The sequence below is a fragment of the Chionomys nivalis genome, chromosome 20 (genome assembly GCF_950005125.1).
Source record: "Chionomys nivalis chromosome 20, mChiNiv1.1, whole genome shotgun sequence".
NCBI lineage: Eukaryota > Metazoa > Chordata > Mammalia > Rodentia > Cricetidae > Chionomys > Chionomys nivalis.
In genome coordinates, this window is record NC_080105.1 from 18,094,120 (window position 1) to 18,155,067 (window position 60,948).

Below are 60,948 nucleotides of genomic sequence, written 5' to 3' on the forward strand. Positions count from 1 at the left end.
CAGAAATTGAACTACCTTGAAGTTCTCAGTCATAAATGGTACATTCATATAACATACCCAACCCAGGGTTCAAGGATCTTCATGGAAGAGTGGGGGTAAAGGTAGTAAAAGCCTGATGTGGAAGATCACTTTAAGAAGGCAGTGTTTGTCAAACACAACCAAGGCACATATGAACTTACAGCTATTGTGACAGCATGTGAAGGACATGAAAAACTCCAAACAGATAAATTTCTCACATAGAGAAGGGAAGGTAGACAGGATATCTCACCATTAGCTGCAGAGTTATTGTCATCTGATACATCTCTTCAATAATACAACTTTGAGTAAGTCAAGCACTCACCAGGACATGCTCTACTCTCAAGCAGTTGGGCAACACAAATTGGACTTGATGGATAAAGGAAGAAAACAAAAAAGAAAGAAAGAAAGAAAGAAAGAAAGAAAGAAAGAAAGAAAGAAAGAAAGAAAGAAAGAAAGAAAGAAAGAAGAAAGAAAGAAAGAAAGAAAGAAAGAAAGAAAGAAAGAAAGAAAGAAAGAAAGAAAGAAAAAATTTCAAAGTTGGGTTCGAAGGAAAGGAGGTAAAATGGTAAGTAATAAGAGTGTATAATAGCTGTGAATATGTTCAAAATGCATAGTATGAAATTTTTAAATGACTAGTAGAACATTTTAAAAATATTTTTCTTAAGAAAGTCTTAATAAAATCACAGCTTAGAATGGAGCTAGGGCTGGAGAACCTCAGAGAGTCTGGGTGTTAATAATAATTAATCAGAAAATAAATCATTAACCTTGCAACTAACTGGGTTACCTTTCCATGAGTCATCAGCTTTTACAAAAGGTTACACTTTTCATTATTTGGCTAATGTAAGTTCCTTAAATCAACACGTAAGAAAGGGCTGGACTAGTGCTTCTATTTATTTTGTGTAACAATTCTATCTCTGTTGTGACATCATATCTATTTACATATGATTGATAGGCAAGTATAAATACTGTGCCTTGAGTCACACTGTTCCAGATTTGCCTCTAAATTTTCTTGTCTGAGATACAGGGTTGATCAGGTGCACATATTTAAATTTGGCAGTACAGTGAACATCAGCCATTCTGACCACAAAGGGAACAAACTGACATTTGGTTTCTTTACTGAAATTCTTGTGATCTACACTGGTTGCTCACTCTCTTCAAAATGTTCTGCGGGGACTATGTGAGTACATTAATTACTTCTATATAAATTTTTATTCTTTTAATATTTCAGTTTCTTTGCATTTTAAAGAGGAAATATAGGTTTTAATTTGCCTTCATTAAAATTTTGATTAGTTATTGCCCAACATAACTATTAAACAGATTTAATATTATTAAATCCATGCTAATATATTATTCTATTAAAATTAAATTGCCTCTATTTTAATAAGTAGTTCGACTCAGAATAATGACTGGATATAATAAAAATTGGTCGTTATGTTTATTTCTTATTATATGAAATTAAAATAATTTTGATACAAATCAGTATCTATTAAACGGTGTAATTTTAACTTAGTTCCATTTTTTATATGTTTTATTTCAACTGCTAGTCCACTATCTTTGGCAGAACCAACAGTGTGCCCACTGCATATGCATACATGACAAAATATCCATTTCACATGGTAATTTTATATAAGTATGTGTGTATACTGACAATGGAAAAAAAATGGGGATATTCTATTGGGAACTCACCAAGGCCAGCTAGCCTGGGTCTGATAAAGCATGGGATAAAACCGGACTCGCTGAACATAGCGGACAATGAGGATTACTGAGATCTCAAGAACAATGGCAATGGGTTTTTGATCCTACTGCACGTACTGGCTTTGTGGGAGCCTAGGCAATTTGGATGCTCACCTTAATAGACCTGGATGGAGATGGGTGGTCCTTGGACCTCCCACAGGGCAGGGAACCCTGATTGCTCTTCGGGCTGACAAGGGAAGGGGACTTTTCTGGGGGAGGGGGAGGGAAATGGAAGGCGGTGGCAGGGAGGAGGCAGAAATCTTTAATAAATAAACAAAAAAAATAGAAAAAAGAAATTAAAAGTGTTATGTAGCTGAAGGCCAAAACGTAAATGATTTTACAAAAATCTTTATTTATCTGACTTTTTTATTTGAGTAAAATTACTTGAAAGTATTGAATGTTATATCTATGAACTGTAAGTTTTATACTATTATTTATGCCATTTTAACAAATGTTTTCAAAGACACTTTTATAAAATAATCTTTATAATTTAAAAATTAAAAGGAATCATTATGCAAAAAATTAAGTTTTACAGTTTACTTTGCTTTTAGAACTATCAAAAGTAATGATTGAAGTGCTATATTTAAACTCATCTAAAATTTACTTTAAATATTTTTATTAGATGTATTTTATATGAATGTTTGATATTTTTATTATGAACACACCATGAATGGAGAGTAAGATAACCTTAAGTTTTACATCATTGATGTCATTATAATATGAACCAATTTTTCTGTCTGAAGATATATGGTCCAAGTGTCTAGGGTTTAACATTAAGGCAATCAATATTTAAGGACAATTTAATTATTCTGTATCCATTCTGTATGGAGCTCCTTCAAACAAGCAATGAGCTCTCCAACAAGCAAGAGGATTATCATTTTAATATAGATGATAAATAACCAGGTTGCCAGTTAAATGTAGACTCCTAAGCCCTCTATTCAGCAGTTCTGATTTATAATCTCATATAAAAAATTTAAATAAATTTGAAAATACATACTTGATAAATGTACAATAACATTCCTAAGTACAGTATTACTTTAGCACTGCCATACCTATATGAACCAAGAAGCAAAAACATATTTTCCTTTGAAAATCATTGTGTATTCATTTTTTTATTATTTCTAGAGGTATAGAGTTAGGTGTCTCCCAGTGATGAAGGCAATTATAGTATGTTTCTTATGACCAGAAATTACACTTACCTTTGACATAATAAATGTGTTTTATATGTAAGACATCTATTGAGCATAAGATGAAATTGGCTACTATGAACCTGAAAGCATTTGACTTATATGTTCAATGTAAGTCATGTTTCAGGAGGAATAAAAGATATCACACAGCAGGCTACTGAATCATGTTCAATATAGGATTCAATCCCAGGCATTCCAACTTCCACAGAACTCAATCTCTTCAAATTAAGATGGTCTTTTTAGAATACATTACATTGATTATTGTAGGAAAATGTTTGCTAATTTTGTCTTGCCTTGTCTTCAACCAGTCCCAGGTGTTTTGTTAGCATAAGATTTTATTTATAGATTCATTGATAGGATGATAAGTCAATTTTAATTCTATCCATTTTATATTCCTTTTAAGACTTTTACACATTTCTACATATTTACTTTTACACATTTACTGATTGACAAAAAAGCATTAAACATAGTAGTATTAAAAACAAAGAACATATTGAAACTTGGATCAAATACACATATGTCCAATACCTGAAATAACACTATTAGTATGCATAAATTTGAGAAATCATTCTAATTTCTTCAGTAACTATTGTAGTATCTAACATTTTACAATTAGGGTTTTGTCTAATTTGATAGCCACACTCAAGTAGTTCATAAGAATAGCGATTAATAAGGACCTTGGGGGAGGGTTGAAGGAGAGGGGAGGCAGAGAGGGGAGCAGAGAAAAATGTAGAGCTCAAAAAAAATTAATTAAAAAGAGAACAGCAATTAATATATTAGGGATTTTTAAAGTTCTTCTTAGCATTACTAGACATTTCTCTCAGTGATTCAGTTATGGGATTTTAGGCTTCCTATCTTCACTGAAACTACCTACCTCCTTATATCAGAGATTAAAATACAGAAACTCAGTGACATTAATGACTTAAGAGCCTGGAAGTGACAGACACAGGATCATATCTAATTCCAAAATAATTTGTATAAGAAAGAGAAGAGGAGAGGGAGGGACAGAAGGAGGGGAAATGGAAGAGAGAGAAAGATGAAGAAATAGGAAAAAAGAAAAGCTAGTATGATGATCAAAATAATTTCTAGTATTTTTTAAGGAAAAGTAGACCAACTGTTCTACATATTTATTAATGTACCTATTAATTTTCTGTGGTAAGTAAACTCATGATTACTAAGCCACATTCCCAACCCTTATTGAATTTTATTTCAAGACAGGGTCTCATTAAATTTCCCAGTTTGGTCTCAAAATATGTGACCTTCTTGAAAAGGTCTCGGTCTGTTGAATTAGGTTCTTCCTCCCGAATAGTTGGAATTACATATGTACAAATATCAGCCAATGAAAAGATTTCTTGTGAATCCAATTAAGAGACAGAAAAATAACAGTAATAGTTTTACATCCATGTCCCTATTTCTAAATAAGCTACAAAATGACTTTGAATATTAATATTAAGTAACAAAAAGTGAATCAGTGTCTACATAGATAATGAAATGCTCAATATTTTGACCCAATGAGGATGAAATAAGTGAGCAATTGGAAATGAACTCTATAAACCAGAAAAAAAATTCAAGATGCATTATCCAGAAGTGCGTGCGTGCATACTTAGAGGAAGTCAGATGGGAGTAGAGGTTGTTGAAATGGCAAGATTAGTTTCAAAGCAGAAGTGGAAGGGTTATTCCAGAGAGAAACTTCACTCCAAGATATCTAACTTGAATTGTTTATCTGCAATATGACTTACTGAGCAAATACTATTAAAAGGTTATTCATACTTTAGATTGCTTTTTGCTATCACAAGACCACGTTGTGTGAACTTTACACATATGAATCAACAGAAGTTGGAAGTTGTGCTTGGTTATGACTTCAACCTTTACTAAAGCTTTGGTGGAATTAATGAGTACTAGAATGAAAAATTTAAGTGAAATAACACATTTCTTGGAGTAAAATGTAGGAATTCTATTATATTTTTGAAAGAAAAGCAAACTTTGTTTTATCAACTGTTGACTGCCTTTAATTTAAAGGCTGAAGAAACAAAAGAATAGTAACTATGTACTCATGCAGTCAGAAGCAGTCTTGTCATGTGGGATCCAAGTGGCTCAGGACATTTTCTTTTGGTCCTTTGAAATCAGTCTCAATTCCTCTATTTAGGGACATGATCTCATGGTGGTATTGCATGCCGGCAATCACAGACCTTGGAGTATTAAGAGTCCTATTTAATTTTGGACTAAACAATGAATCTCAGACAGCCTGGCCTACCTGAAGACACCATCTCTATATAGCACCTGCCACTCTCTCTTGAGAATTAATTAATAGGTCAAGCTTAAGAAGAGTAGAGAGAGGATAAAAAGCATCTCACAAAATGCGTTACTTTGATTTTAATTAAATATAAGTATCAAACTCTCCTAAAACAACTACTCTGGATTTTCGGCATCACAAAATCTTGCATATAAAGAAGAGGTTAAACTTGTATCTATAACTAATGATTGACCTAGCATCTATGCTTGAGTCCCTAACAAATAACCATGTATCTGCTTGAAGATTTGGCTCCACTCTTTTGTTATTGCAAGCAAGAATAAATGAATATAAGAGAGAAGACCTTGAAGTCAGGGTTAGCATTTGTCTCTCTTTTATGACCTACTCTCAAACCATGACTAACAAGTGTGATGCACTAATACCTACCAGGTCTTTTAGTGAATAATATTGCCAAAGTCTGCCTTCTGCAAACATTTAGTTCAGGAAAGCAATTCTTTAGAACACCTGCGCAAATAAGAAAAAAAATAAGAGTTAAATTTATAGACTTACTTTCCTAGGTGCTGGTTACTTGGGATCTCTTTAGATCTCTTTAGAAAATTGGTACTCACATCTCTAAATTCATTTTGTCTCCGGAAATTCTAGTATTTTCAAATAAACCAGATACACCATATTTTGTTTAAGAATGTTAACGTTTCCAAATGAAACCATTTGTTTATTCAGTTTCTTTTTGAGGTAGATTCTTTCTAGGCAGTAGGTTACTAGTGATTTCCCTTTGTCTTGGAAATTGTTATGTAGCTCAGAAAGGTCTCACACTCAGAGACTGGCTAGCCTCTGACTCCCAACTGCTGGGGTTAAAGGCATGGGCCACCATGTTGGACCAGAAATTTATATGTTTGCTATTAGCATTAATATATTTAATGTCAGTTTTAGTTCTCAATTTGAATGCAGAAAGTACGTGTAAACGCATTTTTATTTCTTTCTTCTTAATTAATCTACCGAGTTAACAAACAGTACAGCAGAGAAATAATTGGGTTATCGCAAATCACGAACTTTTAAAAACTCTTAAACTGTAAGATAAAAGTCTTGAAAAACTGTGTTTGGCCAGTAAGAGTCATGGTTACTTTAATGAGTCATGCATTTCTGCAATTAGGTGAAGTGGTAAAGCCAGAAAGAATCTGTTACAGGACAATTGCTCATTGATTTTTTTTCATTTTATAGCTTAATCTCAGAGATCAACACCCAACCTCCTATGTACTATAGAATTATATCACAAGAAGTGCCTTATAATCGGGAGTAGCTCAGGCTGACTCACCAAAAAGAAAGCGATGACAGGAATTTAAAAAACTAATTTGGAGTCCATACTGTCAATCTAAAAATCTAGTTTCCTTTAGAGCTCGATAACTCAGGAACATTTGTTTACTGTTTGCAAATATTCATCTTATATAAAGAGGAATAAAAGTTTGACAATTCTAGGGTCCATTTTCTTCATCCAAATTCACATGTATTACCATCCACACATCTTCCTAAGTTATGGCTTCATTCAAGTACTTCAGACATTCTTGTTAATGATGCCAGAAGGAAATAAAGATTATTAGACCATGACATGCATCATGTACAAAATATAAAAGTAATTTGTACACACGATTGTGTTTATTGTACTGCAATATGAATAAAGTGAGAAACGATTTTATTCATGAGCTGCTTCTGTTCTCCATTTCATCTTTATGTCAATCTGTCAAGAAGTAACAGGGTATCGCAATGCATTTTATTATGCTCCTTCTTCATTGAACATTGGTGCTATTTTATTTAAAAGAAGCTGGAAAGATAGCCTATGATTAGATTTTGCAGGTTGTGAAAAAGGAAAGCCCTTTAACCCCAGCAGACTCCCTGTGCCATACGGTATGCTGTTAGAGTTTTAGATAAATAAGCAAATCTTATTGTATTTTAAAACTGGGTCATTCCTTTTCTTACTGTCATCATTACAAAATTAATCTTCCCAAATCATTGTTCAAATCCTTGGGGATATTGAAAATATGTGTAAATTATGTACAGTATATACATATGTACAGTATATTAAATGGATCCCGGGTATTCATTTAACTGCCAGTCTCAAAATGTCGCTGTTTTAAAGGAAGTAAGAAAAGTGACAAAAGGTAGGGGAAGACAGAGGCACTCATACCTGGGCACAGGGTCCCGCCGTGCATCTTTCAGTTGCTGTTGTGCTGACGTCTTGTTGTTTAATGAGGCAAGCAACTGGAATGTAGGAAAGCAAATATTCACCGTGTATACAGTGGTCCATTTATAGCAGCCAGGCTCAGATTCATGAACCATCAGTGTTAGAGGAACTAGGTGGTTAGACGTGTGATATTGTGAATGTGTAACAAAAGTCACAATGGAACCTCTCTCAGCAAGCAGGGCCCCTCACTCGTCTACTCCACTACAATGCCGATTCTCTTTTCTGCCATTGCAGGATTAATATCTGTGGGTATTCCAGATCTTCAGTGGTTTTCTAATTTGAGGTTAGTGAGTAGGATGACATATCACCTGTCTGTCAGTAATAAAGAAACAGGTAGGATTGCCCCTTCTTGGGTGTTAGGCATTATTCCTTTCTCATAACAGATAGAGGAGCACAAATTTAGGACTCGTTTTGTTTTCTTTATGTTGGTGTGTGTGCATGCACACATACAAACATGTACATGTATGTGTGGAGGCCAAAGGCCAACCTCAGATTATTCCTCAGATGTTATCCATCTTGTTTGTGACACAGGCTCTCTCTTTGGCCTGGAGCTCACCTGGTATATTGTGCTGGCTGGCCAACCCCTGTCTCTACACTCTCCAAAAATCTGACGATATGCTGGAATTACAAGTTCAAGTCGCTGGCCATCCCTTAATTTTCAGATAGGGTCTGGGGAAAGAATTTGAGTGTCCATGCTTGCAATTGCAAGCACTTTACCATAGATTTATTTTCCCACCTTCTGCTTTGCTTAATAGCTCTATATCCTAACATGAAAATATTCACAGGAAAACTCACGTCTTTCAAATTTGCTATTGGAATTAACTGAGTGCGTGCGGTAAACTTGGCGGGTCAGATGATATAATTAAAGAAATCTGGCTTACTTCTTTAATAGTTTGTCTCATTTTATTCTTGAGTTGTCTCTCAACACTCTCTCTGACCTGCCTAAACAAGCATGCATTCAGGATAACTCTCACTGGCAATGTAACAAGTTCATCCTTCAGTCCATTTGGATCTACGAAAAATGTTCACACCTCAGCCTGAGATAAATATAAATCCACTACTGCTTAAGTACACCCATGTATGAAAGTATCTGTCTCTTCCCTATGGTAACCTATAAGGCAGGATATTTCAAAGAGTTATGGCTATGGTATTATTGTCACCTGTCAGCTCACAACCTTGTTCACTCTCAACGTTCTCCACTCATGTTAACTCTATTTGTGTTCTGCTATTGCTTGCCATTTAAAGGCAGTTAGGAGCTTCCTCATTCGTACTACACCTCATTATTCATTGTTCCTGCCTTTCAGGTTGTTTTTACCCCTTTAGAATCATATTAACACATTACTGTTGAAAGTTAAATTCAGGCCAATATACTAATATCTGACTAATTTTCTTCCATTTATGGATTTACGATAATGAACTTGAAGCTAAAACCAGGTCATTTTTTAACCTTTTGTTTGGAGAAACTTTTGGATTTATACAGTAATCATACAAATAATTTAGAGCTGAAGAGATAGGTCAGTGGTTGAAAACGCTCATCACTCTGGCAGAAGACCCGTGTTTGATTCTCAACACACACATGACTTTGTACAACTATCAGTAACTCCAGTTCCTGGGGACTTGACACCCTGTCTGACTACCTTGGGCACTGGGCATACACACAGTGAAAAGATATGCTGGTTAATCACTCATGAATATAAAATAAATAAATCTATTTTTTTAAATGATTTGGATTACCAGTTATCTTTTCTCCAGGTCTCAATATATACAGACGTCATCAAAACCAGAATATTATAGCAAATAGAATATATTGAGATTATATCTAGTTCCTCATAACTTTCCTTTGTTTCAATTTAACATATTGTATCTTGTTGTTGTATCTCTTTATCTCTTATAATCTCTAATAATTCCTCTGTGCTGCCCTCAATTTTCTGACCTTGACACTTTAGAGGAGTATTTAGTTATTAATAAGATGCCTTTCAGCCTAGCACTCTGTAGTGCTTTTTTTTTTAAATTGGGTTGTACATGCCCTTTGTTCAAAAGACTAGCACCCTTTCCAGTGCATCCCTTCGGGAGATTACAGTGCCAATCCATCCTGTACCCTTTCCAGTGCATACTATCGGGGGATCACAGTGCCAACCCATCCTGTACCCTTTCTAGTGCATCCCATGGGGGATCACAGTGCCAATTCACCTATCCCAGATAGGATCATTTAGTGATGATGAACTTGGTAAGATGATGGTGTACAGATTTCTCGCAAGAGTAGAATGAGTCTCTCATGAATTAGGTAATAAATGCTTTTTGACGATTGAATGATTTTCTTCCTTTCTCAATTCCCTTTTTGCCTAATTTCAGCATCCTAATTGGAGTTTATTTTCTAGTTCTCTCCTCCATTTATTAATTGGAAATCTTTTTGAAGAAGAGATATAAGCGTACTGTTTATTGATATATCAATAGGCTAAAGGTGGAAAGGCCTCCATCTGCATCTTTGAATAATGACAAACTCCTACAAGAATTTGCTCGCTTCCACAAATGAAGTCAACTCTTACTTTCTATTATATCTGGTGTGTGTATACGTGTATGTGTGTGAGTTTGAATGTTAGCATCAGCTGACAGGAACTGCTTCTCTCCGTCCACCATGTGAGTACTAGAGACTGAATCCAGCTTCACGAATTTATTAGCAAGTGGCTTTATCTCTTGAGGCGAGATACCTTTTATTTTTATTTCCTGAGTATTCTGTTGCTACTAGCACAAGATGTAATAATCGTATCTTTTATTTCTTCTGTGTTTGGCATAGAATTAACTGGTTTCCTAAAGTTTTCTGATTCATTGAACTTAACACTTATATCTGAAAATCTGAATGTTAAAAATATGCATTGCTACTGGAGTAACTGTTGGTTTACCTATTACTGAGTAAGGCAAAGAGCAATGTACACTTTCATCTACATATAACTACATTCACTCCTGTGCAAGCATACAAATATAACTGCATGCATCTGCCCGTCTATACACCATTCTCTTGCTATCTACTCATCATGTATTTTCATTCTAATGTCTCTGATCTAATCAATGTCACTATTTCAGTCTTCTCAGTCATTTTAATTTCTTTCTTAGGTAACAAAAACCATAAGTATTTGAAACCAATTTGTTTATATTATCAACCCAACTATACATGTAGTTTAAAACTTTTAAGTCATTTTCCTGAGAACAACAGTTTATTTTCACTATTAGTTTATCATCTTAAGTCAAAAAGACCATTTTCCAAAGTTGACAAGAACATGGGGGAGAATAACCCCCCTTTATTTTTCTAGAGGAAAGTCCATAGCACCAATATTGTTTATTCTTTGAAAAATCAATCTTGAGTGTAATTGTGTAGGCCTGGCAGATTTTCAACTAATAGTTCTATTTTCTTGGAACTATCATGCTATTCAGGTTGTCTACTATTCATTCCAAAAGTCATTACAGCCTGTTTAATTTCTTTGAGATCATTCATACGGACAGGTTCCCATGTATCTTCCTTGATGAACCTAGGGTTTCTGGAACCAACTACTTTCTCAGTTGTTACAACTGGAAAGGCAGGTAGAACTGTAGGTAGAGCTTTGTGGGAATTGTCCCGGAGGGATTTACCCACAGATTTAGTTAAAATATGCTTTTCTACCTCTTGCTCTTCTTCCTCAGAATTTAGAAATTCCTCAATCATTTCAATTCTATTCACCATTGCCTTCTTTAATGTCTGAATCTCCTGTCCAGAATTATGTTCTAAAGCCTTCATTGAGGATTCTAAAGTATGAAGTTTGTCCATTAGAGATAATGTCTCATCTTTGGACATAAGTTTTATAGCATATACCGTGCCTTCTTGTACAGATAATCTTTCTGTCAATCTGTCATAAGCTTTAGACAAAATCCGATTGTCACATTCAGCAGTTTTGATTCTCTCAGTTAATGTTTCTGTTCCTACTGAAAGGGACTGTAGCTTACGATCCAAATCAGCTGTTCCTTCTTCCATAGTAATGAATTTCTCCTTAATATCAGCCGTTAATATTTCAGTTCCTACTGAAAGGGACTGAAGCTTACAACTCAAATCAGCTGTTCCCTCTTCCATAGTAATGAATTTCTCCTTAACATCAGCCTGTACCTCTTCTAAATTTTTTTCAGTTTGTCGAGTTGTGTTAAACAAAGATCTGTTCTCTGCCTGGAGAACTTCAAACTGATTTTTGAGAAGATTGTTGTCATTCTCAATTGTTTTTAAGCGTTCAACCTCGTCTCGTAAAGACTTTATCATATTTCTATTGTCAAACCATACAGTACCAAGGAAAACTACGAATCCCAGAAAGATCCATATCTGTGGGCTGACAGACACTTCTTGTAAAATCTCCCACATGGTACAACTGAAAAGGCTGTTAAAGTCTTGAATGGTAATGTTTTCAGACATTTTTCTTATTTATAAAAGAAAATTATGTACCTGTAATGAAGTTTTCCTGCCAGTGGTGGCTAAAGAAATGCACCTGAGTCCACGTGGTCTAAGCCAGAGCCGGTCTGAAACAATTAACTCAAAACAAAAATTATTGTACTGCCTGTTAAGGAAAGGGGTTGGTGGCTTTTACTTCAAAACCGCGGGTGCTTCACTTAAATCAGGCAGTGAAGGTTTGGAAGAAACAGGGAGCTATTAACATTTCACTAAGGCTACCAACCCAGAGCAGTGAGTCCCTGACTAGAGGGCAGGCCTCAAGGTCCCCGCCAGGGAAAGCGGGCCCCTGCTGCTGGGGCTGCAGTCTCTGCTGTGATCTGCTGGACCTGCTCTGCCTGCGCCCTACTTCCATTAGTCCCTGGCTCATTGGGGCATCCAGGAGTTCCTGTGTAGGTGCCAAGAAGTTTCATCGGGACGGGTGAGTGTGTACTATCCTGGGGCGGACGGTCCCGGTAGAGAGCACAAACGCCCCTACACTAAGGCTACCCAACCAGAGCAGCGGGCAGGCCTCAGCAACCCCCGAAAGGGAGCGCAGGCACCTCCAGATTGTACTGCAGTGTCGCCTGTGTTCTACTGGACCCCGCCCGACCCCTTGCATTCGGCCTTCTTTACGCGGGTCATTGGAATACCACGCATCCATGTTTTGGTGTTGAGGAGTTCACCTGGAAGGGAACGGTTCCTGCCCCTACACTGAGGAGATACACCTAGAGAGTTAGTCACAGCAAAGACTGGTCCAAGACATCAGGCCTCTCCTGGCTCCATTTGAAGGAAAAGATGGGCAGGCGCCAATGCAAGAATTCCCCCAACAACTTGAAAGGCAACGTGACATCACCAGGATCCAGGAATCCCGAAATGAGAAGTCTAAACCCTAATACAGAAGAATTAGAAGAATTCGACTCAAAAGTGAATTTTATGAAAATAATAGAGGACCTTAAACAGGAGGTGAAAAACTGCCACAACCAATTAGAGATTACAAACAAAAAGGTAGAGGAAATGAATAAATATCTCAAAGATACCCAAGAAAACCAAGAGAAACAAGAAGAAGTAATCAAACAGGTAAGGGAAACGGTTCAAGACTTGAAGAACGAAGTGGAAGTAATAAAGAAAACACAAACCGAGGGAAGGATGGAGATGGAAAATTTGAATAAACGAACAGGAACTACAGAGACAAGTTCCACCAACAGATTACAAGAGATAGAAGAAAGAATCTCAGACACTGAAGATACCATTGAGAAAATAAACACTCTCATCAAAGAAAACAGCATAACCAACAAATTCTCATCACAAAACATTCAGGAAATCTGGGACACAATAAAAAGACCAAACCTAAGAATAATAGGGATAGAAGAAGGAGAAGAAGTACACCTCAATGGTCCAGAAAATATATTTAATAAAATTATAGAAGAAAACTTTCCCAACCTTAAGAAAGATATTCCTTTGAAGGTCCAAGAAGCATACAGAACACCAAATCGACTGGATCAAAAAAAAACATCTCCTCGTCATATAATAATCAAAACACAAAACATACAGAATAAAGAAAGAATATTAAGAGCTGCAAAGGAAAAAGGTCAAGTTACCTATAAAGGTAAACCTATCAGACTTACACCTGATTTCTCTATGGAAACCATGAAAGCCAGAAGGTCCTGGATAGATATACTGCAGAAACTACGAGACCATGGATGCAAGCCCAGACTACTATACCCAGCCAAGCTTTCGTTCACTATAAATGGAGAAAACAAAGTTTTCCAGGATAAAAACAAATTTAAACAATACGTAGCCACAAATCCAGCCCTTCAGAAAGTAATAGAAGGAAAATCACAAACCAAGGAGTCCAACAATGCCCACAATAACTCAGACATCTAAAGACCCTTCACCAGCACAACTTGAAGAAGGGAAACACACAAACTCTACTACCAAAGGAAAGAAAGAAAGAAAGGAAAAATGACCAGAGTTAACAACCACTGGTCATTAATATCACTTAATATCAATGGACTCAACTCACCTATAAAGAGGCACAGGCTAAGAGATTGGATACGAAAACAGGATCCAACATTCTGCTGCTTACAAGAAACACACCTCAACCACAAAGACAGACATCTACTCAGAGTAAAGGGCTGGGAAAAGGTTTATCAAGCAAACGGACCTGTCCCTCTTTTGAAGAGGTAGCTCTGCTCCTTTCTTGACCCCTTCTCTCCTTTCCCTCCTTCTCTCCTTTCTCCCCTTCTCCCATAATACACTAAATAAACTCTATACACAAACTCCCTCTCTGGTTGGACACTGCCCCTCATGGGACTGCTGCCCCTTGTGGGACTGGTCCCCCATCACCATATGTTTGTAAACAGTAACTCTCATGATAACAAATAAGTTCACACTGGAATTCTACAGCTTACTTAAAATTAAGTATTAGGTATTTCAAAATGTTGAGAACCCAACTATTGGAAATTTACTTTTGTTTACCTTTTTTTTCAATCTTTTCTCTAACACACATACACATACACACACACACACACAGAGAGAGAGAGAGAGAGAGAGAGAGAGAGAGAGAGGTATACACACACATAGAAATTCACACAGACACATATAACACACATTGTTGTCTTCTTCCACTTTAAAATGACTTAACAATATGAGATAACATAAACATAACAATTTGTTTATGTAATTTTGTTTTATCCTTGTAGGGACCTTTAGAAAGAGAAATATATTTACTCTCACCTAGATGAGAAAGGCTCCTCAATAGAACACGTTATTTCATTTTACAACAATTATTCTGTAATGGATATAGTACTAACTGTGGAGTCGAATTTGAATTGGACTATTTTCCTCATGACAAACTATCAGTGTGCTCTTAAGTAACTTAGCATCATAAACTCCTCATAAATGAAGACGATGAGTAGAGTCAGTCCCCTAAGACTGCTCAGTGGAATGCAGGTGAAAACACATAAAATAGAGCTTGTTTATATGAGTAACTAATTTTAGAAAAGACTGCTGGGTAACCTGAAGAACTCTGTCCTGTTTAAATGTTTCTTTCAGTGTCGTATAAGCCACAAGCATCTGAGAAGAGGGAACTTCAATCACAAAAATGCCTCTATATTGGCCCATAGGCAAGTCTGTGGGTATTTTCTTGATTAATGAATGACTGATGTGGGTAGTATCGTATGTAGGAAGGTGGTCCGGGCTTGTATAAAAAACAGGCTGGCTAGCCCTAAGGAGCAAGGCAGTGAGTAGCTCTCCTCCATGCACTGTGCTTCAGATTCTGCCTCCAGTTGCTGCCTGGAGGTCCTACCTGACTTCCCTTCATGATGGACTGTGATAAAATGTCCTTCCCAAATTACTTTTGGTCATGGTGTTTAGCGCATCAATCAAAACTTAATGTCCTTCTTGAACTCGGGAATTCTTATGATGTATAAAAATTCTTTGAGATTACATAGCATTTTATGTACTACATTAGCAGCTTCAGAGGCAAAACAGGAAGGCGTTTGCCCACTGTGAGTTTACAATTTGAAGATAATGAAATGCAGCAAAAAGAGTCATATGTAATAGAGGTGCAGATGGAAACACTGTATGATAAAATCTAAAAGTTTCCTTGTAATTGGTGGAGCTTGAACTGAGTTTTGAGTTTGTGAACAATATAAATCGCATAGATGGGACAAATGCCAAAACGAAAAAATACTTTTCAAAACTATGTCTGAGGAGTCACTGTTAAGTGGCCTCTTGACAAGCATGAATAAAGTTTAAAGACCGAAAAGTAGATCAGGATCTATGCTTTTTGCATAGAAAAAAAAGCAGTTTACAGCTTCTTTCCTAGCTAACTATGCTACACACAGGCACAAACACTAAACATGCAACCTTTACTACATCTTCCTCATCACCACAATAATAGGAAAGAAATTAATGTCTCTAGATATTTCTTTTAAAAATCACCTATTTTCCAAAGTATCCACACTGTTAAATAATTCATGTCTGAAAATTTTTCTAAACTTTATCAAAAGGTACTACATTAGCATATATTTATTTATACTATAGAGGAAATTCTATGATATGTAATTATCTGATGTTCTAAAAAGATAACAAATAAATTCCCAGTCATTTGCCCATTATATTAAAGTCAGGACCATCCTCCACAAAAATAACTTACTCAGAACTCAAAGAAGCTCATGATTTTCCAAAACTAGAGTAGATGAAAACAAATTGATCTATATTTGCAAACCCACATTCTTCATAAAGGTTGGTTGTTTGAGTCCACAGGATAAAAAAATATTTGCAATTTATTTTCAATTTTTTTTTATTGAAAAAAAAAAATTTCTGCCTCCTCCCCGCCTCCCATTTCCCTCCCCCTCCTCCCGCCCCTCTCCCCTTCCCTCCACTCCTCTTCTCCTCCCTCTCCAGTCCCAGGAGCAGTCAGGGTTCCCTGCCCTGTGGAAAGTCCAAGGTCCTCCCCCCTCCATCCAGATCTAGGAAGTTGAACATCCAAACTGTCTAGGCTCCCACAAAGCCAGAACCTGAAGTAGGATCAACACCCCGTGCCATTGTCCTTGGCTTCTTGTCCGCTCTCATTGTCTGCCATGTTCAGAGTCCAGTTTTATCCCACGCTTTTTCAGTCACAGTCCAGCTGGCCTTGGTGAGCTCCCCATAGATCGGTCCGACTGTCTCAGTGGGTGGGTGCACCCCTCGTGTTCCTGACTTCCAAGTACACTATCATCATAATGTACTTTTAACATACAAATTAAATGGTGTTAAATAGGCTTTTTATTAGATAGATAGATAGATAGATAGATACATACATACATACATACATACATACATACATACATACACACATAAATACATAGATAGATAGGTACATAGATAGATACATACGTAGATAAATGGATAAATACATAGATAGGACAAGAATTCAAGCTTTAGTTAATTGTAAATATCCAATCCATTGTTAACATATATTCAAGTGTCTCTAAAATCATCTTGAAATATATATCCTAGAATACTGAACAATTGGAATCTTCCAAAATAACCACACTTAAAAATGCATTTATAATTAAATACATAAATATGGGTTAGGGTCTTTTCATTTTAGCAGAAACAAGTCATTAAATTTCATGGTTTTATGTTACTCACTTGCTAATATTCAGATACATATCAGACTTCCAGTGAATCTATGTAGCTATCCCATGGTACAAAGATGAGAGACTCTGGTATAGCTATGGAGGGAAGGAAAGCAATGTGTTCTGAGCCTTATTAACATGGAGCACTCTTGTGGTTTCTTGATAGTTGTTCACATAAACTCATGTATTTGAACAGTTGGTCTCCAGTTGGTGGCATACTTCAGGAGGTAGTGCATTGCTGAACGATGTATAAGCATAACTGGGGACAGCTTTTAAGGGTTTAATCTATCCCAACTTCCTCTTCCTTCTACTTCCAATTTGTGGAGGAAAAGGCAACTAGCCAGTTTCCAGTTCCTGCAGCCTGTTGTCATGCTTTCCCCACTATGATGGACTCTGTTCCTTTAGAAGCACAATGAAAAGTGAATTCTTCCTTTTGTAAATTCATTTGGCCATGGTACTTTATTGTAGCAACAGCAAAGAAGAGAGTACAGATATTGCACAACAAAATTTTATAAAGATTAAATAAAAGCATAAGCCTTCCCTCCCTTTCAGCCAAAGTGAGCGTGCAGAATATCTTATTTCATTCTCACAGTGTATGTGTTTTCCATACTGGGGCAGAAGCTATTGTAACTCTTCAGGTTCTCCATCACCTTTATTTATGCTGAGATTTTAGCTCCTGAAAACCCCCTTAGGGCCAATCTGCAGGAGACATGATTGTAATGTGATTGCTCTCCAGGAACAGGGAGACTCCACAATTTGACTAGTGTCCTGTCTGCTCTAATAACTCATACTAAGAGCAGTTTCCCAACAATTTCTACATTACTAAGAATCTGGCTTGTATTTTACCCAAAGGAGAGCTTTGAAACCTTGAAGAATATATTTAGTACTAGAGAAAATTTCTCCTTGCTAGTCATTTAATTATATTAGAGATTTCTAAAGAATGTGATTATGCATGTATTTTTTAATGAATAGTATAAAATGTGTCTGAATATGCTGAAGTATATTAGAATATCTTTGTTGTTTCTTCAGTGATTTTTCAAAAATTTTAATTAAGCTTCCAAAGCCAAACAGTTTATTGCCTTTGCTCTTGTTTGTCTATCAAAACTGATAAGACTCTGTGGGTGAAGATGCTACACATATTTGACACAGAAAGAAGTTCCTTAAATTCAGTGTGTTTCAATTTTTTTCAGTTACAAGTATGGATAATATAGCCTTAATATCAAAAAGTACTGTGGCAAAGAAATATGAAATTGTGCACTAGAACTTGGGGAGGCGCTTAACACTCTGAAATGGCAGCTATCTCAGGAATTACAGAAACATTAAAAAGAAATTTGGGGGTTTAGAGAGATGTCCCATCAACAAAACAAACAAACAAAAACAACAACAACAAAAAAAAAACTTACTGATCTTGCAAAGAACCTGATTTCTCTTCCTACCTAGCACACATGCCAGGTATCTCATAACTCCCTTCCAGCTTCAGGAGATGCAATATTTTTTTTCTAACCTTTAAAGGCATCTGTACACACATGGTACACATCCATACATTAAAATCACATACAAATAAAATAAATAGACAAAAATGCTTGAGATATGCAGATCTAAGCATTTACATTAAAATCTGATGCCCGAACTTAGTTTAATAAATGGAAGACATGTTTGTCTGTCTCTTTACAGAATCCTACCATATGACAGTTTGGTGGTCAAATGTGTTAAAATTTTGTTTTCACCTACTAATCACCCTCAGTAAATGGACTAACTCAAGTGAATGTTCTTCTGAGCTCATGAGGTCACATGCAACAAACTTAAGACTTTGGATGCTAACCTGAAATTCATTTGTAATTGAATGCACTGGAGCAATGAAGATGAAGAATGGGTTTGTAGTGGTAGATGTTTTGTTTGTTGAGAGTTTCACTCTCCAACCCAGGCTATGTGGAGATAAGTTTAGATAAGTCTGGCCTTGAACTCATATAATCCTCTTGCCTCAGCTTCCCAAGTGGTAGAATTACAAACACAAAAACTTTGACAGTTCTCTTTAATGACATCTATATGTCCATGTAAATGCTGGAGGAGGACCATCATTGATGTACTTCCAAGCATAAAACCTGACTGCATTTCACACTGCAGTTACTATATGGTGGTCTACTTCAAATTAATAGCTACACATTTATCAATATCATTTAAAATTAAATCTATTTGTAATTCAAGAAAACAGAGCTTTTATTTTTCCAAAATCAATCCTTTAATAAATGCTTTGGTATCAATAGATTGATACTCATCTAACAATTAACTAGGTCAGCCTTGTTCTGTTTAACTGATTAACCTTCCATTAGACAATGAGTACTATAGTGCTGTAGTTAATTCGTCTAACATTTTATTCCCAAAGTACTAGCTCATTCAAGTTCTGCAATCCTAATAGGCTCATTCACTATGAGATTGCATTTATTTAAATTTCATATTTTTATTTTTAAAAAAGCTTTTGATTTTACATACTAGGCCCAGTTCAACATCCCTCTCCGCCTCCCACTTTCTCACCTCCCTCCATCCCACCCCCATCCACTTCTCAGAGGGAGTAAGGCCTCCCTTGAGTAGTCAACCAGGTATGGCATACCAACTTGAGGTGTAACCACGTCCCTCCATTCTGTATCAAGGCTAAGCAAAGTATTCCACCATAGGGAATGGGCTCCAAAAAAAATCAGTATATGCACCCAGGATAAGTTCTGGTCCCACTGCCAGCATCTTCCCCCAACAGATCAAGTCACATTACTGTCTCCCACATTCAGAGGGTTTAGTGAGGTACCATGCAGGAAGGATCCCAGCTCTCAGTTCAGAGTCTGTAAGCTCCCAATAGCTCTAGTCAGTTGTGTCTGTGGTTTTCCATATCATAATCTTGACTTCCCCACCCAGTACATATGATCCCTCTTAACTTTCTTTAACTAAGTTCCAAAAGCTCAGCCCAGTGCTAGATAGCATTTTTATTTTCCAGAGTTCTAGACACACTGACAACAAATCTAGAAATCTGATTCTTGTTCTTGATAATATCTGATTTACAGGTCTCTCGTGTTGAGGGTGAACATAGGATACGGAGCCTGAAATCAGAAAACTTCCCTAAATGTTCTGCTATTTTATTATTGTCAAGAGAGGAAGGGTTCAAGCATTTTAATTTTTCTCATATGAATTTAGCTTCTCTTTTGTGCCCAAAAAAGTTATAATAATGAATTATACTTATAATTCAGATGAATGGCCTAAATCTTTTCATATGGTTTTCTTTTCAGCTTCTATAAAGTAGTCTTCAGTTCCTAAGAAAATACATATTGTAAGTTTTGTACTTATATCTTTTTACTGGTGGTTCTAAAATCTCAACGTATTATTTGGATTGTGGATACCAACATAGTGTAAGTCACTGAATAAAACACACTGAATGAAATTAGCTTTTTATATTTGGCACACAAATATGATGAAAAATAAATGTCAGTGTAGTATATTAATTTAAACTTGTAGAAGGTATTTTTGTAGACATTTTATTGAAAATTTTGTTGAAACTTTTCATTAAATTAATACAGTCTCTTATGTTTTGACTTTTGCCACCAGGTTCAAGGAACCATCTTCCCAGCTCCAAATTTCAATCCTGTGATGGATGCCCAAATTCTAGGGGGAGCACTCCAGGGATTTGGTAAGCCTGAGACATAAAGAATTGCCCTTCTTTACTGGGTGGTAACACTATAGCGTGAGTGTAAAATAATTAGAAGACAGACGCAAGACCATAGAAATAGAAGACAATAATAGAAGACCATTATACTGAAGAGAAATTGCAGTTTGCATTTTAAAGTGAATTCCTCATGCCCTCAAATATCTCACTGTGAACTCTCGGGTAAAATTCCGAAGCAAATAACATAATCGGAAGTAATGCATCATCCTGACCTCTGCACTTGTTATTTTAGCTTGTTTCTGTTGCAGCCAAATCTAGCATCTTATTCTCCCAGATGGCTCTGTTTGTTCACACCTCATAAATTGGCCCAATATACTTCTGGCCTGGGATGCATTTCTTTCTTTGGACTGTTTTTAACCTAAATATCTTCTTTGCATTCCTTCTCTGAGCACCCCAGCTCTATCAACTCTGCCAGCCAAGGCAACTTTCTTCCTAGCCCCTTCCTCCTTGATAATCATTTGCTTTGTCCCAGTCCATTGCACCTGCAGACTGGTCTGTGAGATCCTAGAATGTGGTATTTGGCTTAACAAATTGATGTTCATCAGATAAGATCAGAGTTTAGAAAAGAAAGGTACAAAAAAGGAGGCAGTACAGTTAGCTTGTTTTTAATTCTTTATTCTTAAAAGCTCAATGTAAAACTGTTAAATATTCATTTTTTTAACAAAACCCATTTTTAAAAGACTTCTAAATGGGCAGGAATATAAACATAGACAATATAAAAGAGGTAATTAAAGAAGAAAATTAAACCCATGTGTAAGAAAGAAAACTCTTAGCTTCAGGACATGGTTACTCGCTTTACAGAATCTCTCCATCTCTTTCTCCCTCTATCTCTCTCTGTCTCTTTTCTCACTATCTCCGTTTCTTTCTCCCTGTTGCTGTCAATTTCTGTCTGTCTTTCTCTTTTCTGTACATGAATGCACACTTCATACCTACACGCCTTTGTGTTTCAACCATGAATAGCATACCACGCATAGGAAAATAACATAGTATTAAATATATTTTCTGACTTTGACTTTAGAACTTAACAATCATTTCATGCCTTTTAAGGTATCAATAGTCACTAGAAAAACTACAGAGAATAAATAAGGTTTTTTCCAGAAATATGACTGTGATTTTTTTCTTTAAAATTGAAGTACAGAACGATTTGGTCACACACACACACACACACACAATAATAATAAATAAATTCTTTTCTCCAATTTCAACTTTCCTGCCATTATAAGTGGAGTGAAAGTATGGATTCATTTTAATTGTTGTGATGTTTTGCTTATGTGGTTTAGGCTGACATATTTTAGTTGTTTGGAATTTGATGGCATAGTATCTGGGGAAGCATACAAGGGTAAGAATATAGTTTCATATGTACTAATAGTCTGCAATTTTAATGACTTTGGTCCAGTTCAATTGGAAAAATAATTATCTTAATATTATCTTAATTATATAACTCTGAAGATAAAGAAAAATGGACTCTAAAGAATATGAAAACAAGAAAGCTTAGAAAAATTGTAGAAGTATGCTTAAATAGGTATTTTTCACCCGAAAATGGAACACTTCTTAGACATGCGCCTCCTAATAATGCCCTCATATTCTCAACTCACCACCATTAGTAGCTGCTTACCTACATTTGCAGAAAAGCTTTATTTGTTATTGTCATTGTTGTTTATTTTTTGGTTTTTGTATTTATCATCTGTAAGCATGTATTTTTTGAAATCTCCATATGACACTGGAAAACTGAATCCATTCTTAACCTCTATCCCTAAATCTTTACAACAGGATACACAAGTCAAAAGTAATCTGTTTTTAAATACTCCCACTCTGATAAATGTGGCTACCTTTACCATGTGAAGGACCTTTCTTTTTTTTTATTTTTTTTTTATTTTTTTTTGTGAAGGACCTTTCTTGCCCTGATAATCATCATGAGACTTTGCAGAGGTATTTTATCAAACTGAAGGTATTCCTTTTGATTACTACTTTGGTTAGAACTTTTGTCTTGAACAGATGTTACATTGCAGCATTTATCTAACTATTATTTTATCAATAAAAATTCAGGAGTCAGATATTGGATGATGATGATGGATCAGAGAAGAGGCAGAGTAGTGACCACCTCTCTCTTGCCCTCCACAATCCCAAAGGTCGGAGAATCTCCTAATCCTCTCCCTACTACTTCATATGCCTCTACATATGGCCTTTCTCTTCCAAAGCCTCTATGACTAATTTGGTTAGCTAGTAACCAGCTCCACCCTCTGATTCTAAGTAAATTTTATTGTCAGTCTAGGCACTGTCGAAGTGCGATCAAAATATCTCACAATATTGCATTTTATCAAATGTCTTTTCTACATCTCTCCTTATAGTCACATGAATTTGCTTCTTTAAAATTGGCAATTACATAGGTTACACTGATTGTCTCACATTAGACCTATGTATAATTTTTCATACACGCTGTTGTATTCAATTTTATTTTCTAGGTTTTATTTTGGAAGGAGGATTGCATCTTTGCTCATAAAAGATTTGGGTCTGTAGTTTACCTGTAAAGTCTGTCTGTCTCTGGTGTGGATGTTAGTGTAATGCTGGAGGACATCAGAACATTTAGGAGTATGGGAGATATGGCAGACAATTGTTACTTCTTCTTTTAAAATCTGCTGGATTAATTAATAAAACATCTAATATTAACAAGTTTATCCCGAAAGGCTATTAATTACTGATTCAATTCTTTTATAGTTATATATCTATTGAAATTGACAGTTTTCCTTGTATAAGTTTGACTACATACTATATTTGAAGAAACTGGTCCATTTATCTAGACAATTAAAATTTGTAACAGAGTTATTTATAATGTTCCTTTATTATCCTCTTAATGAAATCAATGAATAATTGGTTCTCTTTCATTTCTTTATTAGTATTTTGTTTCTGTATTTTAATTAACACACTATAATAAAATTTTTGAGATACATTTAAAATTATTATGCAATATCTCCTAAAGAGTAACTGAACAAAAACTACTATAAAAACTAATAAGCACAAAGTAAGTCAGAGAGAAAGTTTGTGTGTAATCTCAACAGAGCAACAAAAACAGATGAGTACAGTAACTCAATAAATGTTATGATTATAAGAATAATCATAATAATAATAGTGTAAATCATTGAAAAAATCTTCTATTTATTATTCATAAATATCTTACAGTCTCCTCTCTTTAAATTATTTATCTTTCTATTCTCTTGTGTAAAATATGGATAGATGATAGATAGATAGATAGATAGATAGATAGATAGATAGATAGATAGATAGATAGATAGATGAAAGATAGATAGATCGATGATGGATAACAAAGAAGGCATTTACATGTCTGAGGTTTTTAAGATAAATACCCTAAGAAAAAGGAGTTCATTAGGCTTTAGATAAAAAATTAATCTGTTTATATTGTAGTTAAGCTAATGCAGAAGTTAAAGTTATCTTGGTCACTCTACTCTGAAATACAACACAATAAAAAGCAATTATGATATATTTATATTACTGCTATGAATATTGTGATGTGATAATATAATACTTTGGTATGAATAAGTATATACAACACAGAAAAACAACCTTGATAATGGGTAAAGGACCAGGTTCAACCCAAGGTTTGAGAGCCTCATTTCACCCAACTAAAATATGCAGACACCTTGCTATTCCACTATTTCGTTCTGGGTCATTCCCCTTTCTTTGGTGGATACTATAAAAGCAGCCCAATTTTTAGAATACATGTTCATTATGAGTCATGTATGTAACTGTGCTGTAAGAAGGATGTGGTGCTCAATTACTACTCATGAGTTTGAAAGTTGGGGGGTGGGAGGGGGCAGCTCTCTTTTAGGAGGGTAGACCAGATAGCTGAAGAAAAGCTATGTTTTCCTACCTTCCTATGTTTCTTGTGGAATTTTAGGTGGAAGGAATACAATGTGTATTAATGACACTAATGGCAGAGATTGGGGAGCATCTAGGATTCATCAAGCATTGCCATTGTGGTATCCAATTGTATTTAAAAGTAAGATGCTAACAGGAATAACCCCTGCCCATTGACTAGATGTGATTAGTCCATAAAGGATGGATGCTCGAAACTGAGCAAGAACTTCCTTAATTTTCTGTTACAATTCCTTCCTAGAATGTAACAAAGACTTACTGATTGACATCTTAACACAACGCAGCAATGCACAGCGGCAGATGATAGCTGGGGCCTACCAGAGCATGTATGGCAGGGTAAGACTTCTGTACCTCGATCTGTTTCCTTGGCAAGTGCCTGAGCGTCAACACCCTTCTCGGAGAAATGAACCTATAACTTCCCTCCCTCTCACTGAACACATTTCTGAACTCTGTATTAGTTAAAAATGATCTGTCTTGTTCTTACATGTTTTAAGAAATAAGAACATGTTACGAAATGTATATATGCATGAGGTATATTCACACTCACTGTGTCTACTTGTGCTTTTCCAATTCATACAGCTTTTTTCAAATGAAAGGCTAGGTAACCTTTTGTGTCACTTGGTCCAATTAGGCTCTGAAAGTGTTGAGCTGGGAACGGCTATATGGAGCTTTAGGGGAAGCACAGAGAGAACTAATGATTACTAGGGTCAAAAAATAACATATTTTCCCCCAGTTCTCTGCAGGTCCACACCTAGCTCTGAGCCAATAAGAATTTTCTTCTCCCTTTTCTTCTCCACAGCATGCAGTGATGGAGACCATTAAAAAGCGAATGGCAGTTTAAAAATAGTTTAAGGCAATAAAACTATCCATGTTTTAAAGTAATCACATTCTAATTTCAAAGCAAGTACCATTAAGGAGTCTTTGCTTTTGTTATGCATTTAAACCACAGATTCAGAACAAAAACTCTTTAGGCCAAAAGGGCCTGAAATAGCAATTACTTTGTCAACTGAACATTATTGATAAAACACTCTCATAAAACTTTCTCTGCAGAGTTAGTCCATATAAATTGACTTTACAGCTCAGCCTTTGAACAACCATACACATCCAAATCACAGTAGCCCTTAGTTTTAAAATGGTTAACGATCCAGAAAGCTCTGAAAGTGAAGAGATACGTTGAATTAAGTCAAAGGAGGAGACAGTATACCTTTTGTCCCCATAAAAATGTCACCTCAACTTAGGCTCCCAGGAATAACATTCTTACAAACAAAATGTAACCGTAATAAAAATAGCACACATGCTAATCTAATGTGATATAAATGGGCAAAGACCTATAAGTGATGTCACTTCCTGTGAACATTTTTTTTAATTCAAAATGAGTACCTATATCCTAGCTTTTCATACAGCAAGTTAATTTAGTCAAAGAACTTCTGAGTATCAAACACTGCAGAATCATCACAAAGCAGATTAAAATGCAACATGAGTCCCTTAGACTCAAGGAATTTAAAACCCATTAAAAAATAACTTGTGCTGGAGTGAAACCCTTTCACTAAGGTCTTAGAGTTGATTACTCTGTGCTCTTGCTGGACAATCGGCATGTCATGTGTGATCACTAAATTACTGAAGAAGCAGGACAACACAGAACCAGGCTTGTCCATCACCTCAGAACCATTGTCATTCAGGCAGTTGTCAAGCCCTGCCATTTATTTCCCCCTCACATTCTTTTCTTTTCCTCCATTACAGATTCTTGATTTAGATCACCATGGCTTTCTGCCCATACTAATCCTAAATGGCTTCTACTAAAACTCTCTCCCACCTCCCTTCTTTGCCTAGACCAGTCCACTATTCAATCTAAATCCAAAATCATGCATAATATAAAATTTCTTTAGTATTTATTCTATTCCTCCATCATAAATACCTATATGTGCATGGCACAAACCTGAATCTTTTCTCATGGTATGGGAACACTTTTATTTCACTTTTGTTTTGCATCTGCATTATTCTCTTCCTCTCTTTCCCTCTTCCTGTCTCTCTCCTTCACCTTCTCTCCCTCCTTTCCTCCCTCTCCCTCTCTTTTTCTCACTCTTTGTCTCTCTTACATACCACTGATGTATCCTCCAGGAAGCATCTGTAGTTTTCCACAGCACTTCTGTCGGCTTCCCCATCTTCTGTCCTTGGGAGTCTCAGTTTTCATTACATTGACTCTACCCATAACTCTACCCATAAAACTACCAGACACTGGAACCCACCCCTGAAATCCAGTAGAACCTAACTCATGAGGTGGTTTGTGTCTGTTCCTCATTACCAGTGGGCAAACTTGGAATAACTTTTGTTCCGTCAGAGCTTATTATAGCGTTTGCCTAATACCAAGACTGCTTGCTTGATGTCTGTTGGATGACAGTGGCCTCATAGCTAAATGAAACTCCTCTAGTAAGGTGCTATCAGGGTGCTCCTGAAAAGCTACCCAGCTTGCCATGTACTCTCTGCTCTTAACTAAGTGCTTTGTGTTTATATCTTATCAAGTTGACTGTAACACCTAAAAAAATATGTATATAGGGACTGGTTTATTTTGTACCTTCTCTCTAGAACTCAGTCCAAGTTCTAATATGGAGGATGTTCTTCATTTAAAGTATAAGCCAACCTGGTGAATTAGATTTGGCATAGTTGTCAGTATAAATGTGTAAGTGATTAGATTACACACTGGTCTTTCCTACCACAGCAAGTACTGTGCTGTTGACAATGCAATAGGACCAAGCAAATGGGAGAAGGTTGCCCATGCATGACAAGCTTGACAACCAGACAATTACTCCTTAAGGGCTTCAACTGGAGCATTAAGCATTTCATGTTCCAATTTTTCAGCTATAACAGGAGTGGTCAAGTCTGAAATATGTTGATTTCTAGCAATCATTTAATCACAGCACTGCCTGTGTAATTTCGTGCATGGCCAGAATAAAATCATGTGACTAAATTGTACCTTCCACAGCCTCTCCTTAATGTCCTTTGTTCTCAAGTAAAAATGCACCAGAGTTGTCAAAGACAGTGATTGCCCATACATTCTTCAAGGTTTCATTCAATGTCCCAGAGAATTTAATATATTTGACAGTATCACTCACTCCCAAGGCATATACTAACACCTGTAACTCCTGTTATTGTGTCTGTCCACAGCACTTGTCATCTTAATACATCAACTTATTCTTCTCATGTTGTATCACCTCTCTCTGAAATACAAGCTCCAGAGAGGAAGGGATAGTTGTTCTATTCACCAGTTTGTCCAGAGCACCAACCACAGTCCCATTGAGATGGCTGACACTATTGACTGAGTCATGGTGCCTAAAATGTACATGTCAGAACCCCATCTCCCAGTGTGATTATGTCTGGAAATAGACTTCTAAGGATATAGAGGAGGAAAGGATAGATCCTTAATCCAGTAGGACGTCTTTCAAAATTGGGGTGGGGGAGAGAAACAAAGGGTATGTGTATGACAAAAAGGAGGTAGCTGTCTGTATGCCAAGGGAATGGACTTCAGTAGAACCCAAACCTTCATACCAAGACTTTGGGCTTTTTGCCCTCCATTCCCCGAAACAAAAACTCAGAAATTTACGCCTTTGGTACCCTGCTATATCACACCAAGTTGTCTAATCCCATTAAGACTGCATACGTAGATGTGAATTATGAAGAGTTCATTCTTCAAACTCACCTTGTGCTCAGATACACTTTGCCTTCTTGTCTCTGAGCTTCATGGTTAAAAATATCAATACCTAAAGAACAATATAACTAGGAAGCAGTTTTCTAGAAATTATCTGATCTACTTTAGAGATGGCCCTCCTTCCTATAAGAAGAGTTCTTTCTCCTTCAGCCTTTACCTCTAGATTGATGGGGGCAATAGATACAGTTTTAGCCCAAAGACTAAACTTTACTATATAGTTTATTACAGGTAAATATTTTATGAAGAACTAATATTAATTAAGATGAGTTAAACAAACCTTCTGATAAAACTAGGAAGTTAACAGATAAGAAAAATAATTTCTGATTTCTAAAAATTTTTTAAATAATCAAAATCAGAAAATCACCTCTGCAGTTTTCTATTGAAATACTGCTCTTTGGAATGATACACACTGCATGTTCTAAGGCAGGAAGGAGGAACAAGAGGAGAGGGGCTGGAGAAATGGACAACTGAGTGTTGTCACTCCTGCATTAAAAGTGACCCCACTGGGCTTCATGTTGCTCTATACATAAGGCATTCTCTAAATTCACACTTCTACCCCCTTGCATTATGATTCCTGATCCTCATGAGTCATCAGCAACACCCACGATATAAAGCTTGTTCAGTATAGCCAGTTCATCATATGGGCACATGTGAAATCTCACTGCAGCTTTAACCATTCTATAACACAGGCATAACTAAAATCTCACTGGATCTATAATTAAAATCTCACTGCAGCTTTAACCATTCTATAACACAGGCATAATTAAAATCTCACTGTATCTACATAACTGAAATCTCACTGTATCCTTAATCATTCTATAATGCAGGCGTAACTGGAATCTCACTGTATCTGTAATCATTCTATAACGCAGGTGTAACTGGAGTCTCACTGCATCTATAACCATTCTATAGCAGAGGTGTAACTGAAATCTCACTGCAGTTTTACTTTACCTTTTTCCCCTGATCATGCCTAATGGTCGTTATCTTTCCATGTTTCTTTCATAGACAAGATGCTGCTTGTTTACAGTTAGCACACTCTCCTGTATGAGTTTTTCTTTCAGTATTTTGCACTTTCATATTTATATGATGTAAGTATTTAAATATTTATATATGTTATTTCTTTATATATATATTGAAAATGCTTTATTTAAATACAGTTCTATTTTATGTAAGGCTTATTAAATTATGTATCTATATATTATATAGATATGTAGTAAGCACTATGAAAGGTGTAAGATTTTAACTTGTTTACAAGATAGCAAATTAGTCAACCAGGATGACATAGATGTTAGTAAAGAAGGTTCTTGAGTGAGAGACAAAAGAAATTTGAGTCATCTCATTAGTAATAGTCAAACACATCTGAGCTTTATGAAGTCGTTCCCTGAACTATGTGAAGATGCTCTCATACAGGGGGTTGCCTTGTAACCAAGGAATCAAGAAATTCCAAAAACCGAAGGCTTTAAAATGGGCAGAATGCAGGCCTACCTTCACTCTTCAAGGAGACCTTGCCTCAGTCTCCATAGAATTATGCAAATATCCCGAGAGAAGCAAGATGAAAGGAAGGACTGTCAGTGTCTCACTGTGCATACTGCTTATTAATATGAGACCCTGAGAGGGCTCACCTGCCTGACTTAACCCCGACTTCGCAACTGTGAGAACAATTGGCACACATGACAACTGTAACAACTGTAATCCACTCTGACTACTCCAAACAGGAAAATCTGCCGGGTCATCCATATGCCTTAATCTCCATTAAAACTCCCATCAACAGAACAAAGATGGCATATTATACCTAACAGTATCTTCACTGAATCCTAGATCCAATGAGCTAAACAGTACTACATGTCATCAAGAATAAATCCGAAAATCCCAAGTGTCCTTCTTTTCAAATTCAACACTGACTCGTCATGTGCCCTGAGATTTTAATCTGGGTCACTCAGAGGCGTGTATTAGATATGAAATTGTTTTCACCTTGGCCATAAGAAGAAAGTCCAAGGTGGGCCTATCATTTGTAATAATCTCAGCTGTTGCCACCATGAATGCTTTCCAGGGTCAAGATCATGTGATTGAGGAGTCCAAACCTGCACCAAGTGGCAAGGCTGTTGTTCTTGCTTTAACAACAGAAATCTGTCAGTTTTCATTTCCATAGCTCTAACTTTAGCTTTTGTTGGATTATCTCCAACACAAAAGGACTAATGTTTGGAATTGTTAAGTGTGGGAGGAACAAGGTCATTTTAGCAGATTCCAGAAAGTAGATATGTCCTACATACTGAAACAGTATATTCAACAGCATAGGAATTATTCTTACCCAGTCCAGAATTGCAAGAATCCTGAGACAGTGCAAGTAGGTAAAGCAGAATCACATTAGAACCCCTATGCCCACTTTTGGTTAGGCTATTGATAAAAATAAGAGTATAGACCAAACAGTGTACCCAGAGGTCAGTCAGGAGAAAAAAAGCAACATCAGGCTTCAGAATGGTACTGTTAGAATATCAAACATTAATCATGAATCTATATAAGCTTGCTACCTCTCGCTATGAGCATTGTCTAGGAGGAAGCTGAAGGCAGATGGCACTTTCCCCTTACACTGCCATAGCTGGGAACCAAATGCCCTACTGAGCTGAGCACAGCAAAAGGAAGGAAAGGAAACAGGCAGAACTCTGACTAAGTTGATCAATTGAGAGATACTGCTGGTGGAGAACCCTGGAGGTTTATGAAATGACTGCATTCTACTCTATTTTTGAGAAGCTTTTGTTTAAACAAAACAACAAAAAAATCCTATAAACAAACATGTAACATGATCAGTCCAGAAAACCTAAAATATAACATGAATTATTCTCGAGGACCCGGGTCAGGTGTGATTGGAATCAAACCTGAAATAACAACTTTGTGACTTGGAAAGTTTTGACCATGGGTAGCTTCAAAAAGAAATTGGGTTTTCCAGAAGTGCAGGGCATTCTCTGTGAGATGACTTCCTTCCTGCAGAAAAAACATGCTAAATGTAACATAAGTCACAAGATTGGCAAGCACTAGAAACCTTGGCATGTAAGCCACGAGGATCTCTCTACATACCTGGTTTGTAATGCAGTGTGCTTTATGATGTCCAGTTTGCTGACAGATCTCAGGGGTAATAGTCTAATGTGTGAAATACAGATGCCAGATGGTTTCATCAAAGAATACACCTTCTTATGACTGCAAATATGATATCAAAGGTATTAGCAGAAGTAACAATATGTCCGGTGAAATACACAATTTATAGTTTTCAAGCATTAAGGCAAATCAATCAACCCAACAGCCCAAATGTTAATAACAATTAAACTTATCCAAGGAAGGAGCCAGTCACCAGAGTTTTGAGAACAGCCTTGGCTATGCCTTTGGGTAATGATGGTTCATTTCTACATGATTTAAACACCTGTATCAAATGATGAAATAAGTATTTTCTTATCTTCATATACTCTCCAATATTTCACATTAATAACCAAAACAAATAATTTTTTCTGCTTTCCCTAAACAATTTCAAGGTCACCTTGAAAGACAGCCTATTTCCTTATATCCTACTTCCCATTTCTCCCCTAGGTTTTTTTTTTTTCTTTAAGAGTTCCTATCTCCATTGCTGATAAATGTTTTCTAAAGAATGCCTGTTATAGTTTAGATTTGTATTGAGATAGGCACCTTTCAGTTTAGTCAGGTTTCTGTCACGAGAGCAACGTATCTAAGACAATCAATTTATTAAGAGAAAATATTTACAGTGACTTACACTTTTGGAAGTTCTAATCTATTAGCAAGTGACCCTGTGGTTTTGGATCTTTGGTGAGCTGCCACATCATCATGATGACAGAATGTGACAAAACAGAACCCCTCATCTCATACTTGAGAAGGAAAGGGAGAGGGGGAGGAAATAAGGATGGGAAGAAGGAAAGTAAGAGAAGGAAAGGAACTGATATCTCACCACCCTCAAGCCCCCATGATTTAAGAAACTCCCACAGGTCCCACCTCTCAAAAGTTCCATCACCTCCAAATATAGGTACCCTGAGTATCAAGCATTTACTGTGTAAGCCTTCAAAGAACATTCAAGATCCAAACTGTTCCAATTTCAATATGCTGTACTTCTCTAGAAGACCAAATAGTCGTTATTCTCATAAGACAAAAATCAACAACCCATGTATCCACTAGAAATGACGCAATAAATAAAATGCGACAGTGCCTGTGCAGAGTAGCTATGTGAAGGAGCATTCTCTTACTGCAGCAAAGTAGCACCGGTCTCACAAATGTCTTTGTAATGAAACACAATTGTGTGTTTGCACAGGGGTCACACACTGAGTAGAATTAAGAGAGATTCTAACCTTCCATCTATGAGCTTGCCTTTTGAGTATTTCAGTAATAGGCCTTATTTTGTGATTAATTAGGAAAAGGAATCTAAGTTGAAAACACATGAAAGTGTTCCCCCAAGTCTATTCAAACAAAGATGTCACACTCCCTTTGGCCCCATTGGACCCATTTGAAGATGCAAATAAAAGGAACCGTGGATGAGAAAGCGTTATTTCATTTTTAATTTAATCAGAGTGGTCAGAAAGGGTTTGGTGGTGGCACAGAACAGCTCAATTTGAAAAGCAAGTACTTATTAGCTTAATGGAAGGCCAAGCTGTGATTCCAACAGAGCCTGCTTCAGGCCAAGGTTTCAGTAAAGAGGAAATCAGAAGCAATGAGGCTGGGGAAAGTCACACTCCAATGGTTGCACCTGAGAAGTTATTTATGTAGCTCCAAGTGAGAATTTAAGGCTCTAATTAGGAAGCCGATTTGAGTGTTCCTCTTTGAACTTTCAAAGTATACTTATTTAAATGTACAATTCAATATTTATCTTCCCAGCTGAAGGCACAGTCTCCTTCCTGGTGCCCTGATAATAACATTCTATTCCTATCTCAATAGGCCTCACCCTGCTGTACACTGTGCCCAGGTTATTACCCTGATTTCTGCACCCTCTAATCATGGGAGGCTGCTGGGAGCAGAGCTTGCTTTCCTTGTTTGTTTTCAAACTGCCGAGAATAACTACAAACAAACAATGGTTGAATTACATGCTGCCTTATCCATTCAGTCGCTCATTTTGTCCTTAGTTTGTACTTAGCAGTTAGCAGGCACAGCTACAGGGGCTGATGAAAGAACTATGGAGAAAGGGGGTCAAATCTCTGCCATGGTGGAGCCACTCCATGCCTTGGTGAGAAGGACCATTACTAGTAAAACATGTCAGTTTGAAGACAGTAGGTACTGTGGAGTAAAGAGAAAGCCAGATGAGAAATGTGAGGACTGCTGGACTAAGTGGCTATATGGGTTTTTCAGAAAAGGCTGCAGGGGTGAGGGTACAGAGGGGAAGAACATAAAAGGTGGAGTGAAGTCCAAAGTCAGACAGCAAAGCAGATCCGCTGTTCCAGAAGCAAGGGGATGACCACCACAGCTAGAGTTGGCCAATCAGGAGCAAGAACAAGAGCGATGAGGGCCAAGAGGTGATCAGAATGTATCATGAATCATGTCGACCCTGATAAGAATGTGCCTGTATAGTTACATGCAATGACATATCCTGTGTCTGCTTTCTTTAGAGATAAACCACAAACAATATAGAAGGATGACGGTGTTTATTTTGGTGTGGGGGAACATTTAAGGCAGAAGAATGATTTTCTGATTAGTGTTTCTACAGATTATTATCGTCAGATTTTTAAAGAGAAGATAGGGAATAAGCACAGAAGGAAAACTCCCTAGATGCCTGCTCTGTTACTGTAGAAGAAAGATGATGGCCTGGCCAGGGTTTCCAGAAGTGGAAGCAGCAACAGTTGCTTATCAACACGCTGCTTAACAAGCACAGGGGCTGAGCAAAGCATTGGGTGACGTCATCGCATGAACCTCATAGACTTGCTCAAATAATGAAACCAAGAGTCACTAAGCGATGAAAACCACCTCACCCCCCGCTGCGTTCTTACAGAATCACCATATGTGCAACCCACGGAGTATGACTGTGTTTCCCAGTTAGAGACAACAGACTGTGCTGACAGTCGAACTTGGTAAAAAATAAGAGAGGAAAGATAACAGGCAGAACTCTGAGCTGTGGAGATAGAAAGAGACAGAAACTAGGAAGACAGGGAGATGGAAACTATACTGTAGTGTGACCGTTTATAGCCAAAGACTGCTTATTTGTAAGCATTGTTTAATAGTTTGGAGGGAATGACATTTTAGGAGTATATTTTGAAGTCTTAAAAATATTATTAAACAATTTCATTCAAGTCTTGTAATGCTTAGACCAGTCCTGTGAGAGGGGGGCTGCTGTTTTCTTTACTCAGCGTAATGAAAATACAAAGAAACTTAGTAATAGTCTTTCAGTCTCATGACAATAATTTAAACAAGATTAATAGCTATAACAATGTCAGTATAGGGTGTCTGATACATATGGCTTCTGTCACAAAACTGTTATTTAACTGAATTGGACGGAAATAGAAAACACTATCCTGAGTGAGGTGAGCCAGACCCAAAAAGAGGAACATGGGATGTACTCACTCATATTTGGTTTCTAGCCATGAATAGGGGACATTGAGCCTATTATGCGTGATCCTAGAGAAGTTAATTAAGAAGGTGAACCCTAAGAAAAACATTTAGGCGATGAAAGGAGACAGAGACAAAGACCCACATTGGAGCACCGGACTGAAATCTCAAGGTCCAAATCAAGAGCAGGAGACAGAGCATGAGCAAGAAAGTCAGGACCGCGAGGGGTGCACCCACACACTGAGACAATGGGGATGTTCTATCAGGAACTCACCAAGGCCAGCTGGCCTGGGTCTGAAAAAGCATGGGATAAAACCGGACTCGCTGAACATAGCAGACAATGAGGACTACTGAGAGCTCAAGAACAATGGCAATAGGTTTTTGATCCTACTGTACGTACTGGCTTTGTGGGAGCCTAGGCAGTTTGGATGCTCACCTTACTAGACCTGAATGGAGGTGGGTGGTCCTTGGACTTCCCACAGGGCAGGGAACCGGGATTACTCTTAGGGATGATGAGGGAGGGGAACTTGATGGGGAAGGGGGAGGGAAATGGGAGGTGGTGGCAGGGAGAAGGCAGAAATCTTTAATAAATAAATAAATAAATAAATAAATAAAAATAAAAAAATAAACTTACTCTAGCTCTCTTTTTCTCTCTCACATACATCACTACAAACTATAGATATATATCGCCATCTAGTGGCAATTCTAACCTCGGTTTGCATACACGATATTTGTCTATGGATTGAGAGAAGTGATCAAACAAATGTGCGTCTCGCTGAACATAATGGACAATGAGGACTACTGAGAACTGAAGAACAATGGCAATGGGTTCTTGATCCTATTGCATGTAATGGCTTTGTGGGAGCCCAGGTAGTTTGGATGCTCACCTTAATAGACCTGGATGGAGGTGGGTGGTCCTTGGACCTCCCACAGGGCAGAGAAACCTGCTTGCTCTTTGGGCTGAGGAGGAAGGAAGACTTGATTGGGGGAGGGGGAGGGAACGGGAGGTGGTGGCGGGGAAGAGGCAGAAATCTTTAATAATTAAATTAATTAATTAATAAAAAAATCAGCAAGGAAAAAAAAAATAAAATAAAATCTGTTGTAAATTGAAAAAAAAAAAAAAAAAAAAGCTAAACCAAAGACTTGATGTGCTAACACTATCTTTAGCTTAAATAGTACGTTTATTCTCTGCACATAACCAAAACTATTTCTTTTTCTACATTATTTATTCATGTGTTTGTGTATTCTTTTATTTTTACGTATTCATTTAGATATTACGCATCTTCTATCTATACGTTTTGTACACAACCCTGTTGTACAGAAAAATGCTGAGTTTAAAAGGTTTTGAGACAATGTGTGTGTTAATAGACACTGAAAAAAATATATGCATATGAAGTTTTATTACATACCTAGATCATTATAATAAAATAAATTTAAAATTATACGGCTTTCAAATAAGGAATCAGCTTAGGGTTAAAGGAAGGCTGGTAGGCCAGGAGCCAATCCCTGTGTCTCAGGGTTGCATCCACTGCCTGAACCTTCTTATCTCTTCTGAATGGCATAGGGAATCTGTCCATGTGTATTCACATTTTCAATGCACTGCTTTATACCTCATTGAACACAAACTCCGCATTCACAAAATATATGTCATACTCACTCTCTAGGCTCCCCATAACCTACATTCCAGTACAAAACAGACTGCCTGGCCTTGGTGACACACACCTGTAATCACAGCATTAAGGAGGCCGAGGCAGGAGGATAGAGAATTCAAAGCCAACCTAGCTAAGCAGTAAGACGTTTTTGAAAAACTACAAATAGACCACATCAAGGCACTGTCTCTTATTTCTCTCCTGAACAGTGCACTACTTATATTTAATTATAGATTTGATGCAGAGACTCAAAATTCTTTTCATATCAAAATCCCTTTTGGGAGATAGCAGCAATAAATCATGGTTATTTAAACCCTCACACTCTCTCATCTACTTTGTTCAGATCCCCGTTTTTCAGGAGCATTTTTATGTGTCTTGAAAACAGGTTGGAATGAACAATGTCTGAGTCTCCAGAAACATTTAGATTTCAAATCAACTTGATACTGACTTATAGTTTGAGGACTCCATACAGACATCCTACTTTACCTGACCAATGTCTTCTCTGTCTTTCAAGTTTATCTCTTCTGATAATGACTTAGCCTTGTAAATAAAGTCTGAAATGTTTGGATTTATTCTAGTAGAGTTTGTTATGACTCAGTAATAGTGTAAAATACTAAATACGGCTGTACACTTTTAAGTAAATCTAGATACACTTTACAGGTTTTAGCAAAACCGAATAAACGCTAAACATCTCTCAATTGTCTTGATCAACATTCAGAAATATAATTTAGGGGGGCTAGAGAGATGGCTCAGAGGTTAAGAGCATTGCCTGTTCTTCCAAAGGTCCTGAGTTCAATTCCCAGCAATCACATGATGGCTCACAACCATCTGTAATGGAGTCTGGTGCCCTCTTCTGGCCTGCAGGCATACACACAGACAGAATATTGTATACATAATAAATAAATAAATATTAAGAAAACTTTAAATAAAAAAAGAAAGAAATATAATTTATAAGTTTTTAATTTCTTCACATACCAGAAAAAATAGAAAGCAAAAGCTAAAGTATTGGTTTAATACTTTGTACTTGTATTCCAAAAACTAAAATCTAACATGTATGTTTTGCTCTTGAAGTATTTAATATTCATGATCTTAAATAATGTGACTGTTATTTGAGAAATGTGTATGATTAATCAATTTCTGTAAGGTTTTAGTCCACTAAATAACCAAGTACACCCTACTAAAAAAGATTTACATAATGAGAAACTAAAGTAAAACATATTTTATTTAAGGTTTGGCGATTCATTAGTTCTATTCAGGAGACTAAAGACCCCAAACTGAAATGCTTGCAGGTTCAATGTTTATTTTTACAAGAAAACCAGAAGAGGCATGAGAGTTGGGGAGTATAGAAAGAAATAGTTCCTGTGCTGGTGTGACTAAAAGTTCCACATGATCTGTCATTGTCAGATGGAATTAAAGTAGTCATTTCATTTTCAACCCTCCAATCCATTGTCCGGCATAACCCAAGGGTATGTGTCAAAACCAAACCACACTTATATTCTAATACTAGAGAAAGGACATTTTCATATAAGACTGCTCACAGTCATATTTCTCTTGTAAACTGGGGTTATAAATTTTATGTTTCCTTCTTCCTCCATAGGACCTGATTGCAGATCTGAAGGAGCAACTTTCATCTCACTTCAAAGAAGTGATGGTGGGCCTGATGTACCCCCCACCATCTTACGATGCTCATGAACTCTGGCATGCCATGAAGGTAGTGATTGACCCAATAGTACACCTGCGTCAGACACAAACTGATCCAATAATACATCTATGACAGGGACAGGCTCAGATTTCAACAGAGATTTCCTTGGGATGGTCCTGTAGTTTATGATTGGGAAGACAAAGCGGTGGTGGCGCACGCCTTTAATCCCAGCACTTGGGAGGCAGAGGCAGGCGGATCTCTGTGAGTTCGAGACCAGCCTGGTCTACAAGAGCTAGTTCCAGGACAGGCTCCAAAACCACAGAGAAACACTGTCTCGAAAAACCAAAAAAAAAAAAAAAAAAAAAAAAAAAAAAAAGAGAGAATATCTAATATGTACCCGTGGCAACTGTGGTAAAGAGAAGCTTTCTGGGAAAATGGCATCTCTGAGACAACAGGCTGGGGCCAGCGTTTTCCTTGGTAGTAGTGACTCAAACATAGTCATCTCCAAGCTCAACTTCAACAGATATGAGTGAGTTACTCCTCAGAGCTGCTCACTTTTGTCTTTCTTCCATATGTGTTCTCAAATTGAGGAAAATATGCTTAAAAATCACAAGAATCATTTAAATTTACTCATAAACATTTACCTAGGAATCAAAATAAGGAGTGAATCAGAAACAAAGTGTCAAGGATATTGTTATTTTTATGTCCTTAAATTAAATACATATGGGAAATACTGCTGAGGTGCATTAAAATTTTACTTCTAAGGAATTATGACCTTACAGAAAAGTCATTTTCATGAAATGAATTACAGATTTGTTACAGATTTTATTGTATGAGAATATAGGAGAAAGGGGGCCTTGACTTCTTTCAAATGCTGGTATTAGACTCGTGGAGACAGTTAAAATTCTTCATTGTGTGCTTTCTTTATTATTTTATTGATTTTTATTGAGCTCTACATTTCTCTCTGCTCTCTTCCCCTTCAACCCTCCCCCCAAATCCCCATGCTCCCAACTCAGGAGATCTTGTCTTTTTCTACTTCCCATGTAGATTAGATTTATGTATGTCTCTCTTAGAGTCCTCATTGTTGGCAGAGTTTTCTAGGATTGTGATTTTAACACTGGTTTTCTTTGTTTTATGATTAAAAGCCATTTATGAGTGAGTACATGTGATAATTGTCTTTCTGGGTCTGGGTTACCTCACTCAAAATGATGTTTTCTAGCTACATCCATTTTCCTGCAAAATTCAAGATGTTGTTATTTTTTCCTGCTGTGTAGTGCTCCATAGTCTGCTTTCTAAACACCAGATTACTACAATACGTGACAAAGATGAGGTTTAAGCAAGAGACAAAAAGTTGAAGACACATTAATTTTAATTATAATATTCACTGATCAGTACAGTGATTTTATAAAATTCCAGGCAATCACAATTTTTCAAATTTTACATGCCAATCCTATTTCTTGTGAAACTATGCTAGAAAACTAACTGTAAGAATGAGGTTATATATGACTGTTGAGAGAAAATTAGCAAGAATTCTCAACACTTCACAAAATCTTAGTGTGTCCCAAGGACTTTCTGCAAGAGATGTGCCACCTTTAAGACCATAATCACAGATTAGAATCTTGTATGCTCTAAGATACTGCAGAACACAGCCAGTTTCAGTGCTGTGGCAATCTGAGCACAGTTCCCCAGCCAGGGGGATGCAAGCACAGGTCACCAAAATATACTCGATAAATTATGAGACCTGTGTTCTAATTTCAAAATACTTAAGAGCTGGTATTCCAACAACACATGAAGTTTCAAATTCCACTTAAGAGGAAAGCGGAAGCATTTGGTGTGCTTTACTGTGTTGATTGGGAGTGCCCATACTGTTGTTTTAGGTCAAGGAAGGAAATTCCAGCAGACAGATGATATCATCTTTCCAGGGACATCAAACAATGGACAGTTGACACAGACCTGAGAGTGAGCAGAGTTTTATCCTGAATGTTCTTTCTTTCTTCTCTGCCACCTCTAAGAATACCATGAATGCTTTGTTCTGGTATTGTACAGAAAGTAATCTATTATTCCAGATAAATATTCATATTTCTCTCTCACTTTTAGGGTGCAGGCACTGATGAGAACTGCCTCATTGAAATATTAGCTTCAAGAACAAATGGGGAGATTTTCCAGATGCGAGAAGCGTACCTTTTACGTAAGAAAATACATGAATAAGTATATATTATGTACATGTGCAATTATACTTTTCAAGTAACACATAAAAGTATTTCATTTTATGTATTTTTAAATCCTTTTAAGGCACCCATCTGGTTTATTTCTCTGTTACTGTGATAAAACACTGACCAAAAGTAAGTAGACAGGGGCAGATTATTTGACCTTCCGGTCCCAGTCCATCTATGATAAAAGTCAGTAACTCAAACAGGAATCTGGAGGAAAGAACTGAAGCAGAGATTGTGGAGGAGCACTCCCTACTGACCTGCTTCTCCTGACTTGCTCAGTAACTTACCTTGTCTAGCCCTGACCCATATGTGCAGAGATGGCACCATCCACAATAGGCTGTGCCCGCCTACCTCGATTCGCAATCAAGAAAATTTCACTACAGACATGCCGACACACCAGTCCGAAGAAATCATTTCTTTAAATGAAGGTCCGTCCTCCCAGATGAGTCAAGATGACAACCAAGATTAGGCAAGACAGATTCTCTGACAATTGAAATATGACTCACTGGAATAGAATGGTTTTTGTTTTTGTTTTTTTTTTTTTTTTGAAGCCCTGGAGTAGGTGAGAAGGAGGATGGGAAGGTTGATCAACAGGTATATTGTCATATACTGGAGGAATAAGTTCTGATAGCCTGTTGAACAAGACAGTGAAGAACAATAATAATAATGTATTTTATACCTCAAGGTAGCCAACAGAAAGGAGTGATTGCATCAAATAATAATAAGTGGTGGACATCATTACACAATGTAATCATGATTTTTACCATTATATTGTACTATATAAGTATATACAACAATTATTTATCAATCAAAGACTAAAATATGGAAGCCAATAAATATAATGAATGCTAATCAATCAAAACCAATGTGTTCATTAAATAAAAATAATTATTATTATACTGAAAATGGAATAATTCCCTAGGAAATCAAGCAAATTTTCCTTAAATGTGATTACAAATATCTATGAGGTAGATGCTTTAGCATGACAGGAAGTGCCCTGCACTTTGATTCAGATGTGTGTTATCCTTTACCAAAGAGACATCTTGAGTATAAACAAAATACAGCAAGCAGTGACCATTGCAGTGACATTTTCTTTCTTAATATCACCATCCCTGCAAATTACCTCAAAATTAAACGTTTTCACATTTTAAAATGAAAAGGCAATAATTTTCATGTTAAAAATGTGTAATGCCTTGATTTTTGCACCATTGTATATTGTGAACATCGAGAATTCCTTACAGTCAACCATCACACTTCAAAAAAACAAAAAAGAAAAGAAAAGAAACCCAAGACTTTCTTTTTTTAAGATTTATTTATTAATTATATATACAACATTCTGTCTGCATGTCTGCTGTAGCCCAGAAGAGGGCACCAGATCTCATTACAGATGGTTGTGAGCCACAATGTGGTTACTGGGAATTGAACTCAGGACCTCTAGAAGAACAGCCAGTGCTCTTAACTTGAGCCATCTCTCCCCCGCAAGACTTTCTGAAGGAGAATGAAATAACTTTCACTTGAAACATTAAGATGAGATGGAGCACTTGGGGAGAATGGTTAACCCAGCCAACAGTCGACAACATGGTAAAAAACAACCCCAATCTACAGAATAAGAGACTGACAAGTGATTTCCAATCTTCTTTTTCAATGTTGGCTCAAAATTAGCTCTTCAGTAAAACAGACCTAGGTTGATATTACCATTAGAATACAGGTGCTTATGATATTACCATTAGAATACAGACAGTTTATGATACAAAAAACAGTAAACTGACTAAAGGTTTCCTCATCCTTAACATTCAGTAGCATTAGCTATGTAAAGCCCAATGATATGAGGTTGTGTAATAACCTTTTAACATGGATATTTTAATACTCAGAATACAGCAATAACCTTCAAGAGGACATTTATTCAGAGACCTCGGGACACTTCAGAGATACTCTCATGAACTTGGTTCAGGTATGACATTGCAAAATCATAACATTTTATACTCTTTAAAATGGGCACATTTCATCCTCACTAAATACGACAGAAAATCCAGTTTATTACAGTTCGTTCATACATTCTATGTAACAGCATTTACTATCAGCAAAGTTCAAATCACTTAATTTAAAACTTGACTGACATCCAAAACCACAGAGAAACCCTGTCTCGAAAAACAAAAACAAAAAAAAAACAACAACAAAAAAAAACTTGACTGACATAGTTCATAAGTATGACTGTCAATTCTGTCTTAAAACATTGCAAATCTACTATGTTCCAAACTATTACAAGCACATATATGTGTATAAATGATTATTTAGAAAACTTAAATTTTGACTTTTTATTTATAACTGAATTAGAAATCAAGTCCAGATTTTTTTTGCAACTAAAATATTTTATGTGTATGGGTGTTTTATCTACATCTATATCTACATACCACATGCATGCCTGGTGCCCACAGGTGCCAGAAAAACTCATAAGATTCCCAGAAACTGGGGTTACAATGAATGTGAGCCAACTGTAGCTGCTGAGAATTGAACCCAAGTCCTCAAAAAGAACAGCTAGTGCTCTTAACCTTTGAACTATCTCTGTCCAATCCTGTATCAAAACAAAACAAAACAAAACAAAACAAAATAAAAAAACTAGTAGATGAGTTGAAGACATACTAAATTTCCTGGGCTGATACTCTGTAATTAATGTTGTATGTCATGTGAATTAATTTCTCATCTAATTCAGTAGAATAGTGTAATACAAATATTCTTAGAAATATTTTGTAAATAAAAAAAACAAAGAGATATATATAGTTTCACAACAAAATGCTTTTCTAACCAGCGCAAGCACCTACGTTTAAGGTCCAGCAGCACAAAAGTGTGTGTGTGTGCATGTGTGTATATGTGTGTGAGCATGTTTGTGTGTGAGCATATGTGAGCATGTATGTTTGTGTATATGTGCACTAATTATCCAAGAAACCAGTACAATGAAATGCAGAATTGAATTTGCTCTTATTGTATTTTACTGCTAGCAAAAGATCTCAATGTACCCTTTACCAATTCTATTATACTATACATTACCAAAGAGGAACCTTAGTTAAAATTAAAATTATATCTTGTCATTTATCTTTTTTACTATAATGACTAAATGGTATGCAATTATTTCTATCCAATTAACATTTCTCAGCAATGTTCCACAAATTAATTGTAATAACAGTAATATTTTAAAATATAATCATCTTTTAGTTTTATATCTGCCTTTGAATGTTCATGTCGTCCTGTCGAGTAGATGTGTTCAGTAATTCAAGTAGAGTTAGTGTTTAGTACTTAAACAGTAATGAAAAAGAACAAAACCTTGCAGGTTCAGAAGACATCTCGAAGGCCGTGGACTTTTCTTTCATTTTAGGAAATGTGTGTTATGGTGTGGATTCTTTGGCATGTATGTTATACTGATTGTGTTCTGGTGTGTGTATCTGTTATAGTGTGCCTAAAGTAAAACAACAATTTATGAATCTGCAAGCTTTTCCTTTATAAATCAAAAAATATCAGCCCAGTAATTAGCAAAACAAATTTATTAGCCATAGAAACAAAAAAGGCACTAAAAGTTATAGAATTCCATACACGATAGTGTGCATTGGAGAAAAGAATCCACTGCCTTTGAAGAAGAGAGCATAAATAAGTGTCCTTTACAATAAAGTAAGGAGAGAAGTGCCTGGGATATACATTCTTTTTCTTGAATTTTTTTTTACATTTTTAGATTAATATAATTACAATGTTTCCACGTTCCCTTTCTTCTCTTCAAATCCTTCAATATACCCTCCTTCTATATATTAAAAATTATGACCTCATTTTTATTAATTATTGGTGCGTGGGCATGTGTGTATGTTCCTAACTATATGACCTGCTCAGACGGGAACTGAAGAAATTGAGAAAAGCACACCCAATGGCTACCAAGATGCACATCCTTTCTGGGGAAATCACCAGATGGAACTCAATATGATACTTAATGTATTCATTCTCTTCTCTATAAAGCTCTTTTGCCGATTACTATGCCTTCGTGCATTTTTGAATTAAGATGTATTTATGAGGGTAGCACCTGTACACCACGGTACCAGTGTGAAGGTCAGTGTCTAACTTGTGGGAGCCGGTTACCTCCTTCCACCACATGGGTCCCAGGGATCAAAATCAGGTAATCAGGTTCAACAAGGCTTTTACCCATGAAGACATTTCACCAGCTCCCTGAATTGCTTAACCTGTACATTTCTGTGGCTTTTTCCTCTTGTCCTTTATTGCTCTTGGCTTTCTGTGATTTTCCATGGAGTCTACCATCCTTGAAGGCTCAATTTTGACAAATTTACAAGGGCCAATAGCTTACTACTCAAAAACTAATAGCCAGTGTTTTTTTTTTTTTTTTGAAAATAAGTTCCTAAAGTCAGTTAGACTCAAGCTCAATTACCCACACTCCAAACTTTTTGAGATGTATGTTTTAGATTATTTATTTTTGCATTCTTGCATCCACATTATGTCTCTTTATTTCATAAATGTATGTCTCAACAATAAAACGAGCCAATTATTACTGTAAGGTCAAGTTATATCATGTTCTTTCCTTTCAAGTACTCTGCAACTCTCCAGTCACAAAATTTGGCATGTACAAGGATTTCCCCCTTCTAACTCTTAAAAGAATCAGGTTTTTAAACTTCCTCTCTCTTCTTTAACTTCAGTTTGCAAGACAACTAATTCCTTACCGAGTTCAGCTCCTGGTTTTAACACCTGCTTAAAAGCATAGGACAAATAAATTCCATTTCTCAAGGTCACGTGAAGACCTGAACAGCCGCTTCTGATGAGAGCTTCTTCCGCCCGCACAGGTTCAGGCTCCTTCGCTCATTTTCTCTACACATTCCTTAAGTCACTTCCCCCTCCAGAATCAACAACACAGTGGAGGGTTCTGCATGGGACATTTGGAATTTTGTTATATTGGGTAGAGTTTTTCCCCTTAATTTTAATTAAGCATTCTCTAAATTTAGAAGGAAGATCACATTTTTTTTTTACTGTAAGGTAATGATGCTAAGTAATGTAAATTAAAACAACAGTTTCCAGAGACTCTTCTATATAGCTGAATTATAGTTGAGCAAGAGGAAAAGATAATCGGTCTATCTATTTATCTATCTATCTATGTTGTGTCTGTCTGTCTGTCTGTGTTGTGTCTGTCTGTGTGTGTGTTTGTGTCTGAGTGTCTGGGTGTGGGTCTGGGTGTGTGTCTATGTCTGTGTGTGTCTGTGTGTCTGTGTATGTGTATGTGTGTATGTGTGTCTGTGTGTATGTCTGTGTGTGTCTGTGTATATGTCTGTGTGTGTCTCTGTATGTGTGTCTGTGTGTATCAGTATGTGTGTCTGTGTCTGTGTATTTGCATGTGTCTGTGTGTGTATGTGTCTGTGTATAGGTCTCTCTGTGTGTGTCTATGTCTGTGTGTATGTCTCTATCTGTGTGTGTCTGTGTGTCTGCGTGTGTGTCAGTGTGTCTATGTGTGTGTTTGTGTGTTGGTGTGTGTGCTTTTCTGTGTCTGTGGGTTGGGGGCTGAGTGGGTTGCAGTGTAAGGGATTACTTTGACACTGAATTTTAGATTGAAAAGATAAATTATTGTTTCTTAAATTTGATATCTGGAGTATGAACATGAACATATTCTCTCTTCCTCTATCTCTGTCTCTCTCTGTCTCTTTGTCTCTCTGTCTGTGTGTGTGTGTGTGTGTGTGTGTATGTGTGTACCCTGGAAGTAGCATGAAGTATAGTATAATTTTCAACATAAGAAAATGAGGCTGAATTGAGCCTTAGACTTTTCAGGGAGCAAGAAACAGTTTACTGTGCACAGTTTAATTTACTGTTTTACCAAAATGTTCTTACTCTTTTTTATTTTTTAATTTTACTTGTTTCTATTCCTTAGCAGTCTGTATGGAAAACAATGTTTATTTAATATTATATGTTTCCATAATTTCATAGTACTATTCTCAAAATGCAAAACACAAAGAATGAAAGCAGTGCATATTTCATGGAGCTAAGTAAACTCAGATAATAGAGAAATCAAATTTCACTAATATATAATTTAATTTGTCTCATTTATTTATAGTGCTTTAGAAGGACAGAAGTTCTATGATGATTCAGAATGCTTACTGTATGACTTTCAATAGGATTTTAGATATAATAAAAATTTTTACTGACTTTGATTACACTTGGTGAAGATTTTACTTGGAGCCCCTAATGTAGAATTTATGATTCTGTAAAGAGATTTGGGGAGTTGAAAGTCAGTTAGCTATCTGTACCAATGTTTGTGGAACACATTTCTGCTGAGAGACTACATTGTGAGCTAATAGTCTCTAACCTCACTGCTGAGGAACACTGCAATTCAGATTGATCTCCTCTACCCTTTTCTCTAACACAGTCAAGTAGATATTTTCTCTGCCTCTGTTTTTCTGTCTTTCTCTCTATTACACATGTGTGTGCATACACACACACACATACACTAAAGGAGATGGATAGATAGATGATAGATAGAGATTAGATAGATAGATAGATAGATAGATAGATAGATAGATAGATAGATGAAAAGTAGGTAGATAGATGATAGATAGATAGATAGATAGATAGATAGATAGATAGATAGATAGATAGATAGATAGACAGACAGACAGAGGTTATCTTTTCCTCTTTCTCCATTAATTCAGTTGTATATCCTTGGATTTATCACTTGACTTAAATTTTGAGACTTAGACTGCTGCTCACCAAATTCATGAATATGAGTTAATTCTTCTTTCAGTTCTTGCACAGTACAAATATTTTATCTTTCTTCCGTGGTGGCAATCACAACATCACATCCTGTGTGCACCCTCATTTTCAGAATTAATGGAAAGGTTGTTCGCAGATTTACTTCTTCAAACATTAAAACTCAGATACATGTTTTCAGCATATGAATGGAGACATAGACTTAGAACATAAGAACTTGAAGGTATTTGTGAGGTGCAAAGGGTGAAAATCACTGCTATGATTTCTGGGAGGAAAATCTTGTACTTCGTCTACACAGGGTTTTCTGCCAAGAAACAACTGAAGGGAAACACACTCATCTTGAAAAAAACTGATGCCAGTGGTTAAGCTGTCCCACACACTTCCTGCAAGCTTTTAGTACGTTTTATTTATGGAAGGTCTAATTATCTGTCAAATTAAAAAAAGATTAGTCTCTTGGAGATTAATTAATCAACATGTGCAAATTACATTGTGGAGAAGTATTTTCTCAAAGAGATGGGAAGCAACTTGATTAAATACTCCAGGCTCACTCCTCATCTTGGTTCACAGGATTCTCTGGAGGGCCCTTTCTGGAATCTGTACATTGATGCGTCCATGGCACTACTGCCATCCTCCTTCTGTTATCAAGTGTAGTCAGGTTTCTGCCTTTAATTTCTCTCTCTTTTTATCTTTCCCTTACTCAAACCCTCTTCTCACATACAGATGGTTACCACTGCAAGTGAGATATTCAAGATGATCACCTTTCTAAGCAAAAGCTCATATAAATAGAACTGCAGAAAATCTCTAGCTAGTTGTCCCATTATTTGTAAGTGAAGGAGTTTAGCTGCATAGTTAAAGATCACACTTCAAAGATCCAGAAAGCAAATATAAAAGTCTGCCATACAAAAGCATTCTTGGACTTACCTAGAAGGATTTCCTTGTTACTTACAATGTGACAAATATAATTTCTGACAATTCAGAATCATCAAAAAACAAACGAGACAAAGTCTTTAGGTCTTGTGAAATTCATATTTATAAAAGCAATTTAAACTACTAGACAATAATGAATAAGGACTTTATAAAGAACTTTTGAAAGCGATGAAAAATGTATCCAATCAGGAAGTAGGAGACAGAAATTGTAGGGCTGAGCAGAGCAGGTAAGTTGAATTGTTGTATAGGCTAAACTGAATAATTTTTAATGAAGCCAAGGAAAAGAAACAAAGACTACATGACGCCCAGTAATGAAAGCACTGAGGGAAAAAAAAAAGACAAAAGTACACAAAAGCCTGCCAAAACACAAGATAAAAACTAGCAGTTACTGTGATAACATTGTCAAATAAATAGTATACATTTACAGAAGATATAATGTTTTAATTGTTTCCTCTTTTTTGTAAATTAAAATTTTTAGAGGAAATTTGAAATAGAGCCCAAGGATATTGGTTGTTAGGAATGAATTTCCATATGATAAACTAGAAACCAGAGCAAACAAAGACATTGATATTTAATGATTGTCCTTCTCTAACTCTTAGACCAGAGACAATTGATTTAATAATTCTAAATTCATTTATTTTTTTATCTCCAAAATAAGGTAGAAATGTAAGAGTGCTAGGGATCTTTCACTGCCATACATTCATAACTTAAAGATAAAATGACACCCATAATCCCACTGGCTAGTAAAATCACTTTCATTCTTTAGATGCTGTCTTCTGTTTCTAAATTTTCAGGACTACAAATTTAGTCATTAAAAAATGTGAGATTTATTTCTCTATGAATAATTATGCTTTTCTAGATGTGTCTAGGTATGTGTTAGCAAAAAATAGAAGAATGGTTAATATTTAATTTAATAAGGCAAATTTAATCCATCTAATACTTTGAGCAGTCAAACTGTATGGATACATATTCAATTTCTTTGATAATTCTATTGAGTTGACTATGCAACTCCATGTTCTCTCTCTATCACTTCTTCTTTCCAAGAAGCTACTAGGTAGAAAGGTGTGTATATGTGATTTATAGGATAAGATGTCTTGGCAAAGGATGGTTTCTCTAGTATAACTGATATTTTCTGCATCCTTTATGATCTTTACTGTGAAATTACATGTCTGAAAAACCCTGAATAGATGATGTAAGGTTTTACTGTCCATGAAATATGTGGAGGTTTCTTAGTACTAACTCTACAAACAAACAGATAGTTAGCTAAGGATACTTTCTCTGTTTGTTTGATCAAAGCTAATTTAGCCTCATCTTTACCTTCTTAGCATCTGAGGAGTCCTGCCTAATGTCTAGCCTTGTCTCCCATGCACTTCTAATCAATGTTTTCTCATTACAACCTTTGAATTACTGTCCTTGTAATGATCATAACCAACACCATTATTCAGGCTTCACCACCAGTTCCTTAACCGAAGTGTAAGTTCATCTAACAAGAAGCATATAAGAAAATTGAGGTACTATTCATGTTAATTAGAAGTTGAGACTAATTCAGAACTAATTCCAATGTCATCAACTCCAGAGAGACACACGCACATCTGCACACATGCACACACACACACACACACAAACACCTTCAGATCTCACTGACTTCACTGGCATGAGTGCTTACATGGCAGGGAAAGGCACTGTATCCTTAGTTTTTTTTCATACTTAGTCATTTCCCTTTCCATACTTTAACAAAAAAATAAAATAAAATAAAAAAAATGAAATTAACTCTGATCACAAACTTCTCCCCTCTCTCTGCTGTCTTGCTTGACCCTGGAGATGACTGAGTCTTACATTGTTTAGTCCTCCTTCCTTCTGTTGGGAAGGTCAAATGAACTCTACTGTTTATATGATAGAGTGGGGGTTAAAAGATTTTACAGAAAATTCTCATTTGCAAAACCTATACTTCATTACTATTTGGTTGTTATATAAATCCTGTTTACAAGCCAGATACTACTATATCTACACCATTGCATTAACAGTCTTAAACTCTGACAAGGGATGGATGCTCCTCATGATGAAGCAAAATACCTCATAGAGATATAGGAAAGGCAAAAATCACTTCAACGTTTTTCACCAAATTCTTCTGTTGCAAAGAAAAGCTCAAAAAGGACCTTACAAAACTACACACTGATTCCTCACATGTTGAAATATCCAAATCAATAATAGAGATTGCAAAGGAGTCACCATTGATTGCAGGTTCTGGGATTTTTGCCCCAGGAGTTCTATATTGTTGCTTGCCATTTTGATTGCATTCTGATGCTCTGAAGACTGACAATAAAGTTTGTTTTGAGTAAGAGGGCAGAGCTAACTGTCCAAAATTGATTATAGATGTTTAAGAAAAAAAAAAAACAGAGGACAGATAGACAGGAAGTAGTTGGGCGGGGCTTAGAAAGGGTCTTGGACCTTTTGGATTGAGGAGCTGAAGTGATAGTAGATTCCTGGTGATTTCTCTCTCACTTCTTACCACAATATCTGACTCCCGATTTTTTATTAATAAAGAATAATTAGATAAATGCTTCACTATATGTTCTGTATATTGAGACCGCCTAAAGGGAAACCCTTGCTTATTTCCCAGGGAAACAGAGAGGAAGGATATGCAGATCCTGCCATGGCTGCTCAGGATGCAATGGTAACTAAGTCTGGCTGTCCCCCTGATTAATAGAGCTTCTGATAGAGCGAATGGACCTTGTTCTGACTCCTTCCTAACTGTGTGATGTTGCAGGTCCTGTGGGAAGCTTGCCAGCAGAAGACTGGGGAGCATAAAACCATGATGCAGATGATCCTATGCAACAAGAGCTACCCACAGCTGTGGCTGGGTAACTAGAAACAGGCTCTTAACAGCTCTTTAACTAATTGACTGGCATACAAGCAACTAGCATGAAAGAGGGACTGTCACTCAGCAATAGAGAATTATGTCTATACAGTATGCCTCATTTAATGGAATTGCTAAAGACTAAAACTCTACCACTAAATTTTCTTCCAATAAATAAATCTCACAGCTTTCACATACAGACTCTTAAAAATTGCCTATACCAGGTACTTTATATTGTGTCTTGAATAATCTCCAGTGAGCTTACTGTGGCCAGCCCTTGAGTCAAAGTCGTTGTTTTAGGAAATATCCATACTACCTACTGGTCTTTGAGATGTGGTCACATTAAGCTACACTTGACTTTCTCCAAATTCTGCACTTTTCTTTCCCATTATTATAAAACAGATTAAATACATTTAAATGAAAAGTAAAGTCATATTAATTTTAGCAATGGCCTACTCTAATTAAAATATGCCTCTTTTACTTTATGTGAGTTAAAAATTAATACTAACAATAACAATACTTCTTCACATCTAAGTTGAAATGACTGAGGACTGAGCATTGCAAGGATAGGGCCAACTGAGTAAACTCTTTAAAAAGGGAATTTATTGAACATTATTTTATGTTAGTAAATGAAGCTGCGAATAGTAATCTTCGGTTCCTCAAAATCACTCCTCCAAACTCTATTCCTAAACATCACTCAGAGGACTTTTGTGTTTAGCTTTTGTATTTAAGCTCTAAGAGAAAGTTTCCTGTTGGCAAATGAATTTAGACTGTTGATTATATGTGTCTTATGGAAATGCATCATAGACAATAGCTCACTCTGTGCCTTCCCTCCTTCTAAATCAGTGCTTTCTAGTCATTGAGTTCTAGTGGGGGTAACCATTATTCCCCAGCTCAGCAATAGCAGGTCCTTAGAGTCCAGGGTTCATGCAAGTTTTAGCATCTCATAAGATCTATACTTATTGCAGAGAGTAGATTCTTTGCCACAGTGGGTAGCAGCACTAGGAAATGCTTTAGGTCTAAACCATTATATGTATAGTAAAATAGCCATGGTTTAAGGTTTAAGTTTATGATATTTATAAAAATCTCTTTTAAATTGCATAAATTTCTTGTAGTTTTCCAGGAATTTCAAAATATTTCTGGCCAAAGCCTGGTGGATGCCATCAATGACTGTTACGATGGCTACTTCCAGGAGCTGCTGGTTGCAATTGGTAAGCTGTATTTTTTTTATAATGAACAATCGACCTTTCATTCCACAGTCAATACTGACTGGTTCTGACTGGATTAACTGTGCATGAGTAGGATTTATGAAGCATTTTTCTCCGCAAAATTATTTGGAAAGTTCTATAAACTCCAGGAAAGTCAATGAGTTAGTGGTTTGATGCAATGAGATAGTAAGCTGGAGACATTAATGAAGTACCATAATTCCCTAAAATAGGCTCAACTTTTGTATAACAGAAGAGAATCTTCAAGTGCCCTGTCTCAGGAAGCAACTTGTCACTGGTTTAAATCTATGTTAGGATCATTGACATCCACCCCCTTGTCAGGATCAGATAAATGCTAACAGTGTGACTATGTGCTTATCTCCAGAAGAGGGATATTTTCAAATTTTGCTTTTGATTTTATTATCTTTAATAAATTTTCTTTTAGGAACAAATCATATTATCAAAAACCCTAAATAGTTAATTAGCAGTGAGTTCCACAGGCATTCTTCCTGAATGTTGTCAAAAATGATATGCGCACTGTAGAAAAGGCCATTGCTCTTATTCATAGTGACTATTCCAGTGTTCATCTTTTACCATGTAGTCTGTGGCTTCACCGCCCACACTTCAGGAAAGGCACATGAAGAGTCATTGTGTAATGCTCTGTAATAGGTTCAAAAGATGAACACTTTGATTGGTATTGAATAAACCATTGTTGTAAGTTTTCCATACCAAGAATTTCTTGAGTGGAGAGGTCACAACATTTTTATGAATTAACCAGTAAGCAAATAGCGTATGAAAATGATTAGGTGGGTTTCATGAAACCCCTAAAGATGAGTGATGGAGTTGGTTATTAGTATGAATGCTTCTGAGAGAGAAATACATTTATATTCCATCATATTCCCAATAGATTTAATAGGCATTCATCACATGTCAGCTAATTAGCAACAAAGTTAGAATAGAACTCAATTGTTGAAATCTCAAAGCAGCCCAAACAGTGAGTCTGATGGGAACAGAGTGGACATCAGGAACACCAGGAAAGATTTAGCTGGTTCATTCCATCGATTAATATTGAATGATTGCTTACTGTGTCTCTAATTGGGTACTTGAGGTAGAATATCAAAGTAACAAAATGAAAGTTCCCCTGGGAACTTGCCTTCTAGAAGCGATTTAAGATTAGTTATTAGGTCTACTTCTTTCTGTAATGAAAGTTAGATAAAAATGAAGATCTCATGATCAAAACAATTACTTAAACTAAAGAAAAGTTAATAAGATTTTATATTGAAGAAACAATATAGCTCCTCATTTATTACTTATGTATGCAATGAAATCTATGTACTTTTTCAAACATGACTATTTGATGGTTTACAGTCTCAACGGATACCATAGGGACAACTGTTGGGAAGGCTCCAGGCTGTTTAAAGCCATGGCAAGCTTAGTCAAATAATATCTAACACTGGAGAAGAACACTTTACATTTGTTACAGCTTCTCCTTAAAGGACCTCTCATCTGGTTACAAATTTATAAGGAATCTGATGCCACTCAAAGAGCTCTTGATCTAGACCAGTTTTAAAGACTATATGAATAGGTAGCATTTGGGAACATAAATAGATTGTATGTGTGAGTGTTTTAATATCTAACACAACATTTTTTGTTTGTTTGTTTTTTGAGACAGCATTTTTCTGCAGATTTGGAGCCTGTCCTGAAACTAGTTCTTGTAGAGCAGGCTGGCTTCGAACTTGCAGATATCTGCCTGTCTCTGCCTCCCATGTGCTAGCCTTAGAGGCATGTGGCACCACCAACCGGTTTAGCACCACATTTTTTTAAAAATAGTAATAATGTTCATATGTTTAGTTAAGATCATTTGTCATTTTAAAATACAGTGTTGACAGTGTATTTTTTTTTAGTAAAGTATGGCTCATGTTAACATTATTCTAAGTATTGAAATTGTAATTCAGTGCCATGAATCTGGAAGATTATAAAAGTGTTCTATTTATTTTTTTCTCAACTTCTGAAGAATTACATCTTATTGAAATATCTTCCTTGCTCTCTACCTCTCTAGTTCGCTGTGTCCAGGACAAAGCAAGCTATTTTGCATATAAATTATACAGAGCAATCCATGTAAGTATAACACGTCTTAAAATTCATCTAAAATTAATATATATTATTTTTATTTAAAAGAAATTGTGTTTAAGTAAAAAGAAGTGGTGTTAAATACCAAAGCAAAATTTATCAAATACAGATAAGTCACATAAGACATATATGTGAGATGAGTCATACAGCATAAGCACATAAAACATAAGGATTTCAGGGTGTATTTCCTTCATGCAGTTTAGAGTCTAAACATTTGTATAAATCAATAATTCATATGCATTCGGACATATTCAAAGACCCTACATCATATATCTGTAAACACAGAATATATGGCAGAAAATTCCAAATATTGTAAACTCACAGCCAAATAAAGACCAGTTATAATTTTTGAAGTTTGGAAACAAAATATTGGTACTTGTTTTTAGTGTACAAGTACTTTATGTCAAAAATACTATAAAATATTATTAAATAACAATAAAGCCTAGAGCTATATTTTGTAAATAACTGATAGTGTTATCCATGTCTTGGTGTGATGTTCAATAGCACACACTGTAGTTGTTCATGCTCTGGTGTGGAATTTAGCTGCACACCCTGTACCAGTCCAGTTTGAAAACACAAACACTTAAGCTCATCAGATAAGGGACCCTTTCTCCATCATGTTCTGACATTGTCTTTAAGACGACAAAGGATGGACTAGTGAGATGAGTCTGTACCTCCATCTGAGATGGCTTCCAAGCCTGACAACCTGAGTTCAATCCCTGACACCCACACGGTGCAAGGAACAACTCCAACAAGTTGACCTCTGACCTCCAAAGGTGTACTGTGGTATACACACACACATTTGCGCACACACACGCACACCAATGCACACATGTACACACACCCAAACACAGAAAACATGAACATACACAAACCAACACACCTGTACATACAATACACATAAACACACATATACCTACACATACATACTCATACAAACATACACACACAAACCAACACATATACACACAGAAACCTAAGCACATACACATACATAAACATATATGAACACATGCACACACAATATATAAACACACACATGTAAACATGTACAAACGTGCACACATACACACACATGAACACACAAATAATGTAATAAAAGTCTAAAGAAAATATCTTACATACATATATCACATACCCTTGAAGTAAAAAAACTTTTAGTAAAGGTAATAGTATAGTGATTTGAACAAAGTATATAAAATTTTGATGATCAGAATGTGTTATTCATAAAGCAATTTATTTCTCAGTAGTACATATTATTTGTACAAAAGAACAGGTTTCATTATGACATTTTCATGAATGTAAGTAAAGTATTAGCAAAAACTATTTACAGGCCAACTTCTTGATATTTCGCAGCATGTTGGGGAATTATGCTAAAAGTTAACAACGTTTTTATTATGTGTCTTCTACATAGGAGTTAACTTATGCGTAAGAATCTACATAGCCTCCGAACGCAAGAGAAAAATCATTGTAGCTTCTTTGCATTGTGCAAAATAGTGTCTTGAGCGATGCTGTAAGATAATTCAATAATTCCTCTCCAATGAGCCATGACTGTACCTCCAGACTAAAGCTTCCCCTGTGAATTACCCTGGGCAAATAATCAGTTTTTTTGATTACAGCTATGCCCTAATTAGGTGAAATTTATTTTAATGACTTATAAATTAAATCATAAGCCTATATGTTCTAGGTAGAAAAACAATCTTATATTGATAAATAGTTCGCTGTTAAAGTCAATTACATATAAGTAACCCAAATTACTTTTTTTTTAATTAAATCACTGCTTGGCCCATTAGGTCTAGCTTTTTATTTGCTAACTCTTACATCTCAATTTAACCCAGTTCTATTAATCTGTGTATCGCCACAAGGCTTTCCAGGTAAAATTTCTGCATGTCTTACTCTGATGGAAGATCTATGGCATCTCACTGACACCACTTTCTTCCTTCCAGAATTCAATTCCATCATCCTCACCTACCTAAGTTCTGCTCTATCAACAGGCCATAGCAATTTTTTTATTAATGAATGAAAGCAACATATAGACAGATGATATCCTATACCATTTCCCCTTTTCTGTTTAAACAAAAAGCAAGGCTTTAACTTTAACATAGCAAAACTATATATAACAAAACAGGTATAAAACAAGAGCTACTGTTACAATATATATATCTACTTTATCTTTATCATAACTAAGGAAAACTGTTACTATAACTATAAATTCTTCAACTCTATCAAAGACTCCAGAAGGATATAATATTACCTAAGTAAATAGGAGGTGCATTGTAAGCAACTTCCAAAACTCTAGAATTGACAGAGATATCTCACTGCCTGGACAGTCACCCAAAGTTTTTCTGTATCATTGGGGCATTCATCTTCGGGCTTACCAGGCCCACGGTATCTAACAAACTTTTTCATGAAGAAGGAAATTTCAAAGAGGGTTCAGTTGCTTTCTTCTGTATCCTACAGAATATCTTGCAGACTCTTTTGTAAAGCAGGAACCCCTAAGGTTTATCTCACCTTTACACAAGTTCAGCAGTCATTTTTCTGTGGGCCCTGCATGTTTAGGCCAAGAGCAGTTTCTTGCCCAAATGGCTAACCAACTCCACAAGGAGCCTCTTTGATACCCATTTTCCTCTTGAAGTAGATTGGTGCTGCCAAGATCAGATGTGTATCACTGTCATGAAAAGTCCTAAGTTCTTAAACATTTTAAAATGCCATATTCTGAAGGTCTCTGAAAGATTTGAAGAATACCTGTCTGAAACTGAAACATATCTCTATAACATCTAGAAAATCTAACTAACATGACTTCAAGCTTGACTATTATAGATGATTATCTATTAACCTATATTTCTTAATTATACATTACATTTTTAAATGAGCTACACAAACACAATACCTTAACCAAAATCATAAATACATATACATATAATGAAATTGACCTTAAATTTGTATCAATAAAACAAGATTCATACAAATGCAAATTATTCATATCTATATCATAATCCCCTTTAAATTGTGAGATGGAGCATTTGAATGGAGTTTGTGAGCAGACTGCTACAGCTTGCTTGATGGTGGCATGGACTGGCTGTGTTCCCAAAAGTAGAGCAGTGCACATGGTTCAGAGGTGCGAGCAGCTCTGACATGCTGGACTGGGCAAGGCAAGCAGACAATGCCATATTACCCCTAGCAATGATGCAGCTTAAGTTGTAAGAAGCATTTAGTATTGTAAGAAGTGTGCCTGGACAATAAAGAATTACAGATTCACAATAGGACATAAACGACCTCTAAAAGGGTCACAATATTGGACAAAATTCTTATATGAAGAGCTGGAATATCAAGTAAGTATCAGCAATCTGTTTTTATTTCCCTGAAACTTCATCATAAAAAAAACTCTAAATGACTGACATTTTAAAAATAAAAACTTAGTCAGATAATTTGTTTTAATCACTTCAAATCATAAATTCTTTTTTTCATCAACACTCAAAACATTTTTGAATAAAAGCTAGATTATTAAAGAAAACTAGCCTATAAACTACAATCCCAGAAAGACAAGATCTCCTGAATAATTTGGGAACATGGGTACCTTGTGGGAGGATTGAATGGAGGGAGGGGAGAGGCAGGGAGGAGAGCAGAGAATAATGTAGAGCTCAATAAAAAATCAATTTTAAAAATGAAAAAAAAGTTAGATTATGCTGGCTGACCACCAGATGTCAGCATTGTTCCATTTCAAGATATTTGAACCATCCGTGCAGCTAGGCCTCAGACATCCCCAAGCTGTGGTTTGGGAGGCATGTAGACCTGCAAGCTACTGAAAAGAAAGTCTTAGATGTTGGACAGGCCTTTAAAGTACTGTTTTCTCTACCCACCTTTCTTCACCTTTTAGGACTTTGGCTTCCATAATAAAACTGTCATCAGGATTCTAATCGCCAGAAGTGAAATAGACCTAATGACCATACGGAAACGTTACAAAGAGAGATTTGGGAAATCCTTGTTTCATGATATCAAAGTAAGCCTTCTCTCCATGTTTGACTTAAACTTGCATTTTGTTCTTTCTGAACTATTAATAAAAGCTTTAATTTAATCAACTTGATGTTGGGATCTAGAAAACTACATATCTGTCAAGGATGGTTGACTCTAAGAGTCAAGTCACAGTGTTAAATGTTTTAACAAATAAATCTTAACCTGCAAAGTCATTGCACCTTGAAAGTAAAACCTTTCCTTCTTTGCTTTTAATAGTCACTCCCTATGACTGTTCTTCAAGGGTTCAGTTCTCACATGAATACACAGGACCACCTGGGTGTGGCCCTTCCCCTGTATTTATAGCTGCAACCTTCACAATAGAATTACTATGCCATACTCCTCATAGCATCATAGAAGACCAGAGAGTGAGTAAATACCATCAGCTGCTATAATGAAGAACTTTATTAGTGAATGTGTTAAACTGTACATGACAAGCACTTCACCAATCAGACGGCAGGAAAATAAAAGTTCAAAACTAACAAAATCAATGTCTTATTCTGATATTTCAAAACTTTCATTAAATGTTTTGTAAAACATGGCAAAAATGGAAAGATTTGAGTTATTTAGGTAATCTGAGTGCTCAGTATGAAAATAAAAGTGCTTAGTTTCTCCTCCAAAATATCAGAAAGATTTCCAGGAAGGAGAGAATGGAGCATAAGAATGCACACAGTATGGCCAGGCGGTGGTGGCGCATGCCTTTAATCCCAGCACTCGGGAGGCAGAGGCAGGTGGATCTCTGTGAGTTTGAGGCCAGCCTGGTCTACAAGAGCTAGTTCCAGGACAGGAACCAAAAAGCTACAGAGAAACCCTGGCTCGAAAAAAAAAAAAAATGCACACAGTACCTGGTTTATACATTCACATTGCTTTCTAATATAATTTGAAAGTCACAAGAAAGAACATTTTAGCTCCTTGAATTATTCAAGATATGATTCAGCATCTCAAATATTATAACCACAAAAGCCAGAAGATTTTCTAGGACTTTGTAGGAGCCAAAGTGATTCTAAGAAATAGACAAATCAGTTAAAATCAAGCTTATTCTTTTTTAATCTTTGATAAAATGTTCATTTGTCTACCTTGGAAATCCAGAGCTACAAGTGACAATGCACACGTACCATTGAGAAATAGTTAGAACTAGATTAGTGAATAAGCAAATGCACATACATACTTGTCATTATTCCCAGCTGTCTCAATGACAAGTTGGAATAATACAATGCTACTATGTACTTGTGAACCTTAGTTACACAGAATTGTGTAAAATTGCACAAAAATGTGTAAAAGATCACTAATATGCTAAGTGATTTTTATGAAGATGACTTCTATAATGACATTTACTCAACCATCTGTACTAGAATATTTAGAAATGGTGAAAGAACATAAAAAGAGAACAAAATTGCCCTAATTCTCTATGGTAGATATCCAGTAATGAAATTTTTTGTAAGCCCTGCTATGACTGGAAAACATGTGTTTCCCCAGATCTCTACATTGAAACTCTAATCCTACAGAGAAGGTGTTAAGAGTGTGACCTTTGAGATTTAAGTCATGAAGGTGGAACCCATGAGCAGTTATTTTCCTTAGTGGAAAAAGAAAGATCCAGGATGTTACTTTGTCCCTTTTGCCATGTCAAGCTGGAGTCTATGAAGGAGTATGCTCTCATTGACCAAAAAATGTGCTGTCACCTAGATTTTCGATTTAACATAGATTTACAACATCTTAAGCCACCTCATTTATGGAAGACCTAGGGGACTAAGATACCCACTGTTGATCTTTCTCCAAAGTGCATAAAGAATTACATTTCGCTGTCAAACAAATGATTTTACTAAACCAGGACAATTCCTTGTATAAAACATACTATGAAGTAAAAAAAATATCTTACATGATTATCCATTGCTTTTCAAGTTCTCATTGATATGTATAATGTTTCATTGATATGTAACATTATGGTGCATATGTGCTTATAGATCTCTGCGCTCATCCATAATTGACAAGAGTTTTAAAATGCATTTCTTTATATGGGATTCCTGAATTAAAGAGTATAAATATTTTCATATCTGTTGAAACACATTGTCAATGTCCAGAAACCATCAATTAATGTAGTAATATTAGGGTACCAATTCCTAAAGCAGAAAAGATTCATTTTACTATGTTATTGTGCTCACAAATAAACATTAAAGTTCCATCAGTTTTACATAAATCATATTGTACTGAATATAAACACAACATTATTTGTTAATGAATTTCCTGTTGAATAGGACTCAGAAAATCTTTAGACAAAACCACAAAGCTTTTTGTGAAAAATAACAGTCCACAAATTTAACATATGGCAATTAGAAGAATTGCAGCTGATATTTTTAGGGATGTAGAGATTTGATTTCAAGTGCCTGAATTTTTTTTCTTTTCAGAATTTTGCTTCAGGGCACTATGAGAAAGCACTGCTTGCCATATGTGCTGGTGATGTGGAAGACTACTAAAATAAGGAAAGAATGGGAGAGCTCACAGGTCTTATAACCCTCCTTACAGTCACCTGAGATACAGACAGTGGAAACTGCGCTGTTGTTGACACTGAAACACAACCATAGAATCATATTTCTCTTCTATCTCTAAAATTATTCTGAGAAAAAACTACTGTTGAAAATATGTAATCCTGTATTTGTACTCCTCCCTCAATTGTTAATTAACTAAATTGTGTGTGGTGGAATAAGAAAAGCATTGCATTGGAGTAGATTTCTTTTAGTCGTGAATCAGTTCCTATCAC

General features: G+C 36.1%; 1 protein-coding gene across 1 annotated transcript; it reads left to right on the forward strand.

Moving 5' to 3' along the window:
- The first annotated feature begins 7,632 nt into the window (after positions 1-7,632).
- Anxa10 (annexin A10) lies at positions 7,633-60,664 on the forward strand. The gene is made up of 12 exons (XM_057753101.1): positions 7,633-7,709; positions 20,557-20,666; positions 24,835-24,929; positions 38,068-38,181; positions 40,210-40,300; positions 42,197-42,276; positions 50,611-50,664; positions 50,758-50,851; positions 51,963-52,058; positions 54,112-54,170; positions 58,060-58,182; positions 60,596-60,664. The coding sequence occupies exons 1-12, from the start codon at positions 7,633-7,635 to the stop codon at positions 60,662-60,664; spliced, it is 1,062 nt and encodes a 353-aa protein (XP_057609084.1).
- Positions 60,665-60,948: the final 284 nt, after the last annotated feature.

Coding starts and splice junctions, on each gene's coding strand:
- Anxa10 (XM_057753101.1), top strand. CDS start 7,633: ATGCCGATTCTCTTTTCTGCCATTGCAGGATTAATATCTGTGGGTATT. Junction 50,852..51,962: donor CTACCCACAGCTGTGGCTGG/GTAACTAGAAAC, acceptor AATTTCTTGTAG/TTTTCCAGGAATTTCAAAAT. Junction 54,171..58,059: donor AATTATACAGAGCAATCCAT/GTAAGTATAACA, acceptor TTCACCTTTTAG/GACTTTGGCTTCCATAATAA.